Source organism: Eublepharis macularius, chromosome 1, assembly GCF_028583425.1.
Source record: "Eublepharis macularius isolate TG4126 chromosome 1, MPM_Emac_v1.0, whole genome shotgun sequence".
Lineage (NCBI taxonomy): Eukaryota > Metazoa > Chordata > Lepidosauria > Squamata > Eublepharidae > Eublepharis > Eublepharis macularius.
In genome coordinates this window covers 146,491,689-146,563,777 of record NC_072790.1, presented here as the reverse complement: position 1 = coordinate 146,563,777, position 72,089 = coordinate 146,491,689, and the positions used below count along the sequence as shown (strand labels likewise).

The following is a 72,089-nucleotide window of genomic DNA, read 5'->3' as shown; positions in this document are numbered from 1 at the left end:
GTTTGGGGTTTTTTTAGATTTCAGATGTGTAGGAAGATCTGCCTTGTCCGTTCATGGGTCCAGTGTCTTGTTTTAAGTATCCTCAGATCTGGGCCACTAAGCTATTAGTATATAAGATTATGACATTGCAAATAGAGTGAGAGGGATGAAGTTAAGACAGGCTTTCATTAGTCATGTAGTGAGTTCATAGTGGGAAACAAGATTCAAGCCAGGGATTTTCTGATTTATATCTTGGTTTCTTAGCCATTGTTTCAAATCATGCTGCCTTCAGAGGTGCTGTGATAGTGATATATTAGATCATTTGTTGTTGGAAGGAGTGCCTGAACTCACTCTTATTCTTTGGGGTAGCAAAATGCCCTAAATATAGTTACAATCTGAACCAGCTCTTACCAGCTCTTATTGGTGGGAAGGGACCCTGTTTTACAAAATATGCATTACGGATACTTACTTAGTAGATATTTTTGTAAGGAAATATGGCAGTGCCTTATACTTAAATTGCTTCAAAGCATTTTTAATGATTCCATTCATTGTGATCTGGAAATGACAGAGGAAGAACAAAATATCTAATAAACTAGTACATCACTCTGAGGCAATTGACTACATTATCATTTAACTACAGTCAAAAAGTATCCTGCTCAAGATAACTCTGTGTGGATTAGTTAATCCTGAGCAACAAATAAAACAGCAATGGCATTTGAGAGGCTAACAGAATGTATTCCTGAGTAAGTTTCTGTAAGGAAGAGCTCACTTTATCAAATGCAGGAAGTGACTGAGAGCAGAACCACAAGTGACAAAAGGCACAGATTGGACATTTGTCTGCTTCCCTCAAGTTTTGATGGGAAATGTAGGCATCCTGGTCTCGCAGCTTCGCTCTCTGACTGCTGTCCAATGGACTTTTCAACTGTCACTTGTCCAACATTCCGCCAAGCTGCCTACATTTCCCATCAAAACTTGAGGGAAGCAGACAAGTGTCCAACCTGTGCCTTTTGTCACTTGTGGTTCTGCTCAAAGACAAAAATGAATTTTCCTACACTGGCATCATATTGTAACCCAGCTGGACTGTGCCACCTAGTGGCATGAAAAGAGAATTGCTGTCCTTCTTGGAGAATCAGCATGTTTTATCTTATCTAGTCCCTCCTCCTCCTCCTCTGCACTGCACATTTATTTAGCGACGTACAAAGCAATGTAGGGATAGTTTACTATTTTGGTAGCTTTGTACTTGTATCAATGGAGTACAGTAATATCCTAGCCTGCTGCAGGGAGTGTCCTCCTTAGACTCTAAAAATGTTCTGTGTTTATGGGAGAGACAATTATTGCAGTGGAAAAAGGAGAAGGAGCATGAGATGCATTCATGCTTTGTGGGTGAAGGGTTTTTGTTGTTGTTGTTTTGCTTCAATCTTTGGGAGACAAAATGGCTAAGAAGCCCTTGTTTCTCCCTATCAAGCCACAATTAAGACTATTAGGGATACCATGCCCCCACCCCTCACACCCCACCCCCACTTATCTGGCCGGCGGGGGGGGCGCACTTTCCGTGTACGCTCACTTGCAGTGCTGCGCGCTCCCGTGTGCACCAGCTGCCTGGATCGGCCCAGTTTGGCCCGGATTGGGGCTGCTGTGGAGTGCAGGAGCGCTCCTGCGCCCCGCAGCGGCTCAAAACAGGCCCAATACATGCCCAAACGGGGCCAGTTTTGGCTCTGTGGCTTTTGGCACAGCGGCTCAAAATGAGCCAAATCTGCACCAAAACGGGCCCAAAACTAGCCCGTTTTGGCACGGATTGGGCCCATTTTGGGTCACTACGGAGGGCAAGAGTGCTCCTGTGCTCCACAGCGGCCCCAAACAGGGCCAATCTGCACCAACATGGGCCCGAAACGAGACCGTTTTGGCACAGATCAGGCCCATTTGGGGCCACTGCGGAGTGTTCCTGCCCTTCGCAGCAGCCCTGATCCAAGGCCTTGCGGAGTGTGGGCGTGCTCCAGGTGGGGCAGCGCCACATGATGATGTCACTTCCCAGAAGTGATGTCATCACACTTGCGGGAGCATGCGCGCTGTGCGTGTGCTCACCCCCCCAAAAGGTGAGTGCCAGGCCCCAATCCCCCCGCCAGGAGGTTAAGGGGGCCTGGCAACCCTAATAACTATATATAACTGCACTTGTTTGTATTTGTCCCATTACATACCTCTTTCCCTTTCTTCTCCTCTGTGGCAACTGTCAGACTTCTTTACAATTATAACAAAAGTTTATATATCTCTTCCTTTCCACCTGTAATTCAGCTGTCTTGTCAACTCTGTAAATTTAGCATCATCAGTGAAATCCAAAGTAGAATTATACTCTTCTAAGCCCATTGATTTCAGAAATATGTAACTCAGATTAGAATTCCACTGTTTCTCCCTTCTCCCTGATTTTGGGTACAAAATTTTGCTAGATTTTTAATAAATAATGAATAGAAACCATACTCCAGAAAGTTTCCCTGGATTTCCAAAGTTCTTTTTTTTTCTTTTTTCCCTTCATAGACACTTACTTTGTGTACCAGCTTTTACATTGCTAATGCTTTCTAAGTTTTGGAAGCATTCGGTGATTTTAATGCCTGCCTTCCACAGTTCCTTATAACTTGTGTTCTCCCCAGCTCCTGTGATCAACTTCTGTGAATATTATTTGGTGCAGATTTTAACACAACCTATAAAGAATACTAAAGACTCTACTGTCCTATGACAACCACTTATTTCCCCAAAATTTTCTTTCAGGATAATATTAGTATAAACATATTTATATATTTATATTTATAAATATATTTATTCTGGGGGTGTGGCATCAGCATCAGAGGAGATGGATGCCAGAGAACTTTGCTCCATCCCATCCTGCTCCGAAAACCTCCAGACCCCTCAACTTATTAAATTAAAAATCAGCCCTAGATATGAGAAAACAGAACACAAACACTAAGAAACAAAACAGCAAAATAGCAAAGTGGTTGCAAGATTTCTTTCCTCGATGCCAGTGATAGAAGCTGCAAATGAAGCAAACACAATCGCAGCAACAAGAAACATGGTAGGAGCTCTGTTGATTACCACCCCGCCCCCCAACTCAGCGTTTGCATCCTTACTTGCAAATATGGAACTTAATATCCTAGACAAAATAGCAAACCTTATAAAACCACTGTCTGACCAATTCGCAGATCTCCAAACCACTTTGAATAATGTTATACAAAAACCTGACTGTGCTCTAGATATCTCTATTACTTTGCAAAATGAGATCTGCACTCTGCAAAAAGAGAATGAGGATATGCATGAAAGGATCCTGAACTTGAAATTAATAACACACCAACAGAACCTAAAGTTAGGGAGTTCAATGAGAAATCAACAGCAAAATAAGATCTCTCCATATTTCTAGCTAACTGGCTTGCCAGATCTTTACATCTAGAAAAAGACATCACTTCAATAATATCCAAAGCCTACCGAGTCAGTCCCCTAAATGCAGCTCAGAAAGTGCACAATTGTACCACAGTGCTGTGAGGAAGCAAGGGAAAAACAGTGTTTCATACCTGTAACTGTTGTTCATCTAGGTCTTCCGTGCAGACACACTTGGGACTGCGCACGTGCAGGCCTGCCGACTTTGGAGATTTTTATAGCTCAGAACCACTAGGGGACGTCCCCGCCTCCTAAGGCGCATGCGTGGCCGTCCTTTCCTGCCGAAAAACAGCTCCTAAGAGGCGGGGTGCCCCCGACGTACCCTCAGTCCTCTTTCGCCGCCGACTACAAGGTAAGTACCAAGAGAATTAGCGGGGAAGGAGGGAGGGTATGTGTGCCTGCACGGAAGACCTAGATGAACAACAGTTACAGGTATGAAACACTGTTTTTCATCTGCGGTCTTCCTGTGCAGTCCCACACGGGAAATTACAAAGCTTAAATACATGGGTGGTAGGCACAGATGCATCATCACAGGAAGTTTGATTGTAGTACTGCTGTACCCACTATTGTTTCCTTCCTGTCTAGGACATCCAGAGCGTAATGCCTGACAAACATGTCCGCAGAAACCCAAGTCTCAGCTTTACAGATGTCTTGTATAGGGACACCTCTCAGGAGTGCTGCTGCTGATGCTTGAGACCTGGTGGAGTGAGCATGTACCTCCAAGGGACAAGGTAAGATAGCACATTTATAACTTAACAGAATAGCTTGTACTACCCAGCGAGCCAAAGTTTGAGGATTGGCTCCCATCCCCTTCTTTGGACCAGCAAAACAAACAAAAAGGTGGGAATCTTTCCGAAAGGGCTTCACTCTATCCAAATAAAAGAGGAGAGCCCTGCGAACATCTAGGGCCTGAAAGGATCTCTCTGCCTCTGAAGAGTAATCTTTGAAAAACACAGGTAAAGAAATTTCTTGAGATAGGTGGAATTTGGATACCTCTTTGGGTAAAAACTCTATCTTTGTTCTTAGGACCACCTTATCAGGGTGAACACTCAAATAAGGAGGATCACATGAAAGAGCTGCCAATTCGCCCACCCTCCTGGCAAACATGACAGTCACTAAAAACGCTACCTTAAACTAAAGTAAATTCAGAGGGCAAGTAGCTAAAGGTTCAAAGGGCTTGGAAAGAAGCTTGGTCAACACCAGCGGCAACGACCATTGAGGTACTAACACCTGCACTGGGGGAAACAAGTTGTTGAGCCCCTTCAGAAACAGTTTGGATGTGTAATGGGAAAACACAGTCCTTCGATCAACTGGGGGATGGAAGGCGGAAATCGCAGCCATATAAACCTTAACAGAAGAATTTGACAATCCAGATTGTTTAAGCCCCCACAAAAGATCCAGAACCTCGGAGAGGGAGGAGGTCAGAGGGGCAACCCCCGACCCTCGCACCACTCCGTAAACTTGTTCCACTTCAGGGAGTATGACTGTCTAGTGGACAAACGACGGGCGTTCTGGAGTACATGCATTACTCCCTCAGAGAAACCCCGTCCTGAAGAATCAGCCATGCCGTCAGTCTGAGTGTATGTACTCTGTGATGAAGCACCCCCCGGAAAGACAGTAGATCCGGTTGATCCGGGAATTGGTGCATCCGGCTGTAGAGTCTCAGAAGTGCATGAAACCGCAGCTGCCGTGGCCAGTAAGGGGTTATCAGAATGGCTGACGTTCTGTCCATCTGGATCTTGGAGATCACCCTGGCTAACAGGGGGAACAGGGGAAACATATAAAGAAGGCGACCGGACCAAGTTAACTGAAATGCGTCCCCAAGAGACTCGAGGCCGACGCCTCCTCTGGAGCAATAGCGGGGAGTCTTGCAGTTCTCCTCTGTGGTGAAAAGGTCTATGTCTGGGGTTCCCCATTCTGAAAAGACAGGATGTAAATACTTGTCGTGAAGAGACCATTCGTGGGTGTCGCCCCCCCAGTCTACTAAGGTGGTCAGCCATAACATTGTCAACACCTGGTATGTGGACAGCTACAAGCCACACAGAATGGTTAATGGCCCAATTCCAAATTCTCATTGTCTCTTCGCATAAGGCTAGAGACATAGTGCCCCCTTGTTTATTCAAATAAAACATCGTGGTGGTGTTATCAGTAAGGATCTGAACCGTCCTATTCTGCACCATGTCAGAAAAGGAAATTAAGGCGTAGTAAACAGCACGTAACTCAAGGAGATTGATATGTTCTTTACACTCCGACTCATCCCACATACCATGAGCATATGAACCCTGAGAATGAGCACCCCACCCCAGGGTAGATGCATCCATGGTGACTGAAAGATCAGGCTGTCTATAGCCGAAACCAATCCCCCCAAACAGCTTTGCATCTTGCAACCACCAGTCCAAAGATGGGAGAACCCTGCGAGGAATACTAAGTTTCTTCCGCTGGGAATTCCTATCAGGGAAAAAGGTTCTAGAAAACCAAAGTTGTAGTGGTCTCATCTTAAGTCTTGCTAGGGACACCACAGCCGTAGTGGCGGCCATATAGCCCAAAAGAACCTGAATAAGTCTAGCTGGTTGGAACCTGCATCTCCTAAATCTTTTAATAAGCACTTTAATTTTATCAGCCCTATCTACGGGCAAAAATCCTGCATCCTGGGAACCATCAATAATAGCTCCAATAAATTGGACAACCTTGGAGGGGATAAGCTTCGACTTCTTTTGGTTAACAAATAACCCCAACTTTAAACAGGTAGCCAAAGTGATAGAGACCTGATTGGTTACATCCTCCTCTGACTGGCCAACAATCAACCAGTCATCAAGATAGGGAAAGATGCAACAGCCCTGAGTTCTAAGGAAGGCAATCACCACCGCCATACATTTGGTAAATACCCTAGGGGCGGTGGACAAACCAAATGGGAGAACACGGTACTGAAAAATTCGAGTACCATAGGTAAAGCGAAGAAATTTCCTATGCTCAGGAAAAATTGAGATGTGGAAATACGCATCTTTAAGATCTAAAACCCCAAACCAAGAGCCAGAGGGTATCAGAGTTAGGACCATCTGCAGAGTGGTCATCTTAAACTTTCGGACCCTTATGGATTTATTCAATTCTCGGAGGTCCAGGATAGGGCGAAGTCCCCCATTCTTCTTGTCTACCACAAAAAGGTTCGAATAGAAGCCAAAGGGGGAAGAAGAAGGAGTCACCTCTTCAATAGCCCCTTTTAATAATAAGGCTGATAACTCTGAAACTACCCCCGGTTGAGGTGTCTGAGAAGAGAAAACAGGAAGCCGGAGACCAGGCCACTGAACAAACTCAATTTTATAACCAAACTGAACCAACTGTAACACCCAAACATCCGAGGTAATGCTACACCATTCAGAAAAGAAAGGGGACAGCCTGTCCCAAAAATAGGGGTCATGTCCCTGTAATTGGCCGAACTGTTTTGGGGAATGTCCCGATTCTTTGGGTTGGTGCTGGTTATTTCCCTGCCTATTCTTGTTGCCCTGCCTCCTCTGGAAGGTAGACTGCGGGCTTTGATATTGGAGATGAGGCTGGAATCCATACCCATAATAAGGGTGGTATCGTTGTTGACGGCTTTTAGTATACGGTCTGTACTGAGTGCAACCAGGCTGATGTTGGTGCCAGACACCATAAGATCGAGCTGTCAACCTATCTTTACGTTTCTTCGAAAGATACTCATCTGTTCTATCGGAGAACAGGTTCTGTCCTTTGAAAGGGAGATCTTCCACCTTGGACCTTGTCTCCAGTGGTAAGGCAGTGGTCCTCAACCAAGCGAATCTGCGTAACACAAGAGCAGACAGGAATTCCCTGGTAGAGGTGTCTGCCATGTTCCTGCTTACAGTAATCTGGTGATGAGATAAGCGAACAGCCTCCTCTTGAATAACTCTAAGGAAGACTCTTTGATCTTCCGGTAACTGAGGTACAAATGTTGCCACCTTTGTCCATAACAACACCTGATAGGTGGCCATCATCGCCGCATAATTGGCAATTTTAATGCCAAATGCTGTTGACGTATACACCTTCCTGGCCAGAGAATCGATTTTCCTACTGTCCTTATCTGATGGGATCGACAAGGATCCTTGCTTGGGTTCGCTTGCATGTCCTCCGTAACAAGGGAGGAAGGAGGTGGGTGGAGCGAAAGGAACGGACACTGTTCATCCTTGACTCTATACAGATTTTCTATTTTCTTGTTTGTGGCAGGAGTAGAGGCAGGTTTCAGGTTTAATCCTGAAAGGAGTTCAACGAAGCCTTCGATCTTAGGGAAGGCAATCATCGGAGTTAAGCCAGAATGCATGTGTTTTAGGATCTTATCCTTTGACCGCGGTTCCGAAGAAGCCACCTCAATGTCTAGTGCCTTCACCATTCTTTGAAGAAGTTCATTGTAGGCGCAAAAATCCTCAGTCGGATATGTTTCCTCCGATGGACCAATCACTCCATCAGGTGAATCTGAAGGAGGGGAGTCATAAGGCCTCTCGTAGGAAACGTACGTGTCATAGTCGGTATCCGAAAAACCGGGGGTCTGTCTATCTCCCCCAGGGGAGCTAGCACGTAGAGAAGGTGAGTGGGAGCATCTCCTGGTTCCATGGTCGGAACCATAGGATCCCTCCCTGTAATAACGATGTCTGGTCGAGTAAGGGCTGTATCTGTCAGCGTGGCATGATCTCGAACGACCTCTGTCTGTGCGAGAGGAGCACGAAGATCATGAGTCACGGGAAGGTGAGCGAGGTACTCCCAATGGAGTCGGGGGCTTCTCAATCATAATCACATCTGACTCCCGGGATCTCTTGGATGCCAGGGTTATCCTAGGGGAAGCTGCGTCCCCAGACCCGCGGTGACTCTTAGTAGGTGGATCGGATCCAGAAGCACCCTGCTGACTGTGCTGAGGGGTGATAACACTCTCAAGTACTTGTCTGTCTGACTTAGAAGACTGATGCTTCTTCTTTTTCTTCTTCTTTCCCAGACTCACCCCTGGCGGATCCAAAGAGCACTTTGGTTCCGAAGATTTTCGTGAGGTGCTGCGTCGGTCTGACTGCGATCCGCTCTGAGGGGTTCTCGGCTCCAACGGGGCCACGGAACTCTCCCTCCTAGACCAATCACCCGACAAGGAGCCTGGTGGTTCCGAAGCAGGTCTCAACCCCGAGATCAGATCTGACGAGATAGGAGCGGTCGGATCCGAGGAGCTCCAAACCAACGCGATCGGACTCGGCGGTCTCGGATCGGTCTGTGCGGGAGACTGGCGGGAGCACGGCGACTTCTCCGAAGACTTCGAAGCCGGAGTAGCGGGTTTTCTACGCACAGGGGATTTACCCGTTACAGGTGGGTCAGTTACTGCCATTGTGCGTCGCCATAAATAAGCTTGAAGTCTACCCGACCTTTCTGCCCTGGCCTTCGGAGTGAAGGTGCGGCAGTATTTACATGCCTATGGGTTGTGGGTTTCCCTCAGACAGTACAGGAATTCGGAATGACCTTCCGATTTTGTTATCTTTCGATCACAAGAGGAACACCTCTTAAATAACGCTTTATCCGACATCTTCCAGATCACGATGAAACGCTTTCCAAAGAGCAGAGCTAGCAAGAACCTCTCAAGTTTGTGGCAAAAGAGGAACTGAGGGTACGTCGGAGGGCGCCCCACCTCTTAGGAGCCGTTTTTCGGCAGGAAAGGACGGCCACGCATGCGCGTTAGGAGGCGGGGACGCCCCCTAGTGGTTCTGAGCTATAAAAATCTCTGAAGACGGCAGGCCTGCACGTGCGCAGTCCCGTGTGGGACTACACAGGAAGACCGCAGATGAAAAAATGTTACCCAACAGCACTGAACCCAAGGAAGTTGGAATCTTCTCCACATATCACATGTGTAACTATAATGGATGGGTTCTGCAGATGAACAACTTTGCTTCTTTTTTTTAAAGAAAAAGCCCCTTGTACTGAATCTAGTGACTAGGGTGGCCAGCTGATAGCTGGCAACAGGCCAACACAATGACATTACTTCTAGTGCAACACGGAAGTGACATCATTACATCAGCCAGTGCTCTAGCATTTGCTCAAAACTGTCATCTAAGGAAATGACATCACAAAGTGACTCTGCCATTGAAACTTGCTGGGTGACTTTAGGCCAGTGACAAACTTTCAGGCAAACCTATCTCACAGGGTTGTTGTGGAGATAAAATGGAGGAGAGGAGCATTATGTAAGCCACTTTGGGTCCCCATTGAGGAGAAAGGTGAGGTATAAATAAAGTAAATAAATAGACATCATGGTGTCAGTTCGATGCTGGTTACCCCTCTGAGCAATGGCAGGTAGAGGGGCTGAAGGACAGGAGGTCTCCATACCAGTGACCAATGTAGGACAGTCAGCCCCCGGGTTGAGTCTCATGGATTACTGAATTGTAGCTCTGTGGCTAAAAGTACTGTCTGCTGCCTTAATCCAGCAGCATAGGTCTTCTTTAAAAGGTGATGTTTGTTAATGAAGAATTAAAGGAAGTTATAAAGATAAAAGGGAGATGTTGAATGGTAAGGTATAGCTTGATTTTGTCAGCTCTCAGAAGCTGTGTCGGTACTTGACTGGGGGACCACCACAGAAGACTCTGCAGTGGAAAGCAATGGCAAACCACCTTGCCTCTCACTTGCCTTGAAAGCCCTTTGCTAGGGTTGGCACAAGTCAGTTGCAGCTTCATGGCACATAATATATATAAAGATAGAAACTGCCAAGGAAGGAGTTTTACATTAACAGCCAGCAATCTTGCTCCAACCATGACAAAAGGTATGACACGACACTCAACAGGGGCAAAGAGCTCTGTAGAACAGCGCACAGAGATGGGAATACTTTATTATCTCCCTTGTTCCTTTATGTTTATACACACACACAGATATAAATCATAGACTCAGTTTTCTTTCATGCATTCTGCCCCTTCACCACTACCTCAGTGTAGAAGTGTAGAAACTGAAGCCAAAACACATGAAATTTTATGGCCCTTCCTTATAAAGAAGCCATATGTAGCTCGTAAGACACATCCTATGCACCAAAGATTCAAAGACTTTCCCAATAAAAATCCTAACAATAGCAAGAAAGACACATCAAACAAAGAAGGTATCATGTAAGGGTTTTGAAGTTGTTGAAATAAAGCAATTTGATTCAAAGCAGAACATAATGTATTTTCTGCCCTCCATCCTTCTGCCCTCCATGCATCTGACGAAGAGAACTGTGATTCTCGAAAGCTTATGCTACAATAAAATTGGTTAGTCTTAAAGGTGCTACTGGACTCTTTTTGATTTTGCTACCACAGACTAACAGGGCTAACTCCTCTGGATTCATAATGTATTTTAAAGAGAAGCCTCTCTCAATTCTGTCAGAGTTTCAGGAGGAGGAAACATTGTCAAAAATTGGGTGTAATTTCTTTAGCAAAGGAGGCTGAAATTCAATAAGGCCATAAGATAGAATATACATAAGAGTTTGCTGGGAAATCAATCACATGAGAATCAGAAAGAGAGAGCACAGACTACAACAGAAAGTAAGCTCTGGGAGCAGAAAAGAGGCTAAAAACATACCAAAACAGAATGGATGGATGGACAGATGGATGGATAGACAAAGCCTGTGTATACAAATATAATCTTCATGCCTGAAGCACAATAGCAATGACCTTGCCATCTGGAAACATTACATTTTTACCAATACAAACCATTGCACTTTTAGTAAAGATAACAAACCTCTGTGATATCTCTGAATAAAATGGCAATCATGTGAAGGATAATACAGTTTGTATGAAACAAATAATAAATGCAATACATACAACATTAATTAGGCAAAAAAGCTTGAAATTGTGCCTACTTTCACACAGCAAATAAGTGACAATACGAAAAAGAGGGGGGAAATCCTTCATTCTTGTCCTATCTCCTTAAATCTTAATAGAACACAATTACTCAAACTACTCCCAAGTATACAGAAAAGTCACTTCCTGAATATAAACAGGCTGTAGTACTATATATCCAACCTTTCTTAAGTAAAATATCATTGCCAAAATTACATGTATTGTCTTGCTTTTTGCCAAAGAGAACCAAAAACATTTCTGTCATATGTATTCATGGTGAAGACTTATTTATATGCCCCATACCGATATATTGTCAATTGCAAAAAGATCAATTCTACAGCAAAGGAAAATGTTAAAATTTAGCAGACATTTGAAAATACATAATTTATTTGATCAACTACCATAGCAGGGGGAAAGGAAAGAGCAGGGATCTCTAATTGCATTTGGACTGGTTTTGAATCAACAACGAAGTGCTGAAAAGCTTCCTTTAACTGAGTCGTGTGACACTCGTTTATCACCAATATTGTCTATCAACACATCCTTCTGCCAATCTCTGTAGAGAATAAATCATTCCCCCCTGCCCCTAAATGTGAAGATAGTTCAGCCTCCAGTTCTCGAAGGAATAACCTCAAATGTATGAGCGCAAGTCCCAGAGACCTGCTCAGAATTGCATTTGATATCTCAAGAGGCACCATGATTACGAAGCAGACTGTGAAGATCAAATCATGCAGACCAGTGTGCTATTGAAAAGCCGTGAGCCATCTGTCCTCCTGATCACTGCCAAAAAGGCAGTCCATAAAACCTCCCCATTTGCCATTCCACACACCTTCCCTTTCACCAAGCAGATGAACAGCAGCAAAGAAAGAAGAAGGATGTTTCTAAATGAGATCAAGACATGATGCTGACATAACAGCATCCAGAGCGGGGGGGGGGCAACCTTCTCCCCACCAAGTATGACCTTTTAAAATAATAATGTCTCAGGGATCAGCCAGTTTCTTTCTCTGTATATAGTCAAGCAACACTGGCAATCTATTCATGATGAGCCTCTTTCAGAGATGCATGTTTTTGTCATCATAGTTTGTTTCTCAGAGCCACACTGGATGTATTAAGGAGATGTGTGGAGAGTCTCCCAATGGATTTTGTTTTCATTTCACTGCAACCAGGAAGAGCTCCAGATTCAATTGGAATAGGGTGGGGGATGCTTAATTCTTTCCCTGTGGACTGTTTTCCTGATCAAAACTTTCACACCCTCAGAATCATCTTCAATATCTTTTTTCATTCCATATTACAGTAAAACAGCACAAACTTAAAACACTAAAAAGTAAATAAATGATCCTCAAATAGCAATGTTACCCTTACTGATCAATCAGCTAATGTTTTGATTAATTAGTCCACCAATTAATCCTATGACAGCTTACAGAAGGAATAAAAGTAAAACGTGGCAGAGCATTGCTGTTGAGTGCAGACATATTGTTTGCTACTTTTAATTTTGAAAGCACTAAATCAGTATGCTTGTGGTAAAGCTATACAGTGCTGAAACGGACTGCAAAGAAAAACTGAATGGTCTCATTTCTGACTTGTCACAGAAACTGTCCAGTAGGTATCCAAGATGGTCACACAAAGCATTTCAATCTGCATGCATTGCTTTGCAGCTAACAAAACATTGCACTTTGTTGGGGAAAGCAGCATGTTTGCAACAGAAGGACTGCCTCAAGAAAATGCCTCTTGTGAGAAACGACTTGCTGTTTATTGAGCTATAAACTGTTCTCGTACCTAAGCACTAGAGCTATATGGAAAATATCTTTCCTTTCTCATTACATAGCTTTTGCTGATGCTTTAGATTAGTAATTGTAGTTTGGATTCTTTCCAGGAATGGGTTTTCTAGCCTGTGCCTTTTTCTCTTGTCAATAAACATTCCAAGCTACGTCATTAACATTGCTAAAATTAAAGTGTTGGGAGAATTTACGCACAATATCAAGTATCTCCATACCAGAAAGTAGGGTGTGTATGAGAGAGAGAGACATATTTCCCATAGCCCCTTTTTAGCTCGCATACAGTTCAGAGAAAAGATACGTTATCTTGGATAAATTCAAAATGTAGAAAAAGCCGTGTGACTTGGGAAACAAATATATAATTAAATGAAACAAATGTATCATTAAATACTTTTGAAGCCTGCAGGGGGTTAGGTAATAGAACTATAACAGTGAAGACTCTCTGAGTGAGGTTCATTTCTCCATAGGGATCGCTGATAGAGAGAACTGGGCTGCATTTTTATTGACTACTATATTCTGAGTTAACTCAAACTGGAGAGAAATAAATATGGGGAAAGACAGAGAAAACATCTAATGAACCTATGTGGCATGGGATATACAGGAACCAGGCTGGTGTACTACCAATGTTGTTTCTCTAGATTTAGAGGGGAAACATGGAAAGTTTGTAGGAGTCTAGGCTGTCATAAAATTTGAGAAACAGAGCACATGCCTTGCTTACACAAGATCCCAGGTTCTGTCCTTAATATTACTAGTCAGAAGGGTATCAGACTGGGAAACACCCCCTGCCTGACACCTTGAAGAGCTGCTGCCAATCATCTTATATACTAAAAGCTATGTGGCCTGATCTGTGGATAATTAAAATCTGGAGACTGAAGCCATGAATGGACAAGACAGATCTTCCTACACACCTGAAAAATGCCTCAGGTTTACAGAAAAATCTGAACTCTTAAAAAAAAAATTGAGGATTAAAAATAAAAGACCAAAATGATTAAAGGCTCTCCTGTAGCTTTAACCAGATGCCCTGAGTGGCTGTTGCTAGAAAACCGAGTAACACTCCGGTCAGTATTAGAGGCCTAGTTTCTGTCAGGAAAAGGCAAGGGGGGCAGGGCCCTTTCCAGGGCTGTTTTGGTCTTTGCAGGCCCAGAAGCAACCACCATATTACTTGATACTATATGACTTGTTTGACTCACCCATGCCTGGTTGCTTGCTATGTTCAACAGCACCCCACCCCCTGCAAAGCCAATGTAATGTAATGGTTAAAGTAGGATGTGAGAGACCAAGGTTTGAATCACTACTCTGCTTTAGAAGTTCACTGGGTGACTTTGATCTAGTCACACACTCTCAGCCTAACCTACCTGTCAGTGTAGTTGTGAGGATAATATGGAGGCAAGAAGGATGATGTAAACTGATTTGGGTCTCCACTGTGGAGAAAGGCAATATATAAATGAAGTACATTAAGAAATATAGGTAAAGATGCAGGGGCAGATAAAAGATGTTGTTTAGTGGGTTTGAAGGAGAGAAGGACTTAGAGAAAGTGGAACATATGGAATCTGCTAGAAGGGAATGAGGAAATAGTGAGAGGAAGGAGATACACAGAAAAGTGAAGTACTCCACACAAGTCCTTGCAGGTTCCTGACCATATAACTGGGCCTGGCTCAACTGGCACCTTGCAACTGGGCCATCAGCTAGAGGCTGCCAGGGGGAGGGGGAAAGATGAAAAAGGGAACAGAGAAAGGTGGGTGGGAAAGAGAAAAGGAAGCAGGAAAAGGGAAGAGGCTATGGGAGGCAATGAAGGGAAAGAAGACATAGTACAGGAGGGGAACGTGAAATACCCCCTGCAAGTCCTTGTAGATCCCCCACTTGTGGTAGACTCACTGCAATCCTAAGCAGAATTACTCCAGTTTAAGCCCATTGACTTCAATGGCCTTATACTTGACTTCAGTGGTCTTAAACTGGAGTAAATATGTTTAGATTGCACTGTAATAGTCTGACACAGTGTTACCAGAACTGCTTTTTATAATGGGGAAATTAGCTTTAGCAGTCTGTAACTAAAATTAGCGCGGATCTAACCAGTGTTTACGGAGGTCCCGATTCCAGACACTCTAGTGACAAAGAGGCAGACTACAAATAGGTTCAATAAACACGTGTATTTACTAATAGTGTGGCGTAAGCCTGAACTTGCACATACACACAAGAAAGCATACAAGGACTAAAAAATACAGAGTAGGAAATATAGAGACATTTGCATTAGCAGGTTCCCAACGATGATAAGGGAAATACTCACTATCCTGAAGCGGAGCAGAGACACAACAGCGGGGTGGTCCAATGCCAGCAATGGATCCACGGACAGACAGCAAGGGGTTCTGGATAGGAATGGCCTGGGCACCATGCAGTCTGAGAGACCAGCTTAAATACCCCAAAACGTACCCTGGGGCTGGTGCTGTACTTGGTGGTTCTCACAGATTAAGACAAAGGCTCTAATGGGTTACTGAATGGCTTAGATGGGCCACTTTAGGAATCTGATTGTGATAAGTGACACCTCAGGAAGAGGGGACAAAAGAGGGAGGGGGAAATCCGAGTGGGCTGAATGGATGTTCCAGCGGACAGGGCTTGCCCTGATGTCATCAGCTCTGGAATGCGGAGGTTTCTTTGAGATGCATTCTTTAAGCGCTTGGGATGGTCGGCACTTAGTTCCTTCTCCGGGGCAGCTCCTAAGATATGCAGAGCGGGGTGAGGTACCCTCGCTGCGGACGTGGTGTGCCCGCTTCACCGAAATGGCTTCCCAAAGCAGTCTTTTCCTCTTGGTCTTCTGGCTGCCTAAGAACATGGTTGCCGGCTGGGCATAGCTGGGGCTGGTTTGCAGGTTGCCCGGTAGCGAGGGCAAGCTCGGGGACCGGCCCGCGGGAGGCTCCAGGCGGGAACTGACCAGGGAGCGCCTAGCCAGGCTTGCTGGAGGTTTCCCCGGCAGGCGCCCGGCTGCTAGCAGCGGCTTGGGCCCAGATGAGGCAGGCTTCCATGGAGGCAGGGGGAACAGCACGTAAAACACAGTCCAAAGCAGGGAACAGGCACGGTCCGTGGCAGATGGCAATGCAGGCACGGGGCACACTTGTAATAAAGTCCAAACACACACTGGGAGGTCCAGGTACAGGTCTGGGCAGGTTTGCCCAGGAAGAGAGTCCTTTGTGTAGTTAACCAAGCATGGAGTCAGGGAACTACACAGTCTATTGCAGCAGCAAGGTAATTAAACAAGCAGGCAGGAAACTGACACGTGTACCAGAACACACACGTGCAGGGCAATCTTTGTGTAGCAGTAAAACAGCAATGCAGGAAACTCTAACACAGTCCATGGCAGGCCTTAAAGCAGGAGAGGGGGCCTACTTGGCAACAACAGTATAAAGCAAGTTCCTATGTTTAGCCAGAGAGCAGTTGATAATGCAGTTATTAAAGGCAAAAGCTATGAGTTGGAAGACCCTGGTTCAAACAGCAACTTGGCCATAAACAATCTCATTCTAATAGCTCTCTTCGTTCCCTCAGTAACAAGATGATAATAATATTAGGGTACAAGGTATTAGTAATATTGGATTACAAAAATAGCATATTTGAATAACTGACTTATAAAAACTCTACATACTAAGTATACCATAGCTTCTAGGAAACTGACATACAGGACAAGTCTGAAATTGACCTGCCAGAATTTCTCATCCTTGAGGATTGGGCATAATCCTGGGTAGTTAAAAAGACCAGTTTCTCGTTATTTGATAAGAATCTCCAACGTTTTCAGATGTTCACTGCTAAAAATTTAATTCAAATAATAATAAATGTTGTACCTGGGTTAGGTCACAAACTCAGTATCTAGACATCTTAATAAATATATTTAATTTTGCTAACTCTTGGGAAAAAATAAGAAACGTGTGCTCTTGAAAATAAAACCCTTATTGATGTATTGTCGAAGGCTTTCACAGCCGGAGAACGATGGTTGTTGTGGGTTTTCCGGGCTGTATTGCCGTGGTTTTGGCATTGTAGTTCCTGACATTTCGCCAGCAGCTGTGGCTGGCATCTTCAGAGGTGTAGCACCAAAAGACAGAGAGATCTCTGTCTTTTGGTGCTACACCTCTGAAGATGCCAGCCACAGCTGCTGGCGAAATGTCAGGAACTACAATGCCAAGACCACGGCAATACAGCCCGGAAAACCCACAACAACCAAAACCCTTATTGCTACACATTCTGTATCACTTTTCCTGATGTTTCCACTGTCAGAATGGATCAGTGTTTACAATGTTTGAAAGTCTGAACTTTCATTCAATGCTTTCACTAAAAATTGGTGCCGTTTGTACAGATTAAGATAAGAATCTGATCACTTGTGCTTTTAAGAATGGAGGCAGCTGTCAAATCTTCTGACATCCCACATGCTCCAAAACTTAAACAAAAGCTTCAGCGTAGATTTAGGGACAATACACATGAATGCAGAAAATAAGGCCTTCCAGCAGGGCATCCCCAAAAGCAATGATAAAAATGATAATCTATCTTTCTTCCCATAAAAAAGCAGCAGCTGAATGTTGATAATAGCCTGCAGTCTGTCAAGGCTGAAATGTAGCCAACAACTTACCCTTTGTTTCTGTAATGTAGATAAATATGCTGATGTCAATGTAAAGGTCAATAGACTTCACAATACCTGGTTTGTGTACTAGGGCTCAATATTCCTATTGGTACAGTTTCTTGCTTTACAATGACAATGAGAGGAAATACCTATGAACATTCTACAGGGAAAAATGGCTACCAGCCAAAAACATTGAGTCTAAAATGTACAGGAAAACAAAAATAAAATTGAAAAGAAAAAGAAAAAATACAGTCAGAATGAGAAGTAAATAGTGAGATACTGGTTAATTTCAATTTTTAGTGGAAAGTTGCTCTGAACCCCTTTCATTCTGGCTTTGGGTCAGAGACAACACCAGTGACTTTAGCTGATGATCCCCATTTGAATGTAGACAAGGACTGCACCTCTTTGTGGCTCTTACTGGATTTATCACCTGATATTGTGGACTATGCCATTTTATTGAGGCACCTGGAGGTAGAAGTAGGTGTCAAGGGATGTGCTTTGGATTGGTTTCAATAGTTCCTTAGGGACAAGGCTCAGGTTGCTGTCGGAAACCAACTATCATCAGTATGGGACATATCCTGTGGGATTCCACAAGGCTCATTCTTATGTAAAGCCCTTAGGACAAATCATTCATGGTTTTGGAGTAGGCTACCATCAATATGCCGACAACACCCAGTTCTATATTTCTTTATTCAAATTGCCCAGCAATGCGGAGGTCCTGAGCTATTGCCTCACTGCTGTGATTAACTGGATAAGGATGAACTAGTTGAAACTGAATCCTGATGAGACAAAGGTAATGCTGCTTGTGAAGGCTGAGGTCCTGCAGGACACTGTGCTCCCCACATTTGATGAGGGTCTGACTCAACTAAGAGCATAAGGGTTATACTGGATCCAACACTATTGCTGGAGAAGCAAGTTAATGCAGTGGCAAAAATGCTTTCTTCCATCTTTTTTTCGGAAGATTGATCTGTACCAACCATGGCTCCATACTATGATTACCTTGAAATAAGACTATAGTAACACACTCTACATGGGTCTACCCTTAAAGTCAACTCAGATAGTCCAGCTGGTACAGACACTGCAATTTTGTTATTAGGGAATTTGGTGTATTTTACACCTACTCTGCAGTCACTCCAATAGCTATTGATCAGTTACACATTCAAGTCAAGGTGCTGGTGATCAACTGCAAAGCCTTTCATGGCCTTGGACTTACTGGTCCATAGGACCAACTCTCCAGTTATGTTTTGCCATGACAGCTTTGCTCATCTGAGCAAGGTCTTCTGAAGTCACCACTCTGCAAATGGGTAAAAACCAACAGTAGCCCATACCTGAGTTTCCTCTTCTGTGGCCCTCGCCTTGAGAAATGGCCTGTCTGAGGTCATGAAGACCCACATTTCTATTATTTCATGGAATGCGTAAAACAGAAATGTTCAGGAAGGAATTTTTAAAAGGAAATCAGGCTGTAGCATAATGGAATGGTTCATGAAGGAACTTTTATAAGGGTATAGGATTGTTTATTGTATGTATTATCTTAAGTTTGCAGCCTTGCTTTCTACTTTTATAATTTATTTGCATTGTTTATGATATGCCATGCCTTAGACTGATTTTTTTCTTATACTGTTCTCTAATATTGTAATCCTAGTCCTGTTGTATTGCTTATTGGATACAAATACAATCAAACAAAGGACTATGTGAGAACGCAAGTTGTAATAGCTACATCTCTAATTCAATTAAGTACTTACATTTATTGTGAGCTTTGGATGGCCTGCTCCTTGAACTACAACACTATGGTCTCAGAACCAGTGCTGAAGGACTAGATTGCAACAATGCAGTGCTACCTGCAAGGCCCTGTGAAAAAAACTTTCTCACAAAATATATTTCTGCACAGGATCAAGGACATTTACAGAGAATCAAGGGCATTTGTTTTTAAAAACCCTGAGGTAATACAAAGTGTTTTTATTTTTGCAGACTTCTCAGTAATATGTTCAGGAATGTGCACATACGAACTGTATCAAGATGCCAATTCCTTCTAGGTCAGACCACACTGGTTAGAAGGAATGTAGAAAAAATTCCTTCAGATAGCCTAAGACAACAATAAAGGAGACCAAAAGAATATCAGCAGTGTAACTGTTCAACATATGTCTACACTTTTTACATAGGTTACTACAAAGGTGAATCCACTTGCAAAAAAAAAAGCAGGCTAGAAATAATACTGGACCTAAATTAAGTTCAGGAAAGGATGACTCTCATGAAAACTGATGTCAAATAAAATAACAACAGATAAAAGTGATACAGCTTGAATTCAGCAGGATTTGACTTCAGTGGCACCTTAAATACCAACAAGATTTTCATGGTATAAGCTTTTGAGAGTCAGGTATCTGAAGAAGGGGGCGTCAGCTCTCAAAATCTGGACTCAAATCCTACTGTTCTACTGCAGACCAACAGAGCAGCCTACCTGGAACTTGAATTCAGTCTGTCTTGGGCAGTCATCAAAATTACCAATGAAATTATCAAAATCAGTCAGAAAAATACTTATTCATATAGTCATCCTAAATTATGGTTTACAGATTACAGAAATGAATGCTCCAGTTGAATTCACTCAGGAGTAGCCTTTGGTGCCACCCACAGGACAGCCAGAGATATAGGGCATGATCCTTTAAAAACATTTCTTATTTCTGCAGAAGTCTAGAAGGAATGGAGTACACAATACTATTACACCTAGACTGATACTGTGGATAGACACACTCTACTAGGATATAGAGGTGTTGGAACTGTGGCCTGCTTGTTGAGGATTTGTTTCAAACTCATTTTGCATGCTGGGGTGGCAGATGCTACAGAGGGCTGCCTAATAAAAGAAGCAGTGGAATTGCTATAGTTAAATGAATTTAGTATTTATCTTCCAATGTAGGAATTGTCACAGAAGAAACCTACTCCCTCTACTCAGACTGAGAGGGGGGAGAATTTGTTGCTGTTGTTGATTATAAGACATAAATACAAAAGGATTTACCTACAGTTACTAACATTTCTATTTTATTTGGCATGATAAAATAACAGCATGAATTACAGAAAAATGGCTGTTTCCTTTTGTATAATGAACCCAAAAATAATTTCTGTTACCCAGCTCAATCTATATACTTTAAACACAAATTGAAGCAATATATATTTTCTTCTGATTATACTTTGACTATAACTGACTTTTTAATTACTATTATATAATGACGGTTGCTGTTATTGCTTTTTCTAATTTCTAACGTAAACTACACAAACTTGTTTGGTCTCTTCCATTTGTAACATTTTAGACCTTTTTTAAAATGTGACTTGTGGCAAACCTGTATTTAAACAAAAAGTTTTAAAATAACAGCACTGAACTAGGGATCTTCACAAAGACAAGTTATTACTGTTTTCTGTTTGTGGCTTTAATAACAATATAAAGATGTGATACACGATTTTGTATTTGTGGGGAAGATGCAGTTAAAGATCAGCCTCACCATCTATTTTTATGCTCTTTGTGATGAAATAAGGGGCAACTGTAGTCACAACTGATTTCAGGCTTAACTATTGGTCAGTGGGACAAAACATTTCTTACCTTTAAGACAACAGTGACTTTAAAAAACCCTTCTAATCCCAAATAAGATGCTCCAAACCAACAGCACGGACTTTTGCAGTTCCCATACTGCTTCCAATATACTTAACAAGATTTTTTTTTAAAATCCTGTTGTTTTGCTTATTTGAGCAAAGCCTTCTGAAGGTGTCACCCTACAAATAAGTAAGATTGGCAACTGCCTGTTCATACACATTCTCTGTGGCTCCTACCTGGTCTCACATTTCAGAATGTACAAAACACTAAAAGTCAGGAAGGCGTTTTTATAAAGGGATTAATATGGAACTATCCAGGAGAGAGTCTTTATAATGGAATAGGATTGTCATTTATTGTAATGATTATTCTAGGTATTATCCTGCTTTTATTGTATTGTCTTCTACAATGCAACAGAATAACAAACAGGAATTACTACACTTATATACAACCAAATCTATTAGCTTTTTATCCCACTCTTCTATAGAGATTGCATCCTCTTTTTTATCCTTTTGTCCATGGTTGTTCCTGCTCCATGGAATTTGTTGTATATGCTCTTAATTAATAGGCTACACTATGCTCTCTATCTTGCATGTGATCAAATCAGTAGATCCAAAATTTTCTTATTTATAGTCCACCTTTCTCATTGAGACTCAAAGTGGATTATATAGTGTGAAATTAGTGCAGTCAATATCAAGGACATTTCCATAAACAATGCCATACAGTAAATAAATGCAGAGGAGTTAGCCATGTTAGTCTGTAGTAGCAAAATCGAAAAGAGTCCGGTAGCACCTTTAAGACTAAACAACTTTTCTGTAGCATAAGCTTTCGAGAATCACAGTTCTCTTTGTCAGATGCGAAGAGACGAAGAGAACTGTGATTCTCGAAAGCTTATGCTACAGTAAAGTTGGTTAGTTTTAAAGGTGCTACTGGACTCTTTTCGATTTTAGTAAATAAATGCACATTTACAAAGATATAACATTAGCAAAAGAGTTGAAATGCTGAAACTGAGCACAAGCAATTCTAGGACTGACATTAGACAACATAAAGCAACATAGTGGTGAAGTCTATGGGTTCTAACACATTACTGAAACATCTCTTTGAGACGACCTTAATAAAATACAGTCTCCTATCTGAGTGAAAAAGCCCCTTTGAATAATTCAGTTTTGCATTGTTTGCAGAAAGCCAGAACCTGCCCAGAATATCACAAATATCACAAAGCCAGAACCAGCCCAGAATATCACAAATGATCTATCATGTAATGGATGATTTGTTTGTGAGCCACCACCCTGTCCATTGCACGCTCCCTGCCCTCCGCCGTCTTCCCAGGTGTCTAGGTGGGAGAGTTCCCTCGGCCTCAGACAGGGAGGGGGGTTACCTCACCAAGCCCCTCCTCCTGCCCACTGGGTTATGAATCTCCGCAATCTCTCTGACCAACTCACATCCAACTTCTCCTCCCCAGCCTCATGGGAACTCTTCCCTTTATAGCACCCATCTGTCCCTCTCCCTGGGAGGCAGCCAATCGGCCCTCACTCCCCATTCCTTGCCCATTACTCCTCCCTCTCCCACCTGAGAATCCCCCTGCTGATTGGCCCTGCACCCATCTCTCATGCTTGGTTCCCTCCCGTCCGCCCCTCCCTTGCCAACCCCTTGGTTCCTCCCTTCCTGAACCTCTCCCCTGCCACTGGCATTGTGCCGACCCTTCACACTGGAGTTCCCTCCCTGGCGCTTCCCGGCCAGCCAGGGGAGAGCCTTGGCCTCTTGTCTGCCCCACCTCCTTCCTGAGCTTCCTGGCCCTCCCCCCCACCCCCGCTTGGTGTCTGCCTCGCCACCTCCATGCCCCGCCCATTGCCCAGCCTCAGAAAGCCTGGGCTTGCCAGCGGCAGCAACAGCATCATCGTCAAGCCCTTGGGTGGCTGGCCCAGCAGCTGTGTGGCAGAGCTGCTTGGCTGCGGCTTGCCAGGGCCCGCTACCTATTGTGGCATTCCCGCACCGCTCAGCTGAGCGGTGGGCTCTCCCGGCAGGCCCCTGCTGTGGCAGCTCTGTGCCAGGCTGCTTCATCTCCGTTGGGGCTCCGGGCCAACTGGTGAGTGGGGTGGGGGCTCCTCCTGCCCAGCCCCGACGGGCCCAAGGGGTCAGGGGTCATCCCAGCCTAGTCCAGGACAGGCGGCACTGGCTCCGGACATTATTGTATGTGGCTTTACAAGTTAAAAATGTATTTATAACTAAAATTTTAAAATGTCTAAAATTACATCTATCTCTAAAAACTCATATACAGACACAAAAATCACATTTCCTTTCAACAGACTGCTTTTTTAGAGCCACATTTGCTCTAATTTTTCTAGCAGCTAGAACAAAAAGTGACATCCTGTTGGAAGCAAGGGGATCCACATCTGATAGCATAAATTCTAGTTTTTCAGAATCAGAAAAGGAATTTAAGCTCTCTAATGTCTTTGCCAGAAATTTATTTCTGGGTTCCAAGTATAAAGGGCAAACCAAATCATAGTGGGGAAGATCTTCCACCAAACTTCCACATATGCAAATGTATTGTTCCTGGGGTATTTTAAAATATTGTTCAGTGAGTAGTTCTGTTGGCATAGTTTGGAAGCACAGCAATGTAAATGCTGTTCTGAGGTTATATGCTGTTATATCTACCAAGTATGAGGCTCTGAGATAATCTGTTTAATTGTTTTATACCATGGAGCAAATTTTGATTGAACGACTAACAAGTTGTCCCCATTAAAAATGGTCTATCATCACAAATAATACAATTAATTTTTCTAACATACATAATATATACAAATATATGCATACTGAGCTGCCTAGCACTGGACCCCAGCAAATAAGAGGCAACCCAGAACATAAAACAATAATTAAAGGAAACCATTGTTGAAAGGTACCACAAATAAAACCCTACCAACGATGTGGGGTGGGGTCTTTGTTCCTATAAACTCAGGACCAGACTGTAGCAGATTCATCAACAGAGATTCTGCTCTTCCAAAGGCTAATTCAAATTAATATGTCCCGCTCGCTTTTCATCCAGTGGCTCCTACTCGGGAAATGCTGAATCTGGACTAACATCTTCCCTTACAACTAAACCAAACACACACAAAAGCCCAGCAATCGACTGCAGTTAACTCAATTTCTTTTCCCAAGAAGTCCATGTAAAGAACTCAGATTTCAAAGCAGCCACGCACGTGCGCTATGTTTTGATGAGAAAGAGAGCAGTTGGCACGCAAGCGCGCTTGCGTAAACCTGCCGGCCGCTCCCCAAAGGGCCGGGCGAGGTGGGAGGAGCTGCGTGCGCAGGCGCTCTCTCCTGCTTTTGGCTGATTGAGGTGTCTTTCCCTCCACTCTTCAACGCCCCCAGCCCGTTTTCTGGGTCGGAGAGGGAAGAGCCTGGAGGGACTCTGTTTTTCGGCTTGACCTGACCGACTGACACGTCTCGAGTTTCCGTTTCCCGGGGGGCGGCGGCGAAAAAGGGGCGGCCGCCCTCGCGTCGCTCCCAAAATGTCGCAGACAGCCATGTCCGAAACCTACGGTAGGGAGGGTCGGGCCCTGCCGGGGGCGGGACTCGTCATGAGGTCGGGAGGGAGGGGGTCGCGTAAAGCGGTGGTGATTCCTTGCCCTCCAGTCTGGTCATATAGTGGAAGATGCTGCTGTATTCATCGCAGGACATGCAGTGTGATGAGGTGGAAAGCGCCTGTTAGTGCAGTAGAGAAATCCGCTAAGCACTTTTATCTGTCCCTGTTGCATTCTTCCATGGAGGTATTTCCCAAGCCCTGGAGGGGTGCCCACGTACCCCTCTCCCTTTTCTCTACCCCCTCCTCCTTTCGGTACCCATATACTTCGGGAGAGGCATGACAAAGCAAGCAGGGATCTTTTGCTTTTCAGGATTGGGGAGTAGGTTGGAGGGCATGCCGAGGAGTGACTAGTGAGTCTCTGTTAATACATTGTTTGATCTTTTCATCAATAACATTTAGCACTCCAGAAACCGTTTGTATATCTCATGTCTTGTTAATTTTTGAAACGGCCCTATGAGCGAGATTAAGACAGATCGGACCAGTAGCTATCCAGTTCAGCACAATAGTCAGTCAGCTGCTCTGGAGAGCCAACAAACAGGACATAGCAAGGCCTTCTCTGATGGTATTCACAAGTTTGCTGCCTCAGAGTGTGAAGGTTTCCATGATTACTTGCCTCCAATTCTACAATTTTATTACTTGTTGAGTAAAAAGTACCTCCTTTTGTCTGGCCTGAATTTGTTGCCAATCAACATCACTGGATGCCCACAAGTTGTAGTATTATGGAAGAGGGAGAAAAAGTTCTTACTGTCCAACTTCTCCACCATACACTTCATTTTATAAACATCTAGCATGTCCATCCTTTGTCATCTTTTCCGGAAAATGAAAAGTCCCAGACTCTAGCTGCTGTTTGTGGGAAAGGTACTCCTTGATTATCTTGGCTTGACCCCTTCTGCAGTTTTTTCAGCTCTGTAAGTACCTTCAGAACTGTATACAATATTACAAATGGTTAGCATTGTTGTGCTGCAGAGGCTGTAACTTGGATAAGTAATGGTTTTAGCTTAAGAAAATAAAAATTATTAAAAGAATTTTCTTTGGGGGGGATGAGAATTGCGTACCTGAAAACATGATACTTCTTTAGAAGCATCAAGTAATTCTTTCAAATGAGTGAAATTATGTGGTACATGTGTATTTTTGAGTGGAAGTCCTGATCCTACATAATAAATCTAAACCACTGCACTGAATGAGAAGAAGAGGTGGGTTTGTTTGGGGGAGGAGTTCTGATGCTTATGTTTAATACATCTTTCCCTGATCAGTATATCTGTGCTAGGTTACCATATTCATCATAGTTATCTATATTTCCTTTGTGCCAAGCTTGATTGCCTCTCCATTCACTGCTTGTAGTTGTGATGCTTTGTGACTTCATCTGAATGATTTCATCTGCAGTAAACACAAACTGATTGCTTTGCATGATGTATGCAGTCCAGAATTGGGGAGCATTTGACCAAAACTACCTAAGACCAAATGAGCAATAGCTGAATTTTATTGAAGGTTTGTGTTTAGACAAATATTAGAGTAAAGAATGCTCAGCCCTCTATCATTATTACACATTGTGATCAGTAGTCTCAGATGCTAAAAAAATACCAAAATGTCTAGAATTGTATTACTTTGCACATGCATGGTTTCACAGTCATGGCTGTCTCCTTTGCCTCGCTTTTTGTGTCTTGTCTTCTGAAAGTAACTAGGAATACTTTTCTGAAGGGAAAAAAATTATTTTGGGGATGTTGATGGTACCTATTTCTAAGTGGATTCACTTCTGTGTCCAGAAAATTGCTTAATAATAGCAATGTCAGCTGTACCTTTGTTTTAAGTACCATAAAATATAATTTGCTTCTGAAGAATGGAAGAAATAATCTTTATTTATTTGGTTTCTAACTCTCCCTTCCTCCATAGATCTTAGTGGTATGCATGATCCATTCCCTCCTCCTAAACATCTGAGGTAGGTTAGATTCAGAGAGATTTACTGGTCACCCAGTGAGTTTTGTGGGAGCATTGGAAATTTAAACTCGGATCTCCCCAGTCATTGTATAACACCCTCACTACTGCACAAGTTTGCTTCTTGATATAGAAAGTATGCATAAGTATAACAAACATGCATAATAAACATAAAAGCAAGTGGAGAAGATGTGTATACATATATAATGATTTATGCCTATAACAATGCCAAGCACTCTCTGAACTAGCTACCCTGTGTTGCAATATGGTTGCATTCACTATGTTAAATCCAGGCAGTAGTAAAAACTATACTATTGCTTGGATTTAATATAGTGAATCTTTGTTCTTCTTTTCTCCCCAGTGAGAACCCAAAGGAGCTTGTAACGTTGTTCTCCCTTCCCCTTCTGTTTCTTCCCAACAGCCATTATATCCCCCAGAGGGTGTTATGTTCCTCTGGCCAACATCTGCTGGTGGTCCCCGGCCCAAAGGATGCCCGCCTGTCTTTGAACAGAACCAGAGCCTTCTCGTTCAGGCGCCAGCCTGGTGGAATGCTCTTCCAGCTGAGATCTGGGCTCTGCAGGATCTGTTACATTTCCACAGGGCCTGTAAAACAGAGCTTTTCTGCCATACTTATGGCTGAGACAGGCGTTCCCTTTTTTTTTTTGGCCTCCCAATTTCTGCCTGGGTGACTCTGGCAGTTCTCCCGACCTGTACTGTGCAATTGGTTACACTTGCTGCATTTTAAGTTAATTAGACCCCATGTTGAGATTTTAATTGTTTTGATGGTATTTATTGTGAATTGTTTGCAGGGAGGGCGGGCTAAATACTCAATGTAATAAATAAATAATAAACAACAACCCTGTGAAGTAAGATTAGGCCAAGAGAATGTGACTGGCCTTAGGTCACCCAACCAGCTTCCATGGCAGAATGGGGATTTGAATCTCAGCTTTCCGGATCCTACCACTACAGCACACTGATTTTATTTGCCAAACCTCAGCTTAATCCTACCACCATTGGAAGTAGGTCCCTAGTCATGTGGTATCAAAAGTGTATATGTAGCTTGAGTATATATAGCTTACTTGCACGCCTCTTCTGCTACAAACAGTAGTTCAACTTGCCGATTAGTACCTGTGTTAGTTCATTCGGAGACTTATTTCCCTGAAGCTACTAAGACTTCACATGCCCTTAAGATGTTCATTTTTTGTTTCGTCTGGCTGAACACATTGGGATCAAATGCTGTTTTAAAAAATCTGAAACAATCTTTGTTATGTATGAATCATTGTCAGTTGGCAGACTTCCATTACAATCATTATAGCCACATACATTAAATGAAGATTTGAAGCATTCACTGGAGGGAACTTAGGACTATGTGAAAGACAGAGTTTAGAACAGGTCTGTTAACAATGCCTTGTCTAGTGGAGCATGATTTGGAATGTACTGACCACCTTCTGTTCACTTGTCCTTTGTCTACCTACAGATCTCATTCTTCCATAATTGTCTTCAGGATTTTGTTGTACTTTTTAGATTACTTACAGTGTAATCCCATGTTGAGATACTCCAGTCTAAGTTCATTAGATTCAATAGATTTGGACTGGAGTAACAGCAAAGGACACTGTAAATGGCTTTGTTTTCTCCTCATTTTATTCTGCATTCCTCTTTGAAGCATTCCAAGTGACAAATATTATTTTTATTAAATATGTTGGTAGTACCATGGGAATGAAAACGTTAGGAAATAATACAGCAGAGAATATAGAAGTACTATTTTTTCTCTTTCCCACTAGTTCCTGGCATGTATGTAAATCAAAATTGGCTTTAAATCAAGTGCTGAATTTAATTTTGACATTATTTCAATCTTGGATGCATGTAGAATGAGAGCTTTGACAGTCATTGTATTGTGTATCTATGTTACAAGAGTCTTACCCCAAAGTTCCTTAATGTTTCAAGGTAGGCTCTGATAGTAATGACGATTTGTGGATTTTCTCTTGGTTGCATGCTTTGTCTTCATTCTTTCCTAGTAACAAGCTTCTCTGGGGTGAGAAGCTGACATCTCAACAGAATCTCAGAGCTCAAAGCTTCTTTGTCAGCATGAAAGAAAGAGAAAATAAGCCCTTTCAAGCTTTGTGTATTCCAGGTCTCCACCCACAGCAGAAACCGAGACCAACGCTGAAGCATTTAAACAACTGAAGAAATAAATTGCATATGAATTGCACTTACTTTCCTGTGCAGGAAGTAAAATTTAAGATTACTTTTCCCATGGTGATTGGCTTAAAAACTAGTTGTAGTCTAACATAGATCTGTGTGATGACATGATGCTTTGTAATGTTATGAATTTTTCTTTTGTGTTATACCACCTGGGTACATTCCTGTGTGTACTTTTATATTCAAATAATATGTAGAGTTTTTAATGGAAGAGTGACCTCTCAGTCAGTGGGCTCCAAGGCATATAATAAAAAATAATGACATAAATGAAAAACTAATCATTAATTAAAGCAAATGAAGGCTTGGCATCAGTAAAATACCAGCTGATGGACAATTAAAATATCAACCAATAAACAGAAAACCAAAAGAAGCTATGCCAATCCTATTTAGAGAACGTAGCACTACTGTTCTCCTCTCCATGCGCTTCTCCCCCTTCAAAAGCTTACAGGACTGGTTATATTTACCTATTGCTGAAAGCTAAGCTAGGCATCAAGTATCTTCACTATGTGTGGAGGAGCTGCGTAGTTTTCATTGTGTAAAAGATAGATCTCTGGTAGACATCCACCTCACTTCAGACTCCTAGCTAAGCATTTCTTTCATTGAATCTTCCTCTGATCTTGTGACTTCTGAAAAACTCCATACAGTTCATAACTGTTGGCAATTTTTAATTAAAAACTTGAGTTTGATTCATCTAAAGACACAATGAACCAATTTAATAATTTGTCAGGGTTTTTTCCATTAGAAATTGACATAGGAGAAAAAAATGTCATCTAAGACAGTTGGTGCTGTATTTTGTGTTGGAGTTGAGATTCTTGTGGTATCCATCATGGAATGCAAATAACCATACTTCCTTTGTTCTGTTGTACTCTTTTTAAATAAACTGTTGGTTGTCATTCAGACAATTTGTCTCTTCTCTGTGTCCTTATGACAGAGATATCTTAAAATGTCAAAGAAGTATGATACTCATTTGGGTCCTCTTACAATTTTCAGATTTCCTGTTTAAATTTTTGGTCATTGGTAATGCTGGGACTGGCAAATCCTGTCTGCTTCATCAATTTATTGAGAAGAAGTGTAAGTATAATGTAGGAACTGCCACTATTTCTCCCTCAGCAGTTAAAAATCTTGATCCATATTGAACTTTTTAAACTGCCTAACAGTATTTTTCTGACTGGTATAACCTGTTGCTTCTTCAGGAGAGGTGAAATAGGAACAGTGTAAGTATAGTTCACCCCAGATAATTTTCTATATATTCCTGGGAGTTTTTCTGTAATCAGTAATTATGCTGTATAGACATGGCTACTATATTATGATTGCTATAGAAAGGATAGCCAAAGATAATATCACAGTGACACACAAATTAAGCGTGGGGACTGACCTGATGCCATTCAGGTAACAATGGTATTGGATAATAGTTTGCAAACTTGGGGTAGAGAGGAAGGAATAGCATTTGTCACAAGATAAAATTAGTAAGTAGCCTCTGCACAAGACAGAATTTCCTGTGCTGATTTCACTACTATACTTTGGTAATGGCTATGTTAATGCCTATCGTACTAGTTCCATATGCAGGTAAATACACAGTATAATGTGATGCTGTTTCATGACAAACCTTAACTTGTTCAATGTATTCAAAAGCAAGCCTTCACAGAGGAATGTTCTTAAAGAACAAACAAATTGTATATAATTTAGATAATGTACTTTATATAACTTTGATAAAGTTTCTTAATTAGGCAATATGCTTCTGCAGTATTGTGCCAACAAGTTATGGAAAGGGTATATTGAAAATGCCAGCTTGCCACATCATGTCACAATGTCCTTTTGCTCCTTAATTGTACTTAAAGATTAACTGGAGCTTTTTCTGTTCTAGTCAAAGATGACTCAAATCATACAATAGGAGTGGAATTTGGTTCGAAGATAATAAATGTAGGAGGCAAATATGTAAAATTACAGATATGGGATACAGCTGGACAAGAACGATTCAGGTATATTTTCATATAATTTGATAACATATCAGAGGTTGACTGGAATGCAGAAAATGCAACAGTTGCTTAGCTAATTTTAATCATTTCATTAGTTCATGTCATCTGTTTAAGTTGTGGTGATTTCATGTGGAAATAGTTAAGCACATTCTCCTGTTGAAATTGATGGGACTTAAATTGCTTAGTTTTAACTGGGTAGTTAAGTAGGCAGTCCTGTTAAGTCGGCACTTGCTTCTGTGTTTTAACTGTATCCCTTTTACTGCAGTCTTAATATGAGGAAACAGTGATGAAAATTTTCCTTTATAGGTCTGTAACACGTAGTTACTATAGAGGTGCTGCAGGTGCCTTACTCGTTTATGACATCACCAGGTAAAAAGATGATTTTGTTATAGTCTTAAATACAGATAAATTCTGACATTTGATCAGTATATAATAAGGGTTTTTAATAACTAAAATGCCTTCTGTGCATAAGAATAGCTGTCAGGAATTATTCAGCCTTTATTGCTCCACAACCACTCCAAGTTAACAATAAAATTCAAATGTGTTCTTAGACCCATTGCTTTTAGAGGTGGTGGGTTCTCTCAGGGGAAAGAACTCTAGCTCATACTCTACCATCACATCTAGCAGAAATTATAACCTAAATTAATATTACTATATATTACTACACTACTATATTACTATACTATATTATTATAGAAATTAATATTACTATATGTTACTATATTAATTGGGTAGGATTAGGTAGGACTGTAGTGCCCAAGCCTCTATATTCAACAGCTATACGTATAAAGCGTGTGCTGGATCTATTTTTATTTTCTCCCTCTACTGAAACCTCCTGTGCATGTTGGTGCTTTTTTCCACAGGGGATCCTGGGATCATTAATAGGAGGGTTACACAGGGCTGATGTGGGAAAGGGAAGATGAGGAAAGATCAGCAGCTGCTTTCTGCTTGCAGTTATGGGATGATCCAGCCCCCATGGAGACCATGTTTCATCGATCATCAAATATTTCCTTGTCAGTTGCTTCAGATTCTGATCATTACTTCTCAAAACATCTCTTAGCTGTGGGAGTTGGCCAGAGCACCAGTCCCAGTGGCGGCAGGAGATATAGCAGCCTTGTTGGAGTACATGCTTCTGGAACAAGTCACTGCTGCTTCAACTCACAGTTAATCCCTTCCATGTTAATGGCAACTAGGATACACACCCCCTCCAGCAGTACTTGAACCCTTAGTAAGCTTCAGATAATCATGGGAGCAACATTCCCACTTGCATGATTGATTTCCAGTCTTGTTTAGTTACCCTTGGTCTCAGCTCTAGCTCCTGCAATGTATGGTCCCATTTTAAGAAATGGGAATAACGCTTCTTGTTATTATCTGTGCCAAGCTATGCAGCCAGTCTTGTGTGAGACTGCAGGTTTTATACAGCTTCATCTCTCTCTTGTAACATACAGGCTCTTACCACAAACAGGAGAAGAAAGCACAAGCAAGTTTTCATATAGCTTTGGTTTTAATTCTTTATCAATGTAAATAAACTTTTCATGTAAAAATAATAGCAGCCACTAACTAAGAATTATTTAAAGTAAATTATTGTGGATCGGGGTAATGTGGTTGTCAATAGCTAATAATCTGTTCTTTGTGATTCAGCCGAGAAACCTACAATGCACTTACTAACTGGTTGACAGATGCAAGAATGTTAGCAAGTCAGAATATTGTAATAATACTGTGTGGAAACAAAAAGGATCTTGATGGAGATCGTGAAGTTACTTTCTTAGAAGCATCTAGATTTGCCCAAGAAAATGGTAAGTATTTTTCATAGCATCTCATTTTTGGCCTTACTAATAGTTATCTTAGGTGTCATTAAACACAGATTTAGCTGCATGATGATATACCATGGGAAAGCAAAAGAACCGTATGTTTCTAGGCCACCTGATAGTGTTGATAGCATATATTCTGAAAAGTATATAAATTTGGCACACGATAGCAGACTATGCAGTGAAAAAGATTGTACAGATAAATAAATATTTATCTAGTATAGCAGCACACTTTTATGTACTACAGTTAAAGCTCAGAGCGGTTTATTATATGGTTGATAGCTGGTTCCCATCAAGGAAGCTTAAAAGGACCGCTGGGTTTAGCTTCAAAGTAGAACGGTATTGTGTTCTTTTTTTAAAAAAAAATACTTTTTTAAAACAATAAACAATACATAAAGAAATGTAAACAATATATAACAGCCCATTTAAACAACAAAATATTACTTCTCTCCATCTCCTTAATTCCTTATTCTCAAGATTTTATACTCAGCGTTTAATAATCAACATTATATGGTTGTTGGGGGTTTTCCGGGCTGTCTTGCCGTGGTCTTGGCATTGTAGTTCCTGACGTTTCGCCAGCAGCTGTGGCTGGCATCTTCAGAGGTGTAGCACCAAAAGACAGAGATCTCTCAGTGTCTCTCAGTGTCTGAGAGACACTGAGAGATCTCTGTCTTTTGGTGCTACACCTCTGAAGATGCCAGCCACAGCTGCTGGCGAAACGTCAGGAACTACAATGCCAAGACCACGGCAAGACAGCCCGGAAAACCCCCAACAACCATCGTTCTCCGGCCGTGAAAGCCTTCGACAATAAATCAACATTATAGTCAACATTTTATAATCAATGTTTTAGAATATTTATTTTCTTATTGGTCTGCTTCCATAATAATAACTACATCAAATGAAGAAGGAGCTACAACAGCTTGAAAGAGTGTGGAGGCGACGAGGAAGCAAGAATATCTTATAGGACACTTATGAAAGCTTATAAGGTGGCAGTGAATGTGACAAAGAAGTTCTGTGCTGCCTCCATTGCATCCATGAGCTTATGCCCAGCACAGTTATTTAGAATTGTTTGGTCTTTGGTCTCCCTGTCACAGGAAGACTGCCAAATTAATAATTTGAGTATTAGCATTTGGGAGCTCTTTTGCAAGCAAAAATCTTGTCTCTCCACTGCAACCTGCCGGCCACAGTTGAGCCAGTGAGGGGACTGGAGGCCCCTTGGCCATCTTCTGAATCTGTGTTAGATCACTTCAGTCCGCTCTCCTAGGATGAGGTCAACAGGATCCTGCGGGTGGTGAGGCCCACCACCTGTCCCTTGGACCCGTGCCCATGCTCGTGAAGGCCAGCGCCAATGGGCTTCAGGGTTTCTTGGAAGCCGTTTTCAATTGCTCCTTAAGCTCCAGGGTTTTTCCTGGAGCGTTGAAGGAAGCGGCAGTGCGACCTCTGAAGAAAACATCTTTGGACTCCACTGACCCATCCAGTTACCTCCCAATTTTGAACCTCCCATTTCTGGGTAAGGTGATTGAGCGAATGGTAGAAGAGCAGCTGCAGGCATTCCTGAAGGACTCCTCTGTACTGGATCCATTCCAGTCTGGCTTCCGGGCTGGGACGGAGATAGCATTGATTGTCCTCACAGATGAGCTCCATAGACACCTGGATCGAGGCGGGTCAGCACAGCTGATACTGTTAGATCTCACAGAAGCATTTGACATGGTTGACTATGACCTGTTGACCCACCGCCTTGCCCACAAGGGGATCTGTGGGAATGCCTTGCAGTGGCTGGTCTCTTTTCTCCATGGTCGAGGTCAGAGGGTGGTGCTTGGGGAACAGTTGTCGCCTCACTACCCCTCAGTGTGTGCTGGTCCTCAAGGGATGATACTCTCCCCGATGTGGTGCGGAGTTTCGGATTGTGTTGTCATCAGTACGCTGCTAACACCCAATATCTGTTGACGAACAGACTCCACCCTGGATAATCTGGGTAGAGCGCTGGACTGACTGGGTGGTTGAAACAGAATCAACTGAAGTTGAATCCTATGAAAATGGAGGTCCTGCACCTGGGCTGTGCGCTCTCAGGTTCTGGGATCCAACCCCCAGCCCTTGACAGGGCACTGCTTGCACCAGTGCAAGTGGTGAAGAGTCTGTGCATGGTCCTGGATGTATCCTTATCAGTGGAGGCTGAAGTCATGACTGTTGCCAGGTCTGTATTTTTCCACTTCGCCAGATCAGGCAGCTTGTCCCTTTCAGCCCATGACCTAGCTGCGGTGATCCATGCAACAATCACCTCCAGGTTGGACTACTGCAACTCGCTCTACGCTGGGCTGATCTTGGGTCTGCTCCAGAAGCTGTCACTGGTCCAGAATGCAGTGGTGTGTGTTTTGATCAGGACTCTGTTCCAGTCACATGTAACACCGGATATGTGACCAGAATTTAAGATCAGGTTTTAACTTTTAAAGCCCTTAGTGGACTGGGACTGGCATATCTGCGGGACCTCCTCTTACCATATGTTCCCCAGAGGCACTTTACTCAACAGAAAAATATCTGCTGGTGGTTCCTGGCCCCAAGGAGGTTTGCCTCAGCCAGGGCCAGGGCCTTTTCAGCCCTGGCACCAACCCAGTAGAACTCTCTGTCTGTGGAAACCTGGGCCCGGCAAGACCTATTATCTTTTCGCCAGGCTTGTACAACAGAAATGTTCCATCAGGCATATCTTGTTAAAGGCAGGCGGGCCACCCAATTGACATTGCTCCCCTTGGCCTGCGATGCATCTGAAAGTTGGCCACTTCACCCCATGGGATTTTCTGATGATGAGGGATTTGTGCAATATGTGCGCTGTTGTGTTTTACTGAATTGTATTATTGTATTTTTTAATGTTATGCTGCCTTTATCTTTTATACTGTATTTATTGATATGATCTGCTCTGAGCCTGTTCATGGGGAGAGCGGAATATAAGTATAACTAACTAACTAAGAATTTAGCCATAGACGCATATTTATATGTATCATGTACCTTTTGAAAATTCTACAGGCACATCATTTTAATATTAATGACATGTTGGGGGGGGGCATTGTCTGTTACAGAAATGATGTTCCTGGAAACAAGTGCATTGACAGGAGAGAATGTTGAAGAGGCCTTTGTACAGTGTGCAAGAAAAATACTTAATAAAATTGAGTCAGGTAAGTAATCTCAGTTTGAATTCTAAATATTGTCAGCTATAAACTGTTAGAGACATCAGGATCTGCAGAATAACAGTGCTATCTAGATTTGATTTTTCTTTGTAGTAAAATAGCACCTAATTCTCACCTAAGCTGCTTTCTACATGGGCTTCTTCTGCATTGTGAACCCCTGAACAAAAGCCCATGAAAAATGAGATCTTATTTCATTATAATAAGAATGGGGCAATGTCCAGAAGATCTAGCAGTTTGCAAAAATGTAACTCTTTCTAAAGTAGGTGATGGATATGTCTAACACTTGAGATCACTGATGATGTAATTCTGGCGCAACATCTCAAGTTAAATTTAAGATCTGTGTGGCAAAGCTAGAGCTCATGAGCCCCATATAGGCTCAACTTCTGATCATCAGTTTACACTTTTCATATACTCCCATTCAGCTGTAGCACCTCCTGCTAGCAAGTAAGAAAGACCACAGTAGTGCTTGCATGACAGACTGGACCAATTAATATGGCTTAACAATAACTATACTGGCAGTAACAAGCCCTTGAACTTCATGTACCTTCTCAAGTGCCTTTTTTTCCCTAGAGTGTAATTCCCCCTGCCATGCTGTTAACCACAGTTAGTACTATCGGACCTCCTGCTTTACCTAGGGTCTGAATATATGGTTTGAAGCTAGTTTCAAATCTTGGATTAGGCTTAACTGCATTTAGTTTGGGGTTAATTGATGTTTACCTACCTTTTTTCTGTGATGAGAAGCACACAATTTCATGGTCTACACTGTTGCTTGACTGTGGAGGTGGCATTTCAACTGAACCAGGCAGTAGTTTCCCAAGGCCAGCTGGGCAGGTGGTAATTGAAAGGGAAGCAAACTGCTTATGATTGGTCCTTCTTGAGTAAGTGCTCTCTATGTAAAATGGGATGCAGGTTTCTGTGGTCTGTTCAGTTTGCCATTTGTTCCAATGCTTGCAAAAATGTATAGTAGAAAATCAGAAGTGATACGAAGTTTTAACCCTGAGTAATCCTTGGAAAATGCTACTTTCTTTTGAAAGAATTGTTAAAAGATTGGCTCCAGCCGCAGCAAATATCATCTGTTGCTTCTTTTATTCATCTGGGGCACAATATATTCCAGCAGCCATTAAACTCTTCAACACCAAGGTGGCCATGCAAAGTTTATATAGGGCGGGTATTTGGATTGATAAAATAGTCCTTCAATTCAATTCGCCTTAAATTCCTATTCCTCTGGAATTCCAAATTGTGTGGCAGGAGTAGCCCTCCGAGACGAATTGGGACAATCATTTCTTGAAGCCTGCGCTTGATTGAAGCCTTTTCCCCTTTAAGTTAAAATCATACACTCTGACATCCACGAGGGCTAGCACAGCTTGATTAGAGAAGACTCTTTTGTTTCCCATTGGGATAAACTTACAGAGAAATGACTTTAGCTCCTTAATCTTTCCCTGGATTCCCTCCATTCAAGCACCAGACAGGAAACTATGAGCATGATTAAGAACATTTATTTAGGTATGATAATAACAGCACAATTCGTAGAGTATGATGTGTTTGCTGTACTCAGTTTGTTGGTATTCTTCCATCTGGTCAACTTCCTGACTATTGTTCATATGTGACTGTTCCTTGGGATAGGTGTGCCTTTATGTTGGCATGCCTAAATGCCTTACCATCTAGAATTTTGCAAGGGAGGTATCATAGGATATTATACTATGACACAATATGTGATTGGTGTAGGTAGTGTGGATGCTCTATATAATGTGATTTTTGGATGCAGCTATTTTTATGAGGTTAGGAATCTTAATTTTTTCTTTGCTCCAAAGCATAGGTCATAAGGAGACATTACCTCTTTTATTAGAAAATAATAGAAGAAGATAATGCATAGATGTTTAAATGTGGTCTAGTTTTTGTATTTAATAGCCTGCTTAAAATTAGTAAGTTAAGAAGCAGTATGAAATACTGAGTTGGATGCAAATACTGAGATAGAAAACTGTCAATAAGACATTTTTTATATATCTTTAAAAATCCTATTATCTTTTATCTGCCCTGGTTTGCTTTGCTAGAGTCCTAAACAAGTTGAAAACAACCCAGGTTATAATGCAGAATAGCTGATAAGGTGTTTTGTATTTTAATTACTTTTAATAAGAAATTGTGTATATTAATGGCTTTATATAATATTCAGGCACAGGTCAGTTTTAATATCAAATCTATTGCAGTTAAAGTTTGGATAATCTAGAATTTAAACTAATTCATGTGTGCAATTTTAATCAGGCGAACTAGATCCAGAAAGGATGGGCTCAGGTATTCAATATGGGGATGCTGCCTTGAGACAACTGAGATCTCCAAGAAGAGCACAAGCTCAAAGTGTTCAAGAATGTGGCTGTTAAACTGACAAACTAAACTAAAAACAAACGGTAAGTGTTAGCAATTTTGGATGCCTCTATTTAAGTACTATCCCAATGTTTTATTAGTCATTTTTTCCAAATGAAATTGTGCTAATTATGGTAATTAAATGTGCTGCAGTTTCAGATCATGTCAAAACACTAATTTACTTCTTAGGTAAAACACTAATTTACTTCTTTGGTAGAATTGTTCTGTAAGACTTTTCTGGAATCTTAGGAAAATGTAGACTATTCAACCTGTACAAGAAAAAAAGTTTTCTGAGCATTTTATAACTATTTTCTGAACTTACAGTAGACCTCTGAATTACCAACATCAATGAATTCTCAAAACTGAACATGGTAAACACTAACTTGAAATAGCTATTTTAAATATTCTGATAGGTATGTGATGAACCTGGCCTACATTGACCATGAGTGTGAAAGTTAAATGAGAATTTGAGCAAAGGTTGTGGATGTTTCTTTCAGTCCCTTCTTGCTTCAATGCTCTGTGTTCCAGACCATTCCTCAGTGTCCCTGATCCACAGGAAAGATTTTTCAGTGTTGAAAAAAACATGGGTGGAAGAGAAGGTGGCAAAGATCCTTTTGTAAAGTAATTCCATTTGTAGTTTATTGGATCCAGTTGTATTATTTATTGAATGCCCTGATTTTCTAAGAATAAATCAAATGTCCTAATTTGTCTCTGAGTATTTTGCATGTATCTGCATGTTAAATGCTCTTTAGTGATATTAGTAACCAGATAATTTGGTTTTATAGGAAAGCATACAGTGCCATCCTAGGCCAAGTTACACAGAGTTCTAATTCTGCTGAAGTAAGTGGCCTCAAAATGATGCAGTTCTGCTTAGGATGTCACTGAAACACATCTCCGAATGTCTAGAGAAAAGGAAATGGGTTTTAAAACAATTTGAAGTAGAAGCAAGTGACTGCTATTGTGTTATTTTTTTTTCTTTTAAACTATACATGGAAATGTTGGATGTTTGGCTAGACAATTAATTGGAAAAGCTCTCAGTAGCCCTGAAGTTCCCATTATACCTATGTACTTCTCATTACTTTTTCCTCTCTTTCCTTTCCCCCATTGAAACTCCATGTGTCAATGCTCTAGTGCAGCACAAATAACTATAACTTTAGGCATGAAAAGACTAAGAAAAATTTGGCTACTGATAAAGTAATTTTAGATAGATCATCTAAAATTGGGAGATCAGGATGACAAGCTAAAAGTTTTGGAGTAATAAAAAGTGTTCTAAGATCTTCAAAAAGTAGACACTCAGAAAGCGTATAGAAAGAAGTTTCAGTCTTACCTAGAGAGCATGGACAGAGTCAATTGGAATACAGGATATCTGCCCTGATGAACCTGAGATGGTTACTTTTTCATCTTTAAATGCTGGCAGTTTTGTGTCAGTTTAACTTAATTGTGTGTGATAAAGCTTTAAAAAATAAGGAAGGAGGATAGATCATTGAGGGTAAAAGTCAAACAAAACAAAAAAAGTCTTCACCCACTGATGGAAAATGGCAACAGAAGGAGACAAATTAAACTTCATGGGGAGAGTATTCCAGAGTTTGGGTGCCACAACTGAGCCTCTCCCAGGTTGTCACCTGCCTAATCTCTGAGAAGGTAGAGGCACCCGAAGCAGAGTCTCTGAAGATGGCCACAGTGATCCGGTAGATTCTGGTAGGCAGTCCTTGAATTTTGTCTGGAAACAAATTGGGACCCAGTGTAGATGGACCAAGACTAGAGTGATATAGTTCCTAGGAGCCACTCCTGTCAACATCCAAACACTTCCCAAGGGCAATCCTATCTATCTAAAGCATATTTCAGTAAGCTAAATTAGATGTAATGATGGCATATGCCACAGGGGCCAGATCAGTCAAAGGCACTCCTGGCCACAGCTGTTACCCACTTATCCAGCAGTAGGCTGGGGTCTAAGAGCACCCCCAGACTATGTTGGCGACAACCTATCCAAAATCTCCAAATGACCTCACCCAGCAATTTCATGTAGATTTTAAAGAGCATAGGAGATAAGATAGAACCTTGTGGGACCCCACATGTCAAAGCACAGATATGAATTGTCCTCTCCTACTTCAGATGATTTTTCCTGTCAAACAGAACATCTTAATTTGACGGCCCTCATTGCGCTACCAAAACTAAATCAGGTTATAGAAAAATTGATTCCTGCATATACTACTACAGATCTTGTGTGGGAGTAACTTGGTATATGTTAAGAGTATAGCACAGTGCTCAACAGATCCACGCACCATGATAAATTAAAATTCTCCTATGGACCTCTAGTATGCTATACCCTCCCCAGGTTGCAAACACATGTCTGCCAGTACTGACAGCCCTCCTGGATGCAAATATGAATGCTATGGAAGGCCTAGAAGCCTCTCAGAAGAAGTACGACAAGAACCAGTGAAGAATGACATTTTGGGGCAAAGCCTTGTCCTCAAGAGGTTTTTTAACTGACTTTTGTGCTGCAAGGCACCATGTGTTTTTATGTTGCAATACTAATAATTTGTTCTCTACCTATGAGATGGTAGGTTCATCGTCGGTCTTCCTGTGCAGTCCCACATGGGACTGCGCACACGCAGGTCTGCCAATTTCGGAGATTTTTTTTTTTAGCTTAGTACCACTAGGGGGCGCTCCTGCCTCTCAGCGCGCATGCACAGCCGCTTTTCCCACCTAAAACGGCACCTTAAGTAGGCGGAGCGCCCCTGTCACCCTCAATTCTTCTTTTGCCACTGATGTAGGAGGTGCTAGCTGAGATCAGTACTTACCTTTGGAGTTCGTCTTCCTCTTTTACAATGATGTCGGAAAAAGCCTTGTTCAAAAAGTGCGATTCTTGCAAAGGAAAGATGACAGGGTCAGATGGACATTCAACTTGCCTTTTTTGCTTGAGTGAGACTCACAACACCCAAACGTGCAGATTGCCATGTGTTTACCCCCAAGGCAAGGGCCGAAAGGGCAGATAGATTGCACGCCTGTCTGTGGAAAAAGGCTATGTCTATCACTGATCCTCCTCCGAAGGTGAAGGTGAAGGTGCCCACTGCGGCCAGCATGCCTAGTCGATCCAATCCGAAACCCAATCCCTGACACACTCAGTGTCGAGAGCTCCATGGAGTCGCACCCCGTCAATGTCTGCGCCTCCAGCACCTTTACCAACAGGGACTTCCCAATCTCCTTGGAACTGGTAGGGCTCATCGCCTCAGGTTTGAGCAAGGTCATCTTCGCAATCGAGTGCTCATCCTCAGCCCCTCCCACAGAAGTCTTCATCCAACTCCGACCCTAAGAAAAAGCGCAAGCAGGGCGATGGTAAAAACGGTTGTTGTCGATGCCAATGCTGGGCCAGAACCGAAGAGGCGTAAGGAATCTGGCTATTGGTCTTTGGATCGGAGAGCATCCCAGTCTCCTGGGGGCTGGATTGAGGAGGACATAATTGTCCTAGACAAACCACTGACACCAAGGGGTTCGAGATCCCCCTCTTGTGCATCTTGAGCACCGCGATCGTCCACAGAGGAGGGCAAGCTCCCTAGAAGGAGGGTAGATCCTTCCTCTCATTCATGGGGGGAACATTATTCGAGGAGCCACCATCACAGAGAAGAGTCTCTTTATGGGGTTGATCTGAGCCGTTCTTTCTATATGAATGTTCTCCCGTGGAGCCGTTCTCCTTCTCTACATAGGAGCGGGCATTCTTTCTCAAGCACTCGAATGGCCGACCAACTCTCAGAAGGGGGCTAGGAGGGAGACTCATACCTATTAAGGAGGAGCCCTAGCCCGCCCTTGAATCCTTCCCCCGACGAGGCCATTGGAGTAGTGGAGGATGCTTCTCCAACAGAGGATTTCCGCATGTATACGGAATTGTCGTGTTGTATGGTGAAAGCCTTGGAGGTCGATATCTATTCTTCGGAACCGAGATCCAAGGACAAAATCCTAAAACACATATATGCTGGCTCTGCAGCCAACGTATCTCTGCCAATGATAGAAGGCTTTATTGACCTTTTAAACATGTTAGTTCTTAAACCAGCCTCTGCTCCACCATCCAACAGAAAGTGTGAAGGCTTGTACAAGACCAGGGGTGAATTGTGCCCATACCTCTCCATGCATCCCCCGTCTTCCTCACTGGTCATGGAGGAGATGCAAACAAGACTGAGGCAAGGATCACACTCCACTCCTTCGGACAAGGAGGGAAAGAAAATCGATGCCATGGGAAGGAAGCTTTATGCCTCTGTGGCGTTAAACAAAACTAGCTAATTATTCTGCAATGATGGCTGCTTATCAGCTGTTACTTTGGACGAAGGTGGCTACCTTTATCCCCAAATTGCCGGAGGATCAACATGCACTCCTGAAGGTTATCCAGAAGGAAGCGACTCTACTTTCCCGCCACCAAATTAACGCGAGTCGCAATGTGACTCCACTAGGAGTCTCCTGTCTGCGGTGGTCCTTCGATGTTATGTGTGGCCCCATGCTACAGCGTTACCCACCAAAACTCGAAATAGGGTAGAAGATCTCCCTTTCGAGGGAAAACACTATTTTAGGGGAAAACTGATGACTATCTGTCACAAAAGAGGAAAGAGAGGCTTACTGCTAAATTTTATGGGGTCTTTCCACAACAGCAACAGTCTTATGGGAAACAACCCTATAGATTCTTCTCAAGAGGCCGTTATCACCGTTTCCAGCCTTACCAAGGGTATGCCCAGCAGTCGCAATGCCCTTTTCAAAACCCACAACCTTCCTTCCACAGGAGGAGGCAGGGGCACAGGAGTAAACAAGGCTCGCAACAACAGCCCCCTAGGGATTAGCAAGCTGTCTAGAAACAATTCTGACTATTACAGGGCTCAGCCCCCATGTTTGGAGAGAGGCTGAGTTCCTTTTATTCCAATTGGTGTAGAATCACCTCTGATGCTTGGGTGTTAAATATTATAGGTTTTGGTTATAAAGTTAAGTTTTTGGCCTTACCTAGTCTGAGACTCCCTCTCTCCCTCTCAGTCTGTCTAATTTGGGGATTTAAACAGAGTTGGATGCCCTTTTGGCTAAAGGGGCTATTGAAGAGGTTAAAGAACCTGAATCAAAATGGGGGTTCTACTGTACTTCGTTTGTGGTTGACAAGAAGGATGGTGGCTTACATCCTATCCTAGACCTACATGGTCTAAATAAGTTCTGTGTAAACACGTACATTTAGGATGACCACACTGCAAACAGTAATGAAACTCATTCCCCCTCAGTTGTGGTTTGCGGTTATAGACCTCAAAGATGCTTATTTTCATATCTCATTTTTTCCACAACACAGAAGATATCTGAGGTATACCCATGATGGCCGCATTTTTCAATACCGTGTCCTTCCCTTTGGCCTGTCCACAGCACCAAGGGTGTTTACGAAGTGCATAGCAGTAGTGGTGGCATATCTGAGGACAAAAGATTGTTGTATTTACCCATATTTAGATGATTGTCTTATCACTGGCCACTCCGCAGAAGATGTGTCCAGGCAGGTATCCTTAACTCTCTCTACCTGCCTGGATTTGGGCCTATTTGTTAACCAAAGCAAATCAAAGTTGACACCCACTAAATCGATACAATTTGTTGGTGCACTACTGGATGGTACTCTGGATAGGGGTTTCTTGCCCAGGGATAGAGTGCAAAAGATAAAAGGATTGATCACTCTCTTTAGACAGTATAGGTTTCAGTCAGCCAAGAGTTTGCAAATCCTTCTGGGGTATATGGCTTCTACTACTGCCATTGTGCCCCTGGCCAGACTGAAGATGTGCCCCTCGCACTGGTTCATCTCTGAGTTTAGGGATGAATATGATAGTTCAGACAGAAAGTTTAGTATTCCCAGGGGGCTCCTCATAACCCTTGAATGGTGGCTTGAGGAAGCCAACCTCCTTGCGGGCATACCCTTTGGGCATCGAACAGCAGACGTCACTTTAACAATGGATGCTTCCACGAGTGGCTGGGGAGCGCATTGTGAGGGGTCCTATGTACATGGGTTGTGGGACCACATGGAAAGGGACTGCCACATCAATTTGTTGGAATTGAAGGCTGTTCTATATGCCTTGGCTTCATTTGCAGATGCTGTGAAAGGAAGGACAGTGTTAGTGCTCACAGACAATACTACCACTATGTTCTATCTGAACAAACTGGGGGGGGCACCGCTTTAGAGACGCTGTGCAGAGAGGCCATAAAGGTTTGGACGTGGGCCCTAGAGCAGCAATGGCGAACCTATGGCACACATGCCACAGCTGGCACGCAGAGCCCTCTCTGTGGGCACGCAAGCCAACTTGCCGGATCGCTAGTTCCAGGGCTCATTTGGAGGGGGAACGTCTGGAATGGCGTTCTGAGCAGAGATCACATGGGTTTTGGCCCTGCCCACATGATTCCTTTTCCTCAACGCTGCCTCCCTGCTGCCCGTCTCTTTAGCAGCAGGAAGCGGAGGAAGCCGCCGGGCTGCTCGGACTGGCTTTCTAAAGAAGAGTAAGCTGCTTTGATTTAACTTGCTTTACTTTCCGTTGTGGCTCTTGAGTGAGTGAGAGAGAGAGGGAGAGAGAGTGCTTGCAAGCTGCTGGTCTAAAGAAGGGCAAACTGCTTTGATTTAACTTGCTTTACTTTCAGTCGTGGCTCTTGAGAGAGAGAGAGAGAGAGAGTGCTTGCAAGCAGGGCTGCTGGTCTAAAGAAGGGCAAACTGCTTTGATTTAACTTGCTTTACTTTCAGTCGTGGCTCTTGAGTGAGAGAGAGAGGGAGAGAGAGAGAGATGTTAATGTTGGGACAACTGTATGAGTTGTTTTTTCTTAACTAAAACCTCAGTATTCAGGTTTAATTGCAGTGCTGGCACTTTGAAATAAATAAGTTGATTTTGTGTTGCAGTTTGGGCACTCGGGCTGAAAAAGGTTCGCCATCACCGCCCTAGAGCATTCCACCTGGCTGCAGGGAGTTCACATTCCGGATGCGAACAACACTCTGGCAGATCAGCTAATCAGGATGGGGGGAGACAATCACGAGTGGTCTATAAAAGACGCTTACTTGGACCCTGTCTTTGTAAAGTGGGGTCTTCCAGACATAGATTTATTTGCCTCCATGGACAATCGAAAACTAGACCAATTCTGCTCCAGAGGTGGTTCAGACCAAGAATCGTTAGGAGATGCCTTCCAGTTCCAATGGTCCAATCATCTGTACTACATTTTCCCTCCCATCCCTCTCCTGACGAGGGTGGTCAGCAAAATCCAAGCGGACAGGACATCAGCCATAGTGTTATCCCCCTTTTGGCCGAGACAACCATGGTTTCATGGGTTAATGCAGCTACAGACCCAATTTCTACGCCTACCAAATAATCCAGACCTTCTGTCATGGAAGGGAGTGTATCACCACAGCATAGACACACTCAAACTGACTGTGTGGTTGATCCTCCAGGAGGATCCTTCTCAGGAGGAGTAACTAATGTCCTCCAGAATGCATGTAGGCTGTCCACCCGCCAGTCCTACAGTTTAAAATGGGATAGATTTAGCTGGTGGGTCCAGGATAAAGGTTTGGATCCAGTTGATTCTCCCGTTTTGGAATTCCTTTTGAGTCTCAAACATGGTGGACTCTAAGTCGTCACTTAAAGTTTACCAGGCTGCTATCTCAGCCTTTCATTCTCACATTGATGGGAAGACAGTCTTCTCTCACCCAGCGTCAAATCTTTTTCTGAAAGGTTTAAATAACCTATTCCCTCCAGTGACCTCTATAGTACCACAATGGTCCCTACCTTTGGTCCTGGCGAAGCTGATGTCTAAACCCTTTGAACCTTTGGTCACATGCCACTTACAATATTTGTCCATGAAGGTGGCTTTTTTAGTTGCGATTACATCTGCAAGGAGGGTGGGAGAATTAGCCGCCCTTTGCACGGATCCTCCTTATTTGAAGGTCCATTCTGAAAGGTGGTACTCACGCCTAATATTGGTTTCTTGCCCAAAGTGGTATCAAGGTTTCATTTGGCTCAGGAGATTGTTACCTGTTTTTTCCCAGGGTCACTCTACAGAAGCTGAGAAGGCCCTTCATACCTTAGATGTGAGAAGGGCACTTTTGTTCTACTTAGACAGAGTTAAACCCTTTCATTTAGATTCCCAACTCTTTGTTTTTCCGGCCCCAATAACGGGTGTAAGGCCAGCCCTCAAACCCTGGCTAGGTGGGTAGTTCAGGCAATCTTGTGTTACAAAGCAGCTAACTTACCGTGTCCTTTGGAGATTTACGCTCATTCCACTAGGTCACAAGCCTCGTCTGCCGCACTGTTGAAGGGTGTTCCGCTCCAAGACATCTGTAAAGCTGCAACATGGGCCTCTGCTGACACCTTCGTCAAGCACTATGCCCTAGACATCCTGGAAAGGAAGGAGACAGCAGTGGGCACAGTGGTCCTCCAGTATGTTTTCCTGTGAAGAGACATCTTCCGCCTCCCAGGTAATTAAGCTTGTTAATCTCTCATGTGGGACTGCACAGGAAGACCGACGGTGAAAAACAGTGTTGCACTTACCTGTAACTGTTGTTCATCTAGGTCTTCCATGCAGGCACACATACCTTCCCTCCTTCCCCGCTGATGCTTTGACTTACCTGAGGGCATGGCGGCGAAAGGGGAGAGAGAGTGGTGGGGGTGCTTCGCCTACTTAAGGTGCTGTTTTAGGCAGGAAAAGCAGCTGCGCATGCGCGCTGAGAGGTGGGAGCGCCCCCTAGTGGTACTAAGCTAAAAAATCGCCGAAATTGGCAGGCCTGCACGTGCACAGTCCTACATGTGCCTGCACGGAAGACCTAGATGAACAACAGTTACAGGTAAGTGCAACACTGTTTTTTCTTTAAGCAAATATGAAAGTAGGGAAAGCATAGACAAAAATACACAATCTGCAAAAATATTTTTGTAAAAAGCTTAACTTCTTAGGTTGGGAAATTGCCAGTTTTATCAAGTACTACTACTTAATATGTAGTATCTGTGGTTACTGAATAACTGTGTGCCTTGAGTCTTTAAAGCTTCAGTTGATTTATAATGCAGCAGCAACAGTGCCAGCTGTCATAGACTATAGAGAACATATCTTGCCAGTATTCAAAGAACTACATTGGCTGTCAGTAACTTCAGAGTGTACTAAGTGCTTGTTGTTATACGGTGCAGACTGTTCAGGACTTTAAAGGTGTCCTAAAGACTGTTCTGATATGAGCTGCAATTATAGAACTTTTTTGATTCAGTAAAATAGACCACTTACGGTATTTGAAAATAATTCTGTGGGATGACATACAAAAGTGCACACATGGCACAGCAAGACTGCAAAAAAGAATTTAATTCAGTGGACAACTTTAAGACTCAAATACCTGTATGTAAATGTTTTATGTTTCATATGATAGTTAACATAGTCTTAAGAGGCCCTGATTTCTGTGCCTCCACAGTCTAAAGATCACTCAGATTTTTATTTGCAATCAGTCTAATCACTTGTGAAATTATCGGATATAAAAGAATCACGATACAAAAACACTTCCATATCATTAACAGATAAGCATACATATCATCATCCCTTATCCTGTCTTATCTATCTTAAATCTAAAAGATGAAATACAATTTCTAAGATTCTCACCAAAGCGCTTTCATAAAAATTAATTTGTGGAAGGGCAGGGACTGTGGATTATGCTACTGGGTACTGTCTGTTGATGTAGATATGCGCCTACTAGGTAGTTTCCATGTAGTTTAATATGTCATGTCAAGTTACTTATGGTTAGTTTCAGCAGTGTTTCATCTCTGTATTCAGAATTATGCTTATTTTCAAATTTCTGCAATTTATAGCCTATTACAGTATTTATTGAATTCCCCAGCTGTTGATAGAATTGATTTATGCTATGAGTCTCAGTGAGAAAAGCAAACTATAAATAATATATAAAATAAAAATAGTGTCACTGAATCAGAGAGATTCAGGGATGTTTGGGGTGTGTCTTCCTTATATAGGCCAAATTACACAAAACTCACATGCCTATGTTAAAGCTTTCTAATCTGTCACTTTTGAAAGCATGATGGTTAGCACTTCTGAGTTCAGAATAAATTTCCCATAGAAAAATTTGTTTCAAAACTGTTTACTCTTAGTTTCATTTGTTTGGAAATTTCATTCTGGGTATCCTTCCATATATTCATAGTTACCTTTATCCAAGGATAAAACAGTTTTATTTTACCAGGTATTTCTGAACAGTTGGCAGAAAGCTTTTATCTAAAAAAAAATTGGGCTGCATCCTGTGTAATTTTCTGACAGTTAACTAGTGTTTTGTCTCTGACACTAGAGTCTCTTCTGTTGAAGCAAGTCTATTTGTGCTATAAAGAAAATATCATTAGTGGAAAAGCTCCATAGAATCCAATTCAGTTTCTCCCAGTGGTATGAAGCAGATAATAAACAGTGAAATCCTAAGCAGATAATAAACAGTGAAATCCTAAGCAGAATTACTCCAGTCAGTGGGCTTAGACTGGAGTAACTCTGTTTAGGATTCCACTGGTAGTTTGTATAGTGGTAAGGGTTTGGGACTAATTTTTGGTCTGTTTCATACTGCTGCTTTTATCTTCTTTCATCTTAATACTCTGGTTTTATTTTTTATAACTCACCATATTAGTTTTTTTTAAAATTTAGTATGGGTATAAAAAATTTTAAATTAGCCACAATTGCCAGCCTTGCCTTTCATAGAGGTATATGAATAGGACAGGAGTCTTGACGCAACTTTTCTTGAGAGCATTTTATGCATTGTTTACCTCTGAATACAGTTTAAGTCCCTTACTTTTTGTGCCTAGTTACTTGATTTAAGATTGTTGTATTAGACCTGCATTGAAGAAGTAATGCAGAGCAGTAGTATATACTGTATGGTTTTATGAGTATGTATTGTGTGAGTTTTACTTGACTGTACTTCTGTATTGTATGAGTTTTACTTAACTATATTTCTTTACACTGATTACTGTTCCCTTTCCCCTGCCCCCAGCTTTCGTTGCAAGTGATGATTAGTGTAACAACTGCCATGGCTTCAAAGAGCTGCAATTATAGAACTTCTTTTTGATTCAGTAAAATAGACCACTTATGGTATTTGAAAATAATACTGTGGGACGACATACAGAAGTACACATATGGCACAGCAAGACAGCAAAAAAGAGAATTAATTCAGTGGACAACTTTAAGACTCAAATAACTGTATGTAAATGTTTTATGTTGCATATTTTTGTTTACCTCTAGTTAAAACATGGCTGTATCCTTTATATATAAAAGTCAACATTAAATTTCCAAAGCATGATATACTGGCATAATATTGCACTAACAGCTGTTGTTGTTTTTTAAATCATAAGACCTAAAATGTGATTTGTGTGCTAGACATTATCATGTTTCTTTTTACTGTACAAAAGCTACTATTTATGAGTTGTCATTGAAAGCTACTGGCATTGACTGTCAGTTTTATTTGTTACATTCTACAAGGCATTAACGTGATTTATTTTTGAAAAAAGTAAGTTTACTAATCTGCCATATTGTAAAGAGACTTTTTTTACTGAAATATAGTTGTCCTGTTTCCTGACAATTCTTAAATATATTTCAATCACTTTGTCAAGTGTAGACTATACAGTTGTGAACTCTGAGAGCTTACAACTGTCTAATCTGGCCTTTTGGAAGATTCTTATTTGTGTCATATTTTGTACATCCTAGAGTATAATGAAAATTGTATATTTTGAGTGTCATTCTGGTGCAGTGTTTGAGGTAGTGAATCACCATTCTCCTTTTTTTTTGTATTAAAGCAATTTCTATAAGTAACACTATGTTCAAATAACAAGAAACTATGTTATAACTGGAAGAGGGTCTAAAACGTACCATATTTACAACATGCAGTTAGCTTCTATAATGTAGAAATGTAACTGGTAGCTATTAAACTTTACTGTATTACCAAGGAACTTCAGCAAATGTGCACAAAAATCTTTTTATACAGATCTTTCTTTCCGGTCATGTCAGGAGAACTGTTTTTGTGGTATCTGATGATAAAGGAATTGTTACAGTTGTCACTTGGAAATCATACACAGCTTTACCTGGAAGCCTTGACAACTTGGGTTGTAAATGTTTGTTTTGTGTGTGTGGAATCATTGGCCTGTTGGACATTTTCCAGTACCTTTTAAAGTACTGGAAAACATCTGTATGTTGACACAGCTGATCCTAAAACAATGAAGCTGTGTAGGTTATTTCAATAGATCTGAGGTGTCAGCATGACTTTGAGTTATGAAAGGAAAACTGTAGATTTTGTATTGTTCACTATGGATCTAAATTGTTGATACTTTCTGAGTCATGGTCGAAAGAATACAAAATTTAACATTAATGTAAGCTAAGAACTCTGTCTTAAGTCTAAACTCTGTCTTTAAGTCTTAAGACAATTATGTTTGGGAAGTCTTCCAATATGAGGGAAGTGGCTGAAACATAGCTACAGGGGAGGCAAATCCTGTTTGCAGCAGTGGTAGGAAAGAGTGGTTAACACTTCCTCTGTGGGCCATTTTTCAGGTTAAAATCACATAAATCTAGCTCCTTTCCCACCCAGAAGTAAACGGATGCTGGTAGACAATTTGTGATGAAAAAAGTCTGCAGAGAAAGAGTTAAGCCTCCTCCCTGCTGCTGTTCTGTTAATTTAGATGCCTCCCCATTTATTTGAATAAAAAAAGAATGTGAGTCCTCACGTCTGCTGAACTTTAGTTTATTCACTTTTTATTCCAGTTAAAAATTATGGCATTTCAATAAGCCTTGCCATTTGGAATGGTTTTTTCCCTAGTGAAGGGTTAAGTAGCTTATACAGATTAGACGGGTTACTAATTGGCACACAAGCTAGACTTGGAGTGCTTTGAAGTAGACCTTCATGCAAACAGTTTGGTTCAAATGAAAGTCAATGCCTAAGAATAGAGCATATAGATTTAAAGGAAACAAGTTAACGTGCTACAGTACATTGTATTTTTTAAAAAAAATGTATCTGAAGTCTTGTAGACCTCAATTTAAAATTAAGCAATGAAAATCAAGTGGCTAGCATGTGGTGTCTTTGTATATTTGGTTCATAGCATGGGTATATGGCATAGCATGGATGTCTTATGTAATGGTTCAGAGGTGATTTCAAGGAATATTCTTTGGTAACCTTTTGTGTATGTATGTTTCAAAATTGTGTGCATTTGAATACTTCATAAATTACTGTCAAAAACAATTCCAAAGAAACTTCGTATGTGTCTACCTAGACACTAGCTTTTCTGCTACATATCACTTGAAGCTCCCTTTCCCCCTTCACCCCTTTTAATGGTTATACTGCTAATTTCTCCTCTTGACTTGGATGGACTAATTCTAAAGGGAACAATCATACCACATTTAAAAGATGTCATTTTTAGATATTCGCTGTGGAGCCTTTCTGTCATTTGTTCCAGAATACCTACCTTTCTCATAGTAACACTATAAAGGATACTTGAGTCGAAGAAAATACCATCGTTGTCTTAGTACTAGGAATGAAACTACAGTATAAGAAGCTATCTCCTCACTACTAGGGTGAAGGGTAGAGGGTAACAGGGCAGATGTAATATTGGCCTCTGCCCAGACAGCAGCGCACAAACTATATTTCCTTCCCTGTTGTTAATTTCACCCTGGAACTGCTTGTTCTACTGCAAATATGTCTGCTGCTTAATGAGATTTAATTGCGTTGGGGAGAAAACTTGCAAAAGATAGTATTAATACCTTCTTATTATCTCTTTCTCTCAGCTTGTTTTGCTCTACTCCGTCTTTTTTTCAACTTGTTGCCCAGCTCGCGGGGGTGGGGTAGAATGGAAGTGGGAATTGTATGTAGGAAAAGTTAATCTCCCTGCCAACTAGTGCTCCCTTGCAAATGGTGCTCTCCTTAATATTACAAAGGAAACACTGGATTGAATTTTAGCACATAGTTACATGCACTGTGGTAGTGTTTTCCATGCAACTTAAGTGTAGTGGACTGCTCCCTGTATTGGCTTTTCTCCACAGGCAGGGGCTACAGGAGCTTAAGGAGCATTATTACAGTTGAGCGTTAAGACAGTATGTACTTGCTCTTGACATTTAAGTGCATCTAAAAATAAAAGTGCATTTACACAGTATTAGCATGCATTAAAAGGCTTAAAATGCATGAGTGCTGTAAAAATTTTACTATATGCTTAATGTCAACTGAGATGTTACTAAAAAGTAAAGAAAATAAAGTTTTATTTAAATGTATTAACCGCAGGTTTCTTTTTAACGATCCAGAAGACTTGGGGAAGGGATGGGGGCTGAGTGGATTGAATGAAATTTACACCTCCCTGTCATGAATATAAAATCTTCACCTTACTTAAATTGTAATGAATTACATTAATCAAAGTATTATGATGCTTTAAAAGTACTTAAATATTAGAGTAGACAAGTGACAGTGTTTTCTCACTGGTCAAATGTCTACGCCTACTTAAGAATGCTTCCTATCACTTTAAAAATATCAAATATAATCGGCTCATCTTCTTGCAGAACTGACAAAACTGCATCATCATCTCAACTGAGAGAAATGCAAGAATGAATAGTTACGGACTGCCCTCTACTGCTGTAGTGTGTTTCTGCAAAGAGCAAAACTGCTTTTCATAGGACCATTTTTAGTATATAAAAATCATCATAAAATACTGAGATTAATCTGGGGAAAGTGCAACACTTTAAAACCTGTCTTAGGGAACTAACTAAGGGACTTTTCCATTAAGATTGTCACTGTCAAAGGGAAGAAAAGTAAAGCTAAAGTGAAAGGAAGGAACTAGTAAAGATGAAGTAAGCTAGATCATTTGTTCTAAGTGATGGAATCCTCTTATGCTGCAGAACTAAAACTAGATCTATTAATCAAATGTTATTTAAGAAAATCTAACTTAGGTTGATTTACTGCATGTTCTTCACTTGAGTCTTGGTCTGAGCTTCTCTGAGTGCTGCTAAGGCTGTGCTTTTTCATATACTCGTTATTCCCATGCAGAAAAACGAAGTTGTAAAATCTTGAAAGGGAGAATGGGCAGTATCATTTCAGTCTGGAGAGGGTTTTTAAAATATTTGTAATTTTCTTTCATAATAAAAAACTTGCACATCAGAGACTTTGTGGTTCTAACCCACCTCTTCACATGCCGTCCTAGTTACCTACAATCAAGGAACTAATGTAGCAGATTTTTGAAAAATGAGACCCCTTACCTGCTGCCTGAAAGGGTGCCACTTTATGATGCTGAGTGAGTAGATCAAGTCGCAGCAGTGAAACCCCTCATGTTATGCATGTTTGTTTAGAAGGAAGGTATTGAGTATACAAAAATAGATATGACACACTGGGGGATTCCGCATGATCAATTTTGATCGGACTTTCTGAGCAGTCATGCCACGGTGGAGTCCTACGAATCCACTTCTCCCCAATTCCCACATTAGGCTTTTGTTTCGCATATTTCATCGGCTCAAAGTCCATCATGCGGAATTTTTGACAGGATAAAAATCGATTCCTCATCACTTTTTCCGGGGGAAGTGTCGAATGATGCACATCTTCATTTTTTTAAAAAAAAAGATTTCCCCCAAAAAACGTTGCTACACATCAAATAAACATATTGGATCGGCCAGAGCACTTCCCGCCGATATTGTGGAAGAGTATTGGCTATTGACATTTGGAGGGAAAATTGTTACCAATGACCCCGCGTCTATCTTTCCCGCTTTCTTCGTGAGCAGTGTGGTTTAGTGATAGGTGTTGTGTTGAGGACAGTCCCTTTGTCCCTCCATGAAATGCCTAGACCACTAGTTGAACGCTGAAGTCCCTCCATCACACTTTACCTCAGAAGCTGTCAGCGAGCAACAAGTAACAAATTTGGCTTGTTGTAAAATGGACCTGTTATTGGTCAGCTGTTGTCATGTGACACAGGATATGTTTCTGCATAATTTGTAGAAATGTTGCAACGTTTTTTTACATTTAAAAAAAAAAGAGGGAAAGGGTAGTGGGTGTAGCTTAGAAAACATGATTGGCCAATCAAATTAAGTTGATTCGAAGGGCGAGAGAAAAGGGCAAGGGTGGGGAGAACATCGGATAAAGAATTCCACATGATTAAAATCCCTAATCTGCTGCGAATGGACAAATAAGTTGGGGGAAAGCAGGATGGAAAAAAACTGGACAAAAAGTGCAGTGACTTCGAATCTGCTGCTAGGATTGCCTTCCCACGTGTGGAAACACAAGAAAAAATCGAGGTCATTTAGAAGCTGAAGCAGGAAAAACCATTCATGCGGAATAACCCACTATTTGACAGCTGGTTTAAATGTAATCATTCCCATGCAACCAAGTTTTGCATCGTGAAAGTTGTGCTTTCATGATGTAATATTGACACTTTAGTATAGTCTGGGTAAAACATGATCCGTTCTTTATTAGGACCCCAATACAAGTCCTGATTCTCTCTAGCCCCAGATGGATGATTATCCCTCTCACTCCCTCTTAGAAACTGGACAATTACTGGAGCTGGTTTGTTTGCACTGCCTTCACTGATACAGTCAGAGGGTCACTGTCCCTCTTTCTACACCAGGTCTGAAAAGTCTGCCATGTTCTGTTATAGCTGCTATTCGTAGAACCCTTTCTTGATGCCAACATAGTATCAATTACAGTGTCCGTGTATCCTAGAGATGACAACTGCTCGCGCTCAACCTCCAGGCTGTTAATTTTAACGATGCCGGTTCAGGAGCACCTCCCCCTGTGTCAGAAGGTCCGCCTGATTCGGAAAGCTCCATGGTTCCTCTGTTGACAGTCGCTTGAGTTCCTGAAACCACGATCTCCGTGGCCAAAAGGGAGCAATCACCACTACCTCTGCTTGTTGTTGGATTATCTTCCGTAGTACCCTGTCCAGTATCCTTACTGGAGGGAATGCAGACAAAAGTCCTTGAGGCCAATTTCCTTGTAGTGCATCTATTCCTAACGCTCCGTGTTCCTTCCATCTGGTAAAAAATCTCAGTAGCTGTGCATTCCGTGCTGAAGCGAACAGATCCGCTACCGGTTCTCCATACCTTAGACACATTTGTCGAAATACCTCCTGGTTCAAGGTCCACTCTGCCTGATCTACCTTGTTCCTGCTCAACCAGTCCGCTACCATGTTCTGGACGCCCGCAACATGTATTGCTTTGATGGATCTTAGGTTCTGTTCCGCCCACATCAAAATCTCTGTCACTTCCATATTCAGGTTCTCGTATCTGGTCCCTCCCTGTCTGTTCACGTAGGCCTTCGCTGTCATGTTGTCTGTTTGTATCAACACATGTTGTCCTATCAGCACCTTCCGGAGGTCCCATAATCCATTCGTGACGGCCCGAAGTTCCAGCCAATTTATGCTGTTTCTTCTTTCCTCTACAGTCCATGACCCTTGGGTCATGTTGCCTCTTGCGTGAGCCCCCCATCCTGTTAGACTTGCATCTGTTGTCATAACCACTCTTTCTGGCTCTCTGAGAGGGACTCCTTCCCTGAACCTGTCCGGTACTATCCACCACTCCAGTTCCTGTCTCACCGACTCCGGTAAACGTATGCTCTTGTGTCCCCTGCGTGCTATTATCCTCTGGAACGGTCTCAACAGTCTCTGCAGTGGTCTTACGTGGAATCTTGACCAAGTCAGGGCATCCTGGCACGATACCATCATCCCCTGTAGCTTGGCTAACTGCATCACGTCCACCGCTTTTCCTCCCTGGATAGATCTTACCAGAGACACTATCTTGTGCTGTCTCTCTTCCAAAATGAAAGCCTTGTCTCTGACTGTATCTATCATTACTCCCAGATGAGTAATCCGTTGTGATGGTATGAGGCTGCTCTTTTTCCAATTGATCACGAAACCGTGGGCCTCCAAACAGTTCATTGTCATCTGAACTGCATTCTCCCCCTCCTCCAGAGTGGGTGTCTTTATGAGGACATCGTCCAGATAAGGAAACGGTGCAACCCCCTGTAGTCTGAGAAAGGCTATGAGTGTCACCAGAACCTTTGTGAACACCCTGGGAGAGGACTTGAGCCTGAAGGGTAGAGCCTTGTATTGGTAGTGTTCTCCGTTGTACGCGAAGCGCAGATACCTCCTGTGTGTCTCTCTGATGGGTATGTGAAGATATGCCTCTGAGAGATCTATGGAGGCTAGGAAATCTCCCTCTTGGATCATTCCCAAGATCGACCTCAAGGTTTCCATTTTGAATTTGCGTGATGTGATGAACTGGTTCAGCCAGCGTAGCTCCAAAATCGCTCTGGAATCCCCATTTTTCTTCGGTACAATGAAGAACACTGAGTAAACTCCCCTGTTCCAGTAAGGTGTCAGAACTGGTTCTATGGCTCTTATTGTCAGCAGGTGTTGAATAGCTTTCTTTATCTGAACGTTTCATCTCCATGGGATTTTTCTGTATATGTATTACGCGAGTTGGGGGTCTGTCTTGGAACTCCAGCGAATAGCCCCTGGATACAGTTTCCAAAACCCATTTGTCTGTGATTGTTCTCTGCCACTGGTTGGCAAATTCCTGAAGCCGACCCCCAATCTGCATTACCATAGGCTGATCGTAGTCATGCCTGATGAGTTTTCTTTTGCCCTTTGTTTTGTTGGCCGGGTTTACAGAAGGTAAATGGCCGGTTTTGTTCCTGGCTCTAGGTTGCCAGCGGCTCTTGTACGGTCTGGAGGTACTCTGTCTGATAGGACGCTTGGAGTCACAAAAGGAGTGTCTGTCCCTAACCTTCATATCCTTTCTTTTTGATAGTAAGACTTTTTTCTTCTCCATATCCTCAACCAGGTATCTGTCTAGGACATCCCCAAAGAGTTTGGCCCCAGTGAACGGGATTGCCGCCACCTTGCTCCGTGCTGGTGGGTCCACGTCCCAATTTCTCAACCAGGTGTTTCTTCTTGCTGCCACATTGAAGCCCATCACCCTTGAGGACATTTGGAAAGAGTCCAGTGTTGCATCCGCTGCAAAGGCCACAGCCAAGGCGATCTTCTTAACCTCGTTCTTAATTTCCTTAGGCACCTCTCTACCAGCAGCCGCCAGGTTTGATGCCCAAGTAAACGCAGCTCTGATGAACAGGGACCCTGTCGCGGAAGCCCTGAGAGATGCAGCTGAAGCTTCAAAGTTTCTCCGTAATGTTTGTTCTATTTTCAAATCTGATGGATCCTTGGGCATTCCTTATGTGTCCATTGGCAACACTGACGTGGTAGCTAGGCTCGTGACTGGATCATCGACCACCGGCAATCTAATTTTCCTCGTGGCCTCTGGAGCCAAGGAGTAAAGTTTATTAAATACAGATTGGTATATCTTAGGTTTAGCCGGGTTTTCCCATTCAGCTTTCAAAATATTGTGAAAATACGCTGGCAGAGGTACTCCAGCTTGAGTATTGCCTGTCCCGCCAAAATGGATTTCCCGCCTAGAGGGAAGGAGGGGGGGAGAGGGCGAGAGGGGGGGGAATAACATAAACCCCAGACACTTCCCTCTACAACTTGCCCCATTCCAGGTAGATTGCCCTCCTTTCCCTGTGTCCCAAAGGGATCACTTACCAGGCTTCAGTTGTTCAAACGCTCTCCTGCTGCCGCTGCCGTGTGCGTGCTTAGGAGCAAAAACTTCCTCGCGGCTGCGGCGCTCCCGCTAATGGCCACCTTCTGTGCCGCTGTAGTTTCACCCCCCAACGGTCCCAGAGCGTCCTGCAGCCAGTGTACCTCTTTGTGCAGCTTGCACAATTGCCACCGCTGCGTTTCGGAGTCGGCCTTTCTTCCTCCCCACTGTTCCCTGCTGCGCTACAGCTCCGGCAGCTTCATGCACTGTGTGCACCGTTTGCCACTGTGTGCACTGTTTGCCTCATCGTTTTGCGGAGCGTTGGCTTCCGCAGGTCTAGGTCGGTTGAGGGGGGGAGTTATTTGTGGGGTGGAGGGACAAGCCCTTCCTTTTCTCCTGGCCGATCCGACTCTGGTCTTTCTCTTCTTCTTTTTTTTGGGGGGGGGGATCTGTGCTCAGCCGAGCGCCAAGATTCAACTCCCTGCAGGAGCAGGGCCGGTAAAAACTGGTGCACCAGGGAAGAGCCCTCCCAGAGGGGATCGTCTGATTCGACCGACCCTGCTATGGAGGAGGAGCTACTTCCCATCAGTCTAGACTGACCCACTCCTAGACCACGGGAAAATCACACTCGAGACTTGCATTTCTTGTAACACTACTTTGAAAAGGTCAAGAAGTTATCATTTTGGAAATGCAAGTTTGTTTAAAGAAATGATAGTGGTCAAATTGCTATATTGTTGATCTAGGAAATAGTACTCTTTCAGGCATTTGAGCCTCCTTCCTTATCCTTAAAAATCAGAATGTGCATTTTCTGAAGTTGTTTACTCTGCTGTTTAGTGGTGAACTGAAGTAAATCTTAGGCTTATGATTTTTCATGAGACCTCAGCTTAGTTGAAGTGTTTTAAACAAACATCTTGTCTTCAACGACTTAGTAGACTGAACAATAGCTGATTTTCTTTACGGTTACAGTGAAAGACCTTTTCTAGTTCTTAGTGGTAGAAACTACTCAAGCTTGGTGGGGGGCTATATGCTTTAGGATTCTGATTATCTGACAGGAGCTGGCTGTTAGATTCCCTTAGTGGTTTGGATGGTCTGAAAAGGATTTTGGGAATAAAATCTGCCACAAGGCTTAAGCCAAATAGTCATGAACACTGCAGTTTTCATGTGAAAACAGTTTCAGCATTATTTGCTTTCTGTGCAACAGTAGAAATGGCTGTTCTTATCAAGTATAGTAACAGAAGCTTCAATTTAACAAACCTTTGCACATGACAAGAAGGTATTTGCTACTGTTTTCCTTGTGTAAAACCTGTGTTAAAACTTGGCTCTGGTGATTCACCCTGAGGAGGAGCACTTCAGCTGCAGCTGTTTTTTAAAATAATTTTACAAGTTTTACTTTTCCAAAATTATCTTGTTGGGAGTTATTAACAGGTTTTCCCATGAAGCTGGTTATTTTACCAATCCATCTATCTACCTTAAAGTCCATGCAGCTAGGCTTTAGAAAGCCCCTGTTGAATACATCCACGAGACTCACCCGCTTTTTCTTCTACACAAACTAACAAGGCAGTATTGTCAGAACTCATTTTATTTACATATACAAAGTGTTAGGGAAAGTACAATATAAAGAACACCAAAAAATTGAAAAACAAGTACTAAAAAACACATTCTAAGACACATATTGCTTCAAGCTTCATTCCCCCCTCTCCCCAAGTTTTCACTAAAGTGATTTCAGCGTTAACAAAATCTCAGTGAGGGAGCTTCCTTTCACTCCTGCTTCTTACCCCTTTTTCTGTGTAAGAATTGCACACAGGAGCAAAGTTCAACTTCCTTAGATGATTTTGCTGCTATGGATCCCAGCCTGTTATTTGGTCTTTCTAGGTTAAAGCCAAAAAAATATTTAGCTGTTTCTCATGCAGTCGTAGCAGCACAGCTCACCCCAGGGTCACAACCTGACATGTTTTGGGGGCAAATGTAAACATTAACTCCACTATCATACAAGCTAGTAGATATTTGCATGTTGCCAGCTGTATCCCAGCTCAAAACAACATTTTCCTTGTCTACACATGGAAGCACCAAGAAGCTATTTTTCAGTACCAATGAAGTCTGGAATAAAAATGCAGAAAACATGGCTCTGAACAGGCTGAAGTACCTGTTGCTTAAAGGAAGTGATTCTCAAACTATAGTGTGGTTCCTGTTCCCCAGGGGCACATAACATCTCAACATTCTCAGGAAATGAGAGGATTCTGTGGTGGGCTGAGCCTGAGACACTTCAAGCAATAGAGAACAGACACTGCAGCTAAGAAAAAAAAATGCACCAGCTAAGGAAAGAGTGAACATCATGTGGGAGCTTCTGGACTCCATTTACTGGCCAGTTTTAAGAGAGTCCAAGATGCTCACACATCCTTAAAGCATGCAGCAGCTGCATATTCCTCTAATAAAAAGCCTGCTGCAAGTTTCACTTGAACAAAGTGTTTGAGAACATCAACTCCAATAAAATGTCACTCAGTTATACACTGGGATGGATATGGATCACATCCATCAGCAGAAAGTGCCAACCACCACTAATTCTGGCTTTCCCCTCCCCCGGCCAAGTTTATTCCATGGGTTATATAGAGTTTAAGCCATGTTCCTTTCTTCCTCTTCCGTAAGCAGGATTCCTAGACAGAATAGGAAAAGCAGCGCAATTTTGCCCCTGGACCCTTTCTGCCTCAGATTCCCACCAACACAGCTATTATTCCACACAGGTCCTGAGGAGAAGAGAAGCCATGAACACCAGCAATAGTGGGATCCAACCCATTACTGGTTCAGAAACATGACAGTTTAAAAAGAGAAATCTGCCATTTTAACATTAATTATTTAATTGGTTATGAAGGTGTAAAAAAAACCCCATCCATAATTCTATATTCCACAACAGTGTTTCAGTTTTCACTCCCATCACAGACCAATTTGACAATTTATGTAACTGGAACAACAGATAAGAAATTGATACTGTTATTTAGTTCCAACTGTCAAAACAGTATTTGTGGCCTGGAGTGCTCCCTGCATGTGGCAATCAAAGGATGTTTGAAAAATGTTCCAGTAAGGATCCATACTTTAGAGTTGAGGAAGACAGAACAAGCACAAATGTATTGACAGAATTTCACTGTTGTTTAAAAAAAAGATAGATCTCAACAAAAAGTATGCCATTTGTTTCACTGACAGTGTCTTCATTTTACAATTCTATTAAGAACAAAATGTAAACTTATTAAAGACTTGAAATAGCCCAAAACTTAAGAACTTTACCACTCTAATTAGCAACCAGTTCCGAAAATATGCTTACGTTCAGATGAGTCAGGATGGCTGTTTATTCATTCCCTGCTAACTATGTTTATTCAGAATAAATTCACGATTATTTCAGTTACCATCACTCCCCAGTGTGCTTTGAATGGCATTCTTAAATCCCAAGGAAGATGAACTGCCTAAACCACATATTGTCACATTTAAAAAACAAAAAATATCCATGGCTGCAAGTTTTAGCAAACCACTACAGATTTGGAGAAGAGCATATGTGAGTGACTTACATTGCTGGGAGGTTCAAATGAATGTGGAGCAGACATCCCAACCCTCACACCAAATACAAAAACATACATTCTGTTACCTGAAATGCAAGTCAGTGGTCCATCCATGTATTACCATTTCTCTGAATGTACAAAACCACCCAGTATGTTCTCTAAAAAAAACATAGCAGAATTTTGGTCTAAGTTCCATCTATTCTATATTTATTTGCAAAGAACTTTAAGTCACAGCACGCATGCATCAGGAGGAAAGCACCATAACTCTGTTGAAAACCTTGTGACCGTTGTGTTTTGGTACGTTAATTCTGATGGGCCAGATGTTTAATGGAACTTTTAAGAAAAAAACAGTTTCCAATGCTGCCTTTCACTTAAGAAAAAGGCCTTTAAGGACATGAGCAAATAAAATTTATACACTTTTCTGAATTCCTTGTTGGAGCAAAAGTCAATGCAACAAACTGTTTAAAATCCCTATGCAATATCCAGTCAGTGCTTTAATTCTGTAGCTAAACTGGAAGTAGGGAAAGCTAGAAAGACAAAGGGCACAAAGGCATACCAAGACAAAGGATACCACCATTCCATGAAATGTTCCAGTAAGGCCCATGAAAACAGAGCAAAAACCAAAACCTATTGCAGGCAGAGAAGGGACAAGTTGTCAGCATTAGACAAAAAATACCTGATGTATCCTTAGGAAACAGGGAGAGTGACTCTCAACTCAAATTTCACAAAACAATTATTGAGATATATTTAGAGATCAATACCAATTGCACAGAAAAGTTATCCTCACAAATGTCACATTTCTGACATACAACATTCTTGGAAGCAAGTCTGCTATTGTGGCAATAAAGGTTCTTTTAAGTGTGTTCTATGTATTAAAACTTTTTTTTAATTTAAAGAAAACCACTAGTTTGAAGTCTAACACTAAAAAGTTGAGTAAAGATACAAACACTAAATATTAACCAAGTTTTATCACATCCTGTGATTGCCAATGGCTTCTTCCTCTGAACTAATACAAACCTATTTTAGGAAAAACAGGGATATGCTTTGAGAAATACAGCAAATTTGTCCGGTCAACTCAAGTCATGTATGTGCCATGGAATGCATACCAGCTTGATCAGACTAGTAGCAAAGTCCAATTCAGAATTTTAAAAACTGCTAAGTGTCAATATCCAGAAAACTATAGTATAAAACTATTAAGGAAGTACATTTTAGTCCATCCAGACAAAGCATTAAAAAGGCATCACATTCCAGTTCAGTGGCAACAAGCCCATATTATTGTTATTCACTAAACAGACCACCACAACTGGCTAATGATTGTCTATATCGGTCGTTTGGTACAGTGGGTTTATGAGAGAAAAGAAATGCAGCACATTACTAATCACAGTCACAGCACATTATCAATCTATTTCACTGACACTTCAAAATCAAAATGGCCACAAAACTAAAAACTGTCAATGTGAAATCACTATCAAGACTTGTGAGAAAGTATCAGAGTTCTCAAAATGGCTGCAGCATTTCAAATCTACAGTTCCCAACAGCTAGCTATGCAAGAACCTGAACAACTTGCGATCCACCAAACCAAGTGGATGACAACTTCCTGTATCTGAGACCCTTGGAAGATCCAGCTACAGGGCTGGAGGGCTACATTTGGCTTAGCAGATCACAAGGCCAGATGTGCACTGTTCCGTGGTGAACTAAATCATGTGAAAATGCAATGGCAAGGAATTTTTACAGCAACCTGATTTGTAGAGTCTAATGAGCACCCAATATAGAAAGTTTGCATTAGTTACAATTTAATTTGCATCCCACAGATTTTTTTACAAGTTTAAAGATGGCATTTTCCCTGGATCAGTGTTGAATGTTACTATCAATATAAGGGGACAGAGTATTAGTTAAGGAATTCTTCCAGGGAGTTTTTGGCTCTTTAAAATAACCGTGTTCATTGAAAAAACCCAGAGAAGACAGAAGTCAGCTGAAAGTCAATAGAAACCACCTCTTGCAACGCTTTCCTTTAAAAGAAGTTGTCAGGAAGTTGTATTAGGGGATACAGTTCCTATCAATATGAATCCAACTGTCCTGCTTACTGCAGAAAGTAACAGCCAAAATATAAATAACAAAACTGCTAGAAACCCCTTTTGTAAAAGCCTTGCCTCAGTCGTTTGGGGCTTTGCGTTAGTATCCTGAAAGCACTGAAAAACATTTTCTGAATTAAAAATAGAGGAGTCCCATCCAGTCTTGAATCACCGAGCTCGTGCTGAGTAACACCTCATGTATTCGGTCATCCAGGGATTGTCTGGACCAGAAGATTTTGTTCTCCAGGTTCTTTCTACTTCTGCTGAGTGAATGCGCCTCTGAGACAGCTTCCTTTTTTCCACTTGCCTTCTGTTCTTGGCTCGTAATGCAGACTCATGAATCTGCCAGAGATATTGAAGTGTTAGCTGGTTTTCTAAAACACCCAACTCACAAACTATTTGCTAAAAGGATCCACCTGTAGAATTCTATGTGGATTTGAGGAGCCTTATGTTGTTCCCCTTGACAACTCTCCCCCAGTAAGAGCCTGGTTATAGTGCAAAGAATTAAATCATTCTATTATAATTCTCTACAGCTGTTACCAGAAACAAGCAACATGTGCCAAGTATACTTTCACCTCCTTTTTGTATTTCTCCTGATGTCTTAATATTGCTAGATTGCCCCACCTCTTGCATTGTAATTCTGAACATCAAAAGGACTTGGAAAAGTGGAAGTTCAGCAATGGAAATACCCTTCCACCAGTTGCAATTTATACATAGTGGGTCAGATATTAAGAAAATTGCACTAATCAATATATTTCGCTGAATTTTAAAATGCTGACGTTCTTTGCGGGGAGGCGTGGGGGAGATTATGACAAACATCAAGGACATATATTTCTGTTAAAAAATTGTAAGAGGTCAAGTTAGTACTTTAAAGATTCAAGACTCGTGTCACCTGAGCTCCATTGGTATTTCCATTCTGAAAACCCTATACAAAATTGCTGCCTCCAAAACTTCATCTTCTTGAAACCAGGTGCTGCAATAGTTTTGTAGTTTACGGGCTTATAGTAGCGTAGTCAAGATTTTAAGCAATCGCAAAGAAACTGAATGGCTTTCATCTGCCAAGGATAATAATGCCAACAAGTATGCTCAGGATTTGCCCTATTCTATTTTAAACATTTCACTCCTTAAGTAGATTCAGGAGGACATATTCTTGGTTGGAATGGAGGAACTAGTTTCTCCCGATATAATCAACAAGGAATACATGGACTCACATTAATGTATATTTTCATATACAAAAATCTGGTTCCCTGTCAAGCAAGACAAATCCATCATGAAAAATCACTTTTAACCACTTCTCTCTTCATCTTTCTCCAACAGGAGCTGACTTTAACCCCAACTTGGGTTTCTCTGGTCACTACTCAGAATCTGAGAATGTGCTACAATATTCTTCATTTTAGAAACCAAACACACATATATAGCAGGAATAAGCTGATTGAAAAGGCAACTAGGCTCAAAAAGAGTGGCCAGATATGCCAATCATTTGCCAGCTTCAAAGAAATTTTCACACAGCCAGTGTACAGTCAGTGTTTTGCATGAACACACATGGCATGAAGTCAGGCCAAGACTCTACTTAAGCAGGCTCAGCTACACCGCTGGCACCAGGGTTTCTGGCACCTGCGGCTACCCCCACATGTGCATGCCCCCAGACTGCATGATGACATCACCATGTGATGACATCGTCACGCAGAAAAGCTGGCCCCATTGGCCAGCGGGTGCCTGGGACAGCACACGGAGGCTGCCTGCGCTCTGCACGCTGCCCCGGCCACCTGCCGTGCCTGGCCCACGGGTGCTGTGCCCAGCCAGGGGCATGTGGCAGCAGTGGCAGGCTGGCCAGCTGCAGCAGCTGTGGGCCAGGCATGCCAGCTCCGTTGCATGCACCTCCGCCCCCTGCACCCCCTGCACCCCCTCCAGCGCCCCAACGCCCACCTCAATGGTGGCACCAGTCCTGCTCAGCTAGCAATCTGAGGAGGCAAATCATAACATTCAGTATTTCAGCTCATGTTCCCATGGTAATTTGGAAGCATTCAAAAAGCTATGTCAAAATGTATATGTATACCCTTCCTTAAACATCTTGTAAGAGCACAAGGGAGGAGTAGTTACTTGGCTCCTGAACGAGCCCTATTACAGATGCCATTTCATTGACTTTTGTAGTCATTGATACTGGCAACATCTATTTGCCAATTCACTCTGAACACCAGTTGTCCAGACAAGCTTAATGTTACTGATTTCAATGGTCTAAGCCTGCCTAACTCCACTTTGGGTTAAGCAGTAGCCCAGTTGATTTCTAAAATTCTGCCTTATTTCTTCCATAACTCAGAAGTTTAACAACAAGCTTTGTCAAATCCAACATATCAAATCAGCAGCACTTTGTTAAAACTTACAGCTTTTCAAGGTCAGTATTTCAACCCTTTGGGCCATTGCTAAACATGAGCTCACTCTGTCTTGGGGCACTTGATGCTAACTGCCTGCTGTATTTATAAAGATTACTCTTTCCCTCAGATAAGGAATAGGTCATGTTTCTAGCAGAGTTCCTTCCACAGCAACACTGAAATGGCAGCCGGAAACAGAGAAAAAGAAACTTTGCATTAAATCAGTGTCAACAAATGCAGTTAAGCGTAATCTGTTAAAACAAAACTAGAGAAAGTTTAGCTTCAGAACTGTATCCTTAGTCAATATTACTCCATTATGGTCAACACAGAAGTGTAGTTATGTATTGATTGACATCATTCTGATTTCAAGGGCAGAATTTGTCATGATGTTCCATTCTATAACATACTGAGTTCCAGACAAATCAGGAATTCAGCTATGGTCCTATATATAAGTGCCTCAGTGGAGTAAGTGAATTCTTGCCAAACCAAGCTCCTTTCTAACATGGTTCCAGTTATGGAGAACGGAAAAAATGGCAGAGCACTGAAGAGCACAAATTCATAATGACCATGAAGGGTGTGCTGTGGCAGGCAATAAGGGAGAAAGACTCTAGTCTCGTGCAATTGACCGGGGGATAGGGGGTGACCAAACATGATATACAGATCAGAGAAACAGGAGGGCTAGCCGTACCACAGGTGCAAACTAAGCAATCTCTTGGGATAATGATGTTCCAGGGGAGCCTCTCTCAGCTCTGTAAAAATCTTGGAAGGCCCCTGCCTTCACATTTTGGAGATGCTCAGAGACAACTCAGCAGAATTGTGGTGTGCTCTCTCTCACAGGGAGCTGCTGATGTCACCAGAGCGGCTTCTGCAGCAACCAGAAACAGACTGGCCAGTACCAGAAGCAATGTTATCAATAGGCATACAGGAACTGAAAGGGGTTTCTCTATATAAAGCAGCAGCCAAGTGACAGTAAAACTGGGAAGCACCTGGACAACAGGGAAGGCTGCAGAGGCAAGGAGGTAGGTGCCTCTTCTTACCTCCACTGCCACAAAGGAAAGGAAACAAATCAGAGAGAGCAATGTGGTAAAAAGTATACATTGCACAAAAGAATTAATTACCCACGTTGTAACTTATGTCTGTAAATTTATTCCTACTGTTACACACGTATATAAGTCAGTTAATAAATATCATAGGAAAAAACCACGTGATGAATCAAGAAGTCAAAAGTTATAATTGTTCAGGCGTCTAATATCTTCTCCACATTAATAACAAAGTGCTGAGTGCTCAAAGTGCTATTTATCATTCTAATTGCACATATACATAAAGTGCAAATGCTCATTTAGCACCATACAAACACCAGTCCTTATAATGCCACTCAATCTCCAAGACGCCCAATGCTCCAAACATGTGGTAGTACAATTCCAATAGTACTTGTCAGTTGACCGTAGAGTTCACAGAATGAAAAGTCCTTGAATATTTGTTGTGTAATAAATCAATTCTTCTGTGATAATATTTCCTCTAACGGGTGGTCTAGATCCTTATCACGCCCGTTTCAGGAATCTCTTTTTCAAAGACTACAGTCAGTATAAATTCTTCAATCATCTCTTAGGTACCCACTGATACAATCCTTTCCTGTGTCGTTGACTTTTGACTTGTTGATTCATCACGTGGTTTTTTCCTATGATGTTTATTAACTGACTTATATACGTGTGTAAAGCTAGGAATAAATTTACAGACATAAGTTACAATGTGGGTAATTAATTCTTTTGTGCAATTTTTACAAAGGAAAGGAAAGCTGCAAATTCTTGGGGGGATTTGGGGACACAAGGACACCAAGCCAAATGTTTTCAGATTGGGAGCCATGTTGGTCTATAGTAGAACATCAAGATTTGGGTCCAGTAGCACCTTGAAGACCAAATAGATTTCCAGGGTATGAGCTTTTGAGAGTCCCACATGATGAATTGAGCTCTGACTCTTGAAAGTTCATATTCTGGAAACTTAGTTGGTCTTTAAGGTACTGCTGGACCAAAATCTTGCTCCAAAACAAATGCATAATGAAATGGAGCCAAAGCACCATTGGCATGATGATCCCAAAGCCTTTGGGAAACAGAATTTGGGGGCCTGGCAGATGAAATCCAAGGCTGTGCCTTCTGAGAGACCTTGCCATTAACGAGCATTTTGCCTGGGGGTGACATGCGGGGGACACAAATCTGGATTCTGTCTCCAGTGGCAGCCCAGGATGCACAGGCAGAGGGGGAGGAAGTTAAGAGGCAATAGACATGAAAGTGAGACAATAGTAGCCTGGTCAACTCCTCATCAGGTGATGAGCTGAACAGAACAATAATGGCATGTGGGGACATAAAGGGAGTCCTAGCTTTGGCTCATGTAGTTTTTACAGCCTAATGGAGGAATTGTGGGGACCAGAAATGGCTTGGGTGGTGATGGGGAACCCAGGGAGAGATTTTAGCCAATAAATTAATCAAAAGCACACAGCTGAAGTCGGCTTACTTCATTTGCTGAAGCAGATGCACAGACATTGTGAGTTCTCTGACTGCCTGTATCAGTCTGTTTTTCTCCCCAGCCATACAAAGCAAAAGGATGTTTTGTTCCCTTTGGTGCTTCTGCCCTTTGAGGACTTTTTGCTTGTCGTCTGTCCCCTCGACTGGCCAAGGCAGTGCAACTTGGAGACTGGCCAGTTTGACGACTTGTTGAATTGTTCTTTTCCTTCCCTGCAGATTTCTTTTCAGCTTCCTTGATTTCAGCCTTTTCTTCAGCTTTTTCCGGGTCTTCTTCCTCTGGAGAGAGTCAGAAACAGGTTTAGCTGTAGCCTGTGAAACACTGTAACTGGTGACAGCATTGCTCGGTTACTTATCTTAATTTATCCACACTACAACTGAGACTAACTCCTGCTTGGCTCAAGGTCCTCTACAGACTAAGGCACATGCTGGCCTGCTGCAACAGGGCATCTGATTCCATGTATTCCTTCTGTCAACCCTGAAAAAGGCAACATTCCTTTACCAAGACAACAGACAGGCTGTTGATACAGCAACAAAGAAGGGGCATCAGTGATCAGGAGAGATGCAGCTCAAGGTTCAATGCCGTCTCAATGCAAGAGGTCAGATCAAAAATAGGTGTGGGGTGTTACCTTTAAAGGACTGTTGCTCCTTTTCCCACCAATTGGCTGGCCCAGTTCAGGCTGTACTGCAAATCCTGCAGCTGGCATGCAATAATCTTTGTTAGTGCCTTTTTTGGGGACTGGGGGGGAGGGAGCGGAGAACAAAGTTTATGCAGTTTTTAAGATGCATGAAACCATAGCAACAACTTACATAAGCCGCAATGGATCCATGTGGGAATCACTAGTACAGCTAATAAGCTCTCAGCAAATCCTGAACCTGCTGTACAAACAGCACCTTTACTTATTTTTGAGGCAACAAACCATGTTAATACTACACTGGTCGTCTAATGAGAAGCAACACAGAAGGCCAAAAAAAAAATCAATGCTGCAAGAACTGAAACTTTATACAGGAAATGTCTTTGCTTCCAAGGTATCAATTTGACATCCATCAGAGGACGAGGGGCCATCTCAGCCACTGTCAGATTTCTGCCAACATTTTAATTCCAACTCCCCCCTCCCCGCCCAAAGAACCACAGTGTACTAATAACTCTAGGTTCCACCATTAAAGTCGAGATTCTGCAAATTTCCTTAGTGATACTTTAGCATCATTATTATTAAAAATGAACTAGTAGCATTTGAACTTTATCAAGTTATTCCATCATTCACCATTATATCTTGTGGCACTGTGTTCTGCCTGTTGCTTTCATTTGTTTTCATTATTTGCATGTGCTCACTATTTATGTGAAATGAGCTACATTCTGTGCCCTGAGTATTTCAATTTCCATTTTTAAGAACAGATTCCAGCCCTCGTGGGAGTTAGCAGTGCACCTGATTCAACCAATGATATAAGATCATTTACACACTACATTTTCAAGTATGTGTGTGCAGAACAAAGATTCCCATAGGGTATGCAGGACTGGATTTTTGTTTGTTTGTTATAGGGCCAAACTACAATAGTTGACTCCTTCGAATTTTTTGCATCCATGGGTGTAAATGCAACAAAATCAGAAGCTTTTCTGAAATATATTTAATACATAATACAGGGTAAGACTAGTGAGGAAGCCACTTCCAAGCAGGTGTTCCAAAGCTTATGACAGTTCAAGTGCTTGGAATGAAACCCCAAAGACTTTACTTGTGCCAACAGAACTAAAAGAAAATATGCGCTCATGGGATAAATGTAACCAGGGTAGTGGCTTCTGTCCGCAGCATAGAAATTTGTTACTTCCCACCTTCCTTTTTAAGGCTGCTAAATTCTAGGATGAACTGACATACTGGCAGCCCACTCTTATGCAAGATTAGTCACGCATAGCTCCATTTATTTAACTCAGCATGGAATCTGGCTGCATATTAATGCAGCCTGTTTTGTGGCCTACTGACAAATCCGAGGTTTCTAGGGTTGCCAGCTCCAAGTTGGGAAATTCCTGGAGATTTGGGGAGTGAAAACTGGAGAAAGCAGGGTTTGGGGAGGGAAAGGACCTCAGCATGGTATAATGCCATAGAGTCCCCCCCCCCTCCAAAGCAGCCATTTTCTCCAGGTGAACTGATCTCTGTGGCCTGGAGATCAGCTGTAATTCCGGGAGATCTCCACCTACCACCTGGAGGCTGGCAAACTCAGAGGCTTCTATCGAATTTCGTAATGAACAAAGATATTGTATAGACCTTGTTTTGTCAAGGGAAAGAAATTAATTCTGCAATTAGAGGATCATTTAACAACGAAAATGGATTCAGCTAATCAGGTTAAGGGAGGGCCCGTTCTTGAAGTGCATCAGCAAGCTGAAGAAACACAGAGCTGAAAAGGCGCGTTCCCTGGCCAGCGGGAGAATCCGCCGTGTCCCGGGAGAAGCCAGGCTTCCCGGACGAGGGCGGGCGGGAGAGTAGAGCAAGTGGAGGGAAGGGGTTTGAAGGGAGCCAGAGGCTCGTCGCTGAGCAGCGAGGCCTCGTGAGCGTCAGAGCAGCCTGCGCCTCCGAGGGAGGAGGGGATCGCCTCGAAACGAGAACCCGCCCGCTCCCCACATCCCTAAATGGAGGGGGGGGCGCTTTACTTCCAGCGGGGCGGGGGAGCGACTCCTCGCGTTTCAACGAAATAAGGGCAGAACCGCCTTCGCCTGTTCCCTGGCAGATGGTGCAAGCGATTCAACCTCCCGCACACGCGTCTACGGGGTCCCTGCGCCCTCCGGCTTCTTAGCAACGGATGATAGCGAAGCTCGGCCACGCAGCCCCACCCAGCTGTTCGATGCATTTAGAGCCGGGGGGGGGGGCGGTTCAAAGATCAACATCCAGCGGCAGCCGCGAAAGGCTGGATGCCGATGCCTCCCTCTCCGCCTGGCTCTACAGAGACTCAATCCTGCCCGCCGGATCTCCGCGCCGCCGCCCCCCAGCCGCATCGCCTCTGCGTTCCCGGAGCCAGCCAGCGACTCCCTCAAGGTCATGCCAAGAGAGCCAGCCACCAGCGAGGAGGTGCTGAAGGGCATACCGGATCCACGCAGCGGCCCTGCCGGACCGCCTCTGCAAGTCTCCTCGGCCCCATCGAGCACGCCAGGACCGGGCTCGCTGGGCACTTCCGCCGTTGCTTCCTCCTCCCGCAGTTGAGCGGCCGGCGGACTGGACGTGCCCGGAGGCGACGGGGAGCCGCCACTGCTGCTGTCCTGCTCCCAGTCGTCCCAAAACCAGGGCCGGTGCGCCTGTTCCAGGAGGCGCCGGCTCAGGCGGTAGCGTAGCAGCTCCTGGTAGCAGGGGCCGCACGCCTCCCACTTGGGCTCCTTATAGCACTTCATGTACTCGCTCTTCACGCACCGCGAGGGCACCATGGCGGGCCACTGACGCCTGCCTCGTGGGTCAACCGGGAACCGATCGCCTCCTGACACAGCCCCCAAACCTCGGACTCTTCGCCCCACCCTCCCGCTGGAACGTTTAAACACAAACAGCGACGTTCCGTGTCCGCCTCCGCCTCTTCCAGCCAATCAGCGGACGAGCAAGGGGTCCTGCTGTTACGTCAGAAGCGAGCGCTTTAAAACATCAAAGTATGCACCTTGCTGATAGTTTCGGTACAGCCGAACATGAGAGGAGGGAGACGAGTGCTCGGAGGGTCTGCGACTTCAGCCAATTTTTCATAGTCTTTTCCAAGGATTTTTGTGCCGCGATGTTTAAAAAAAAATAATGCGTGGGTGATTCTCCTTCTGCATTGCCTTTAATCATACACTTTTAGTCACCCACCAATGCAGCTGCTCAGTAAAGTACTTTATACACGTGACTGTAGTCGGTGCA

The 72,089-nt window shown here is 42.5% G+C and overlaps 2 protein-coding genes across 2 annotated transcripts; one reads left to right on the top strand and one right to left on the bottom strand.

Moving 5' to 3' along the window:
* The first annotated feature begins 24,483 nt into the window (after positions 1-24,483).
* Positions 24,484-52,396, top strand: RAB4A (RAB4A, member RAS oncogene family). Its single transcript, XM_054976576.1, has 8 exons — positions 24,484-24,699; positions 29,864-29,944; positions 30,738-30,852; positions 31,156-31,218; positions 32,491-32,645; positions 35,729-35,824; positions 38,096-38,238; positions 49,176-52,396. Exons 1-7 carry the CDS (start codon positions 24,669-24,671, stop codon positions 38,209-38,211), a joined length of 657 nt encoding a protein of 218 aa, XP_054832551.1. The 5' UTR covers positions 24,484-24,668; the 3' UTR covers positions 38,212-38,238; positions 49,176-52,396.
* Positions 52,397-59,285: 6,889 nt separating this feature from the next.
* Positions 59,286-71,870, bottom strand: CCSAP (centriole, cilia and spindle associated protein). Its single transcript, XM_054993159.1, has 3 exons — positions 71,299-71,870; positions 68,219-68,505; positions 59,286-63,683 (listed from the first exon to the last, which is right to left on the bottom strand). Exons 1-3 carry the CDS (start codon positions 71,630-71,632, stop codon positions 63,510-63,512), a joined length of 795 nt encoding a protein of 264 aa, XP_054849134.1. The 5' UTR covers positions 71,633-71,870; the 3' UTR covers positions 59,286-63,509.
* Positions 71,871-72,089: the final 219 nt, after the last annotated feature.

Excerpts from the sequence above, each read along its gene's own strand:
- RAB4A (XM_054976576.1), top strand. The coding sequence starts at position 24,669 with ATGTCGCAGACAGCCATGTCCGAAACCTACG. Across the intron at positions 30,853-31,155 it reads GCTGGACAAGAACGATTCAG|GTCTGTAACACGTAGTTACT; the intron begins GTATATTTTCAT and ends TTTCCTTTATAG. Across the intron at positions 35,825-38,095 it reads ACTTAATAAAATTGAGTCAG|GCGAACTAGATCCAGAAAGG; the intron begins GTAAGTAATCTC and ends AATTTTAATCAG.
- CCSAP (XM_054993159.1), bottom strand. The coding sequence starts at position 71,632 with ATGGTGCCCTCGCGGTGCGTGAAGAGCGAGTACATGAAGTGCTATAAG. Across the intron at positions 68,506-71,298 it reads AGGGCCGCTGCGTGGATCCG|AGGAAGAAGACCCGGAAAAA; the intron begins GTATGCCCTTCA and ends GACTCTCTCCAG. Across the intron at positions 63,684-68,218 it reads CATCTGCTTCAGCAAATGAA|ATTCATGAGTCTGCATTACG; the intron begins GTAAGCCGACTT and ends TATCTCTGGCAG.